The 71,923-nt window shown below is 44.5% G+C and overlaps 1 protein-coding gene across 3 annotated transcripts; it reads left to right on the top strand.

The window, feature by feature from the left end:
* The first annotated feature begins 24,710 nt into the window (after nucleotides 1-24,710).
* Nucleotides 24,711-60,889, top strand: BMF (Bcl2 modifying factor). 3 transcript variants are annotated; one of them, XR_014789291.1, is made up of 5 exons: nucleotides 24,711-25,301; nucleotides 38,931-39,251; nucleotides 40,594-40,757; nucleotides 55,848-55,975; nucleotides 60,195-60,282. XR_014789291.1 is itself a non-coding variant. In XM_084845106.1 (5 exons), the coding sequence occupies exons 3-5, from the start codon at nucleotides 38,936-38,938 to the stop codon at nucleotides 60,294-60,296; spliced, it is 582 nt and encodes a 193-aa protein (XP_084701232.1). In that variant the 5' UTR covers nucleotides 24,718-25,301; nucleotides 33,388-33,461; nucleotides 38,931-38,935; the 3' UTR covers nucleotides 60,297-60,889. The 3 variants fall into 3 exon arrangements, 2 of the variants coding, with proteins under 2 accessions (XP_084701232.1, XP_084701222.1); XM_084845106.1 differs by lacking the exon at nucleotides 55,848-55,975 and adding an exon at nucleotides 33,388-33,461 and having other exon boundaries at nucleotides 24,718-25,301; nucleotides 60,195-60,889; XM_084845096.1 differs by lacking the exon at nucleotides 55,848-55,975 and having other exon boundaries at nucleotides 24,723-25,301; nucleotides 60,195-60,889.
* Nucleotides 60,890-71,923: the final 11,034 nt, after the last annotated feature.

Raw genomic sequence — 71,923 nt, 5'->3', positions numbered from 1 at the left:
CCAACAGCACAAGAGGCGACTCTACACATGGACATCACCAGATGGTCAATATCGAAATCAGATTGATTATGTCCTTTGCAGCCAAAGATGGAGAAGCTCCATACAGTCAGTAAAAACAAGACCTGGAGCTGACTGTGGCTCAGATCATGAGCTGCTTCTTGCAAAATTTCGGCTGAAATTGAAGAATGTAGGGAAAACCACTAAACCATTCAGGTATGACCTAAATCATATCCCTTATGAATATACAGTGGAGGTGAGGAATAGATTTCAGGGATTAGACCTGATAGACAGAGTGCCTGAGGAACTATGGACGGAGGTCCGTAACATTGTTCAGGAGGCAGCAACTCAATCCATCCCAAAGAAAAAGAAATGCAAGAAAGCAAAGTGGCTGTCGAGGAGGCTTTACAAGTAGCTGAGGAAAGAAGGGAAGCCAAAAGCAAAGGAGAAAGGAGAAGATATAACCAAATGAATGCAGAGTTCCAGAGAATAGCAAGGAGAGACAACAAGGCCTTCTTAAATGAACAATGCAAGGAAATCGAGGAAAACAACAGAATGGGAAAGACTAGAGATCTCTTCAAGAAAATTGGAGATCTCAAGGGAACGTTTTGTGCAAAGACGGGCATGATAAAGGACAAAGAAGGCAGGGACCTCACAGAAGCAGATGAGATTAAGAAGAGGTGGAAAGAATACACAGAAGAACTATACAGGAAATATCTTAATGTCCTTGATAGCCATGATAGTAATGTCCTTGATAGCCATGATAGTGCCGTCACTGAACTTGAGCCAGACATCCTCGAAAGTGAAGTCAAGTGGGCCTTAGGAAGCATTAGTAACAACAAAGCTAGCGGAGATGACAGTATTCCAGCTGAGCTATTTAAAATCCTAAAAGATGATACTGTTAAAGTGCTGCATTCAATATGCCAACAAATTTGGAGCACTCAGCAATGGCCGCAAGACTGGAAAAGGTCAGTTTACATTCCAATTCCAAAGAAGGGCAACGCCAAAGAGTGTTCAAACTACCGCACAATTGCGCTCATTTCACATGCCAGCAAGGTGATGCTCAAAATCCCAGAAGCTAGGCTTCAGCAGTATGCGAACCGAGAACTACCGGAAGTACAAGCTGGGTTTCGAAGAGGCAGAGGAACTAGAGATCAAATCGCCAACATTCGCTGCATCATGGAGAAAGCAAGAGAATTCCAAAAAAAGTCTATTTCTGCTTCATTGACTACACTAAAGCCTTTGATTGTGTGGATCACAACAAACTGTGGCAAATTCTTAAAGTGATGGGAGTACCAGACCACCTTACCTGTCTCCTGAGAAACCTGTACGAGGGTTAAGAAGCAACAGTAAGAACTAGACATGGAACAACCGATTGGTTCAAAATTGGGAAAGGAGTACGACAAGGCTGCATATTGTCACCCTGCTTATTTAACTTATATGCAGAGTACATCATGAGAAATGCCGGGTTGGATGAATCAGAGGTCGGAATTAAGATTGCTGGGAGAATTATCAACAACCTCCGATATGCAGACGATACCACCCTAATGGCAGAAAGTGAAGAGGATCTAAAGAGCCTCTTGTTGAGGGTGAAAGAGGAGAGTGCAAAAGCTGGTTTGAAACTCAACATTAAAAAAACGAAGATCATGGCATCTGGCCCTATCACTTCCTGGCATATAGAAGGGGAAGAAATGGAAGCAGTGACAGATTTTACTTTCTTGGGCTCCAAGATCACCGCAGACGGTGACTGTAGCCATGAAATTAAAAGACGCTTGCTCCTAGGGAGGAAAGCTATGGCAAACCTAGACAGCATAGTAAGAAGCAGAGACATCACCTTGCCGACAAAGGTCCGTCTAATCAAAGCTATGGTTTTCCCAGTAGTAATGTATGGCTGTGAGAGCTGGACTATAAGGAAGGCTGAGCGCCGAAGAATTGATGCTTTCGAACTGTGGTGCTGGAGAAGACTTTTACGAGTCCCCTGGACTGCAAGGAGGTCAAATCAGTCCATCCTAAAGGAAATCAACCCTGAGTGCTCATTGGAAGGACAGATACTGAAGCTGAAGCTCAAATATTTTGGCCACCTAATGCGAAGAGAAAACTCTCTGGAAAAGACCCTGATGCTGGGAAAGACTGAAGGCAAAAGGAGAAGGGGACGGCAGAGGATGAGATGGCTAGATAGCATCACCGATGCAATGAATATGAACCTGAGCACACTCCGGGAGAGTGCGCAGGACAGGAAGGCCTGGCGTGCTATGGTCCATGGGGTCACGAAGAGTCGGACACGACTGAACGACTGAACAACAACAACAACAAACCATTAAATACATGTTAATAAAATTAGATAAAATAAAAAATCTATAATACAAAATGTAAAAAGTATTTATAAAAATGTAATTATGTAACAAACCATATAAAATTGTACCAAAACAAAAAATCAACAAACCAAAAGCATATTAACGTTCTTGATTTGTAATAATCATATAGTAGTTTATGCTAATACACATCAACCTGTCCCAGAAGCGTTTCAACCCCAAGGGTCTTCGTCAGTGGATGAAAAGTGTTACTATAACTATAACCCTCAAACACTAAATTTTGTTAAATTAATTTTCAAAATCGGACCAGAAAATCATTCTTGTATAGCTTGTCTGTTTCATCTACTTTGGTTGGTTGCTGGATACAACAGGAGGAAAAGGGAGAAAGATCATTCCCTTCTTTCTCATAACCAACGAGGTGCATATGCCGACCCAAAGCATGAATCAAATTTTAGATAAAATCCTGCATATGAAAAGTCTATACACTGCAGCTCAGCCCTGCCTAGCTTCCCATCTGATTGCAGGCCAAAGGAGGGTGATAGTGGCATTCTCAAAGCAGGGTACAGAATTAAAGATGCAACATAAAATCATAAAGCAAACAGTCCAAGGGCCAGGGCCCTGTCTCCACGACCATGGAAGGAGGAGTTGCTTACCCTCATTTTTCAAGGAGCTGGCTTTGGTCCATGCAGGGCTCCACTGGCGTGTAAATCACACCATTCTAAGTTGCTATACAGAACATACTTCTGGATTGGGGGGGAGGGGTTAGAGTGAACATCATCTGACTGGCAGAGGCTGCTCAACCAACAAGAGAGGCTTCCTCCCATCCAGGCTCTCCCCCCACTTTCTCCTTTCTCCCCCTCCCCAGGTTAAAAACCCTAAGCGCTAGCACTAACTAACCAATCCAGGAAATTTTTATTGAAGGGCAATCTCTCTCTCTCTTCCTGTGCAGTGTTGCCCCCTGTTAGTACAGCCTTTTTTAGCCGTTAGGAACTGCTGTAGAAAAGTAAAGGGTTTTCTCAGAGGGGATTCTGAGAAGCATTTGAAGAGATTCAGACAAAAAAGAGATTGAGGGTACAATCCTATACAGTTACAGAGACAAGTCAAAACTGATCACTCGGCGCTGGATCACTTAGATATTGGACTCTCCATTCCCTCCTATTTTGTGATTTAGGGACTTATCTTGAATTGTAGGAATCTGAGTTGTTCCCTTTGCTTCCCCCTGCCAGTTAGATAAATCCTAGTTCTTGTTTGTTTTCTATTATATTAGGTTACCCACTATTTTTTTCTCCTACCTCCTTTCAGGAAACATAGGGGCTGTTGAGCTGGAGGCACTGCAGACCATTTTGGGCCTCTGGCATCCCTCCTCATCCACCCCACTACTGTGTGAACCCAGGTCCCATAGTTTCCTCCAAAACAAGGAGGTGCTGTGTGTATGTGCACATATGTATACTGATAGACGCATACACCCCCCCCAACCATAAAAATAAAACAGTCTTAACTGCCCATTTAAACGATGCATGCTTCGGGATTTGTCATATTGCAGTATCAAGCTGGTTCCAGATTTTGTGCTTTCCTCTATTCTTGAAAACATTTCAGAAACTTTAGTTAATGCAGATTGTTTCTGTTCATCTCCTTGGTGTTTACAAATTAACTTATCTCAAGGAAATTTTCACCCCATTGGAAACAAATAGAGGTGAGTTTACCCATCTACAAATCTAACTAGACCAGAGACGCCTCCTTGAGATCACTCAGATCTCCCATGGACATCAGCTCCATCTTGTCTAGATTCAGCACCACTCTGTTAGTCCAAACACTGCTTCCAGACACTGCTTCAGGACCACAACCATTGCTTCCAGAATGCTCAAGAAAACTGAGCTGGGTGTCATTAGCATACTGATGACACCTCCTTCCAAAATCCCAGAAGATCACAGTAGCTTCAGACAGACAGATATCACTGAAAGGAGAACCAGTCCTGTAGAAAATGCATGGCAGTACCCAAAACGCAGAACAAGCATCTCCCAAAATTACTTTCTGGAAACGCTCAAACAAAAATGAACAGATTAATAATTTCAGGACTATTCCTTGAATACCAACAACATCGAAAAGTGAACATGTACAATACATTCCACCAAATTCAATGGGAATTACTCCCTAGTAACGTGCATAGGATTTCAGCCTTGCAGTGGAATCCTATACATCTTTACTCAGAAGTAAGCCCCATTGAGTTCAATAAGGCTTGTTCCCAGGTGAGTGGGTATAGGATTGCAGCCTAAAGGTCCAATCCTATGCATATTTAGACAGAAAAAGGTTGTAGGGCTTCTCTCTGTCTAAACGTGCATAGGATTGCGCCTTTAGAGAATTAGGGGGGGGCGTTATTGATCCTGTCAATCTCTGGTCAAAGGCAAGCATTTTCACTGTGTTAAAATGAACATTCAATTAGTACATAAACAGCAAACTGAAAAATGTAAGATGGAGATCAGTCCTAAGAAATCTTTAAGGGTATCTTTAATCAGTTCTATAACTGATAGTGTCTGAATCTTCATGATGTCTTAATGCACACTACGTTTTAAGATGAGTATTGGCTTAGTTTAGAATTAATCTCTGATGCTGGCTCCTCTTGCAGTAGCAGATTACACTCTGAAATTGGTCTTTGACTGACAGCTCATTAGATATTGCAAGACTGGTGAAACCCAACTACAGCCCATCTCACTCGCTCTTGCTCTCTGTGACTAGCCTGGAGTCATTATGGTCAGCAATGGCCTGAGCCAAACAAAAGAGTAAGGAGACATCAGAGGAAAACACCATGCAAATTTAATGGTGTTTCAAGAAGCCTGAGTATAATAGATGAGAGACAAGATCATTCCCCCAGTACCTGAATTAATACCTTTACTTACAATACATAGAAACAAATATAGCGGAGATTAGCTGACATATATGTGCAAATGCAGATGGAAAATCTTAGTGTGTGTATTTTAGATGACAAACATAGAACTGCATAGGAAGCCAGGATACATTAACAATGGGCACCAGATCAGAATCTGAAACAGCTGTAGCTTTCTCCAAGGTGGATGTGATGAAATATGCTTCTGATCATTTCCACAATCCAAAATTCTAGGCATAGGAACACCCCACAGGATATGAATGGGCAGTGGCCCCTTGATTCGACGAGCCAACTTGCCTTCCCTACTCTCTGGAACTCAGAACACCTCAACACCAGTACAGCGCTCCAGCATCACCTGTAGAAGCAGGTACAGATTGAACCCCATTTGCACACCTGCATGGGGCATGGGTGCCAGCTTGGAGTCTAAATAGAACCTGCATACATTGTCCCATGCATGTGCGACAGTCTAGTTGCTTGTTGTCCTGCTGTAAGTGGATAATGGTGGACGGAGTTAAGGGGAGTGACTCTGTGGGTAGTTCTGCAGTGGAAGCGATGTGTCGTCCATTTCACCATCTTCCGCTTGTAACCCTCTGGTGTTTTCCCATGCAGTCAGTAGTACCTGTATGGTGCTTTTAATGGGGAAAGCATTTTATCGTTCTATTTCTTTTATCTCACTGTTCTTTTCCAACAGAAAAACTGAAGGTGGCTTAGAATACACTCTCACTCTCTCATACTCACACACACACACACACACATACACACACACACACACACACACATATATATATATATATATAATTTATTTATTACATTTCTATACCGCCCAATAGCCCAAGTTATCTGGGTGGTTCAACAACAATATACAGTACAAATCAATCAAAATGGACCCCTCATTCACTCATTTCCATGCATTGCTGCTGGAGCCATTGCAGACTAGACTTTAAATGTGTGTTTGCATTTAAAGTACAGGTTTTCAAAATGCAAGTTGCATCTGCTGGTGCAGGGTGAGCGCTGATCATTAATAGCATCAGAACAGGCATGGAGGGGGAATTTAACTCTTTCCTCCCCTGCTGTGGTCCTGAAGAAAGTCCCTCCTCTGAAGCCAGCATGGGTTTCTGGAGAAAATGCTCCATTATCACCAGTTCACGTTTAGTTTGGTGCCAATGCAGAAAGTGCTAGGTGGTAGTTGGGCCAAGCAGGCTGATGGAAAGGGGCTAGCTCATTCTCATTCTCTTTCCTTCTCCCTGCTAAGCTGCAGAATCATTGGGCCCTTCCTGGAGATGATTATTTTTCTCTGGCTTGTTGTCCCAGCAACTTTGTGAGCCAGTCTTAGGCCCAATGCAGCCAAAACTGAGCACTTTTAAGTTTCAGCAGAGTTAAGTATGTGCAGATCTATTGTTACAAATGAAAGCTGTTAACTCAACTAATTGATTAATTTATGTCTTGCTAAGTCTAAGCACATTTACTAGGAAATAGATCCCATTAAATTGAATGGGACTTACTTCTGGGTAAGTAAACATTGTTTAGGCTTAAATTGGCTTAAACCAAAATACAGCAGCCTAATTGGCTGTTGGAGTATGTTATAACCATAGTGCAGGGGTTTGCAACTTGTGGCCCTCCAGTTGTTTTGGCCTACAGCTCTCATCAGCCGTAGCCAGTATAGCCAGTGATGGGAGATCATGAGAGTTGTAGGCCAAAACATCTGGAAGGCCACAAGTTGGCAGCACCTGCCATAGTGCTTTAGAACTCCTTTCAAACTCTTTAAGATGGCCTCCCCCAACCTGGCACCTTCCAGATGTTTTGGACCTCAGGTCCCATCAGCCCCAGCTAGCATGGCCAATGATCAGGAATTCTGGGAGTTGCAGTTTAAAACATCTGGAGGGCAAAAAGTTGGGGAAGGCTGCTTTAAGTTAATAGATTCTTTCCTTCATGTTATTATATTGGAATCTTCTCCCTGTTCTCTTTCTCCACTCTGTGCATAATTTTATACCCCTCTATCTACTTGTGCTTTCTATTTCTATAATTGCAATATTTGGGCACTGGGATTCTTGACAATCCACCCTGAGGAAGACTTCTATATCACACCAAAGTTCACGTGCAGCATTAAGAACAGTGGCTAGTCCTAATGGCTAGGCCTGGTCCAAGAGATTTTGCTCCCTGAGGCAAAAGGCAAGGTGGTGACCCCTCCCCTATTACATGTACAAAAACCAGCTGGACTGGCAGTCGAATCTTACTTCAGCACTGGCAACGGCATGGCGTCTTTCACTGCACCAGGCACCTGAGGGTAGTAAGCTAGTTTAAGGAGCACAGAACAGGCCATGTGGCACACATGGCTCCCTGGGAGGGAGGAGCTCAGGAGGAACAGCTGGGGGTCTGCCGCTGCTGCTCCCCAGCATCTGCCCCTTGAGGTGATTGCCTCACTCTACCTAATAGTAGGGCTGGCCCTGAAAATGGCAGATATTTCACTGACAGTGGTTTTTGGTCTGCAGGGCCAATGTGGCTATCTAATTTTGGTATACTTTTCTGAATGGAATTATCTGTGTTGCTCAGTTAGATCTGGGTCATTTTTCCTCCTCAAATCTCAATAAAGCATCTCCCCATGCTTCCTAACATTCTCCCCTTTGGGGTGTGTCTGCATGGCTCTTATTTCTGAGATCAATCACTGTCAGCAGAGTGCTGGCAAATAAGGCTGCATTTGTTCATTCCCCAATGAAATGAGTGGGAGCACTGCAATAGCACTATTCTTGTGCTGTTCCCATTATTTTAAATGGGTCTTGCATGTGCGCAGGAAGACATCCTTTTTGTTTCCTTCTGCCTCCTCTGCTATTGTGGCAGCTCCATTAGCAAAATGAACCAAAATCACCAGTACATGACTTGCTTCAGTTCACAATTTCCTCTTTCAGACACACTGTCTCTGTCTTGGTTTTGGTCTATTTACTCAGAGCCATTGCTTAACAATGACTAATTTCCTCAAACGAGTCCTTCCTTTCATTAAATCCTGCCATATCTCTCTGAAAATCATTGCAAGTCAAATATCTTCCAGAGCACACTTTAGCCAGACATCTACTTTTACTTCTCAAGGTATGGTGCAGTCCTCAAATCCTTTGCTCTGAGTAGTCTCACTGAAATCAGTTACCATAGTATAGGTTTGCCTGCATTTCATTGACTGATATCAGGGTGATGACCTTCTTTCAGCTTGAGGGCTGAATTCCATTTTGTAGAAGCTTCTGGGGGCCACATTCCAGTGGTGAGCAGGGCCGAAGGCAAAAGGGGTGGGCCAAAATATAAAAGGCACCAGGACATTTTAGCTTATATCTCTTATTGCCAGTAACTATGCCTTAGGAGAGGCATTTCAAACTTTTAGAATGGAGTTTCCAAAACTGCACAAAGTTGGGAAACTACCAAATAATTGGTGGCCAAGGGAAGGGGACGTGATCCTCTGGGGGACCCCAGGAGGGTTGGGTTGGAATTCTAGGAGGGCCAGATTTGGCCCCTGGGGCTGAGTTTCTGCACCCCTGACTTATATAGTCACCTTTCACCCATGATGGCACTGAAGGTGGTATATATAATAAAGGGTTCCCAGGTGGTTTCCCGTCCAGGCAACCACACGTGCTTAGCTTCAGCAAGGCTGCTGCATCGTGTGTCTTCAGACCATGCCCTGGGACAGTTAGTTATCTGCAGTGGAGATGGATTAACCAACAGTTGTAACTGAGGAAACCCTTCAAGACTACAGAGTGGAGCAAGGGTGGGCAGACTTCAGGCTTGCAGGATTAGGAACTGTTTTGTTTTTTCCTAGAATGCTGAGGTTGATCAACCAGAGCCTGACACAAAATGGTGGCTCAGTGGCCAGAGTCAATTATTTATTGCACCCTATGAGCCCTATACTGTAGGGGTGGACAACTTGTGGCCTTCCAGTTGTTTTGGCCAACAACTCCCATCAGCCCCAGCCAGCACAGCCAATGGTGAGAGATAGTGGGAATTTTAGGCCAAACCATCCTGAGGCCCACAAGTTGCCCATCCCTGCTATCCTGGGATATATACAAATCTACATGACAGTTACCATAAGCTCAGGAATCCTAACACTTCCCTCTAAAAATGACCAACAGAGCTGAATAAAGACCTGGTCAAAAGCAACCAGTTAGTACTCCTAGGGTGCTTCCAGACAGGGCTTTTATAGTGCTATTATCACACCTCACTCACAGAATTTTACTGGCAGTCCAGAGATAGTCTTCCACTTGTAACCCTCCTGTATTTTCCCACCACTTCTTCCATCTTTTTTCTTACTGCATAAAATCCGTTGAGGGGAAAAAGATGGGACTGTTGAGCAACGCTTTCTGGTTGCTTGTGCTAGGAATCCTCTGTCTGGAAGGACCCCTGTTTTACAGATGAGGCTGAGGGATAAGCAATTAGCACATAGGCAGGTATGGTAGGGGTTTTCTTTTTCGTTTGTTTGTTTTAAACCTCTTTTTCTCATTAAAGTTAAAAAAAAAACCTTTGGAAATCTACTCCAAACCATGCAGAGATCTACCAGGAGATCCTGACTGATATTCTGCCCGCTCCTGGAATAGAGCTCTAGGCCTGCACAACATGTGATACACCACCAGACAAAGCACAGCCCACCAGTTATGTATTGTGGCCTGCCAGGTGCTATATCTGGTATGCTTAGGGTGGCCACTTACAAATTGGCAAAACAGAGGACAAGAGAGGATACAGATTTGCATAATATTTGCATATGCTAATATGTACGTTGTTGTTCAGTCGTTCAGTCGTGTCTGACCCTCCGTGACCCCATGGCCCACAGCACGCCAGGCCCCCCTGTCTTGCGCTCTCCCGGAGCGTGCTCAAGTTCATATTCATTGCATCGGTGATGCTATCTAGCCATCTCATCCTCTGCCGTCCCCTTCTCCTTTTGCCTTCAGTCTTTCCCAGCATCAGGGTCTTTTCCAGAGAGTTTTCTCTTCGCATTAGATGGCCAAAATATTTGAGCTTCAGCTTCAGTATCTGTCCTTCCAATGAGCACTCAGGGTTGATTTCCTTTAGGATGGACTGATTTGACCTCCTTGCAGTCCAGGGGACTCGTAAGAGTCTTCTCCAGCACCACAGTTCGAAAGCATCAATTCTTCGGCGCTCAGCCTTCCTTATAGTCCAGCTCTCACAGCCATACATTACTACTGGGAAAACCATAGCTTTGATTAGACGGACCTTTGTCGGCAAGGTGATGTCTCTGCTTCTTACTATGCTGTCTAGGTTTGCCATAGCTTTCCTCCCAAGGAGCAAGCGTCTTTTAATTTCATGGCTACAGTCACCGTCTGTGGTGATCTTGGAGCCCAAGAAAGTAAAATCTGTCACTGCTTCCATTTCTTCCCCTTCTATATGCCAGGAAGTGATGGGGCCAGATGCCATGATCTTCGTTTTTTTAATGTTGAGTTTCAAACCAGCTTTTGCACTCTCTTCTTTCACCCTCAACAAGAGGCTCTTTAGATCCTCTTCGCTTTCTGCCATTAGGGTGGTATCGTCTGCATATCGGAAGTTGTTGATAATTCTCCCAGCAATCTTAATTCCGACCTGTGATTCATCCAGCCCGGTGTTTCTCATGATGTACTCTGCATATAAGTTAAATAAGCAGGGTGACAATATGCAGCCTTGTCGTACTCCTTTCCCAATTTTGAACCAATCGGTTGTTCCATGTCTGGTTCTTACTGTTGCTTCTTGACCCTCGTACAGGTTTCTCAGGAGACAGGTAAGGTGGTCTGGTACTCCCATCACTTTAAGAATTTGCCACAGTTTGTTGTGATCCGCACAATCAAATGCTTTAGTGTAGTCAATGAAGCTGAAATAGACATTTTTCTGGAATTCTCTTGCTTTCTCCATGATGCAGCGAATGTTGGCGATTTGATCTCTAGTTCCTCTGCCTTTTCGAAACCCAGCTTGTACTTCTGGTAGTTCTCGGTTCGCATACTGCTGAAGACTAGTGTCAGGGTGGACACTGAGCCCATAGAATCCCAGAGTAGTTCTGATGCTGAGGAAGAGCAGTCACTCCTTCGGGAGAGGAGCGCGCTCCTTTTTTCCCAGGACCAACAGCTGACGGAGATTCTTCCCACCCACATTCCCAGTTTAGAAAGCAGTCCAGGGAGTGACTCAGCACAGATAGCAGACTGGGGGGGATGCGCGGCGCAGACGCAGAGAGCGGCGCCAAATGGTTCGCGCTCAAAGAAAGGTTGCGCCCAGAGGATCCAAGGGAAAAGGGGAGGGATTCTCCCTAGTCCTTATATTCAGGGGTCTGCCAGTAATTGCCTTTCAAACGGGGACCAACTGTTCCAACTTAGGGCATAGGGATGCTGCTGCTCAGATCTAGTTGCTACCTGTAGAGTTGTAGGTTGTAAAAGAGGAATAAAGCTTTGAAAAGAATCCCTTTGTCTGCATCTGGACTTGGCTACTGGATTAGACTGAGAGAGCCCTCCAAGGAGCCCTTGACACCTAGCTTGTAGGATTTTGAGCATCACCTTGCTGGCATGTGAAAGGAGCGCAATTGTGCGGTAGTTTGAGCACTCTTTGGCGTTGCCCTTCTTTGGAACTGGAATGTAAACTGACCTTTTCCAGTCTTGCGGCCATTGCTGAGAGTTCCAAATTTGTTGGCATATTGAATGCAGCACTTTAACAGCATCATCTTTTAGGATTTTAAATAGCTCGGCTGGAATACTGTCATCTCCGCTAGCTTTGTTGTTACTAATGCTTCCTAAGGCCCACTTGACTTCACTCTCGAGGATGTCCGGCTCAAGTTCAGTGACCGCACTATCATGGCTATCAGGGACATTCAGATCTTTCCTGTATAGTTCTTCTGTGTATTCTTTCCACCTCTTCTTAATCTCATCTGCTTCTGTTAGGTCCCTGCCTTCTTTGTCCTTTATCATGCCTGTCTTTGCACAAAACGTTCCCTTGAGATCTCCGATTTTCTTGAAGAGATCTCTAGTCTTTCCCATTCTGTTGTTTTCCTCGATTTCCTTGCATTGTTCATTTAAGAAGGCCTTCTTGTCTCTCCTTGCTATTCTCTGGAACTCTGCATTCAGTTGGATATATCTTCCCCTTTCTCCCTTGCTTTTGGCTTCCCTTCTTTCCTCAGCTACTTGTAAAGCCTCATCAGACAGCCACTTGGCTTTCTTGCATTTCTTTTTCTTTGGGATGGATTGAGTTGCTGCCTCCTGAACAATGTTACGGACCTCTGTCCATAGTTCCTCAGGCACTCTGTCTATCAGGTCTAATCCCTGAAATCTATTCCTCACCTCCACTGTATATTCATAAGGGATATGATTTAGGTCATACCTGAATGGTTTAGTGGTCTTCCCTATGTTCTTCAATTTAAGCCAAAATTTTGCAACAAGAAGCTCATGATCTGAGCCACAGTCAGCTCCAGGTCTTGTTTTTACTGACTGTATAGAGCTTCTCCATCTTTGGCTGCAAAGGACATAATCAATCTGATTTCGATATTGACCATCTGGTGATGTCCATGTGTAGAGTCGTCTCTTGTGCTGTTGGAAAAGAGTGTTTGCTATGATCAGCGTGTTCTCTTGGCAAAACTCGATTAGCTTTTGTCCTGCTTCATTTTGTACACCAAGGCCATGCCTGCCTGTTATCCCGGTGATTTCTTGACTTCCTACTTTAGCATTCCAATCTAAATTTAGCATTCTATGATGAAGAGGACATCTTTTTTTGGTGTTAGTTCTAGAAGGTGTTGGAGGTCTTCATAGAATTGATCAACCTCAGCTTCTTCAGTATCAGTGGTTGGGGCATAGACTTGAATTACTGTGATGTTGAATGGTTTGCCTTGGATTCGTACTGAGATCATTCTATCATTTTTAAGATTGTACCCCAGTACTGCTTTTCCCACCCTTTTGTTGACTATGAGTGCTACTCCATTTCTTCTAAGGGATTCTTGGCCACAATAGTACATATGATGGTCACCTGAATTAAATTCGCCCATGCCTGTCCATTTTAGTTCGCTGATTCCCAAGATGTCGATGTTCAATCTTGCCATCTCATGTTTGACCACCTCCAGCTTACCTTGATTCATTGATCTGACATTCCAGGTTCCTAAACAATATTGTTCTTTACAGCATTGGATTTTCTTTTCACCACCAGACACATCCACAGCTGAGTGTCCTTTCGGCTTTGGCCCAGCCGCTTCACTCTTTCTGGTGCTACTTGGAAATACCCTCTGCTCTTCCCCAGTAGTATATTGGACACCTTCCGACCTGAGGGGCTCATCTTCCGGCATCATATCTTTTAGCCTTGTGATACGTTCCATGGGGTTTTCTTGGCAAGAATACTGGAGTGGGTTGCCATTACCTTCTCCAGTGGACCACATTTTGTCAGAACTCTCTGCCATGACCTGTCCGTCTTGGGTGGCCCTGCACGGCATAGTTTATGGCTTCACTGAGTTACGCAAGCCCCTTCGCCACAACAAGGCAGTGATCCATGAAGGGGGCTAATATGTACAGCTAGATGCAAATTTAGAAATAATTACTATGAGTTAAATAGAAATTCAATACATCTCACCATAGTGGGGAAGGCTATGACCAGGTAACCTGTCTGCTTGCTCAGTTTGTTGATGGGCAAGTTCAAGGCCCCTGAAATACCTTCTTATGGTTCTTTATCTTTAAACAAGACTTAGACTGGACAATAGAGGGTATCCTCTTAAATAGAGGACTGTCCTCTGTAAAGTAGGACAGATGGCAACCCTAAATTGTGCTCAGCTTAGTGAATCACAAGTTCTGCAAACTTGGGAAAACCCTAATATCTGGGTCTACAAAGAAACATATATTTGTTTTTCAGATATACATTCTTGGTGCCAAGATCTAGATGTAAACGCCCCCCTAAAACCTCACTCTCCTTCAGCAGTGTTTAACTTGATACCACATCCCAGGCAGGCCAGGAAAAGGTAATGCTGCTTTATGATTCCCTAACATGTCACCCCTAGTAGCTTTTTGGTAATGTTTCTAAACTCCCCCTTCTTCTGCTCTGTCTGGATACAAACACTAATAATTCTGTTGCCATCATGACAGCAATTATCATTACTCAGCCACCAGCTGAGTTTTATAGTCTCCAGACGTAGTGATCTGGTTACTTGGATTTTAAAGGACAATATGACATGGTGTTGTTCCATGTGTAGGGGTTTGACGCTGCACCTCTGACAGAAATTAGAGCTTTGCCGTTGTCATATCTGGAGCCAGAATTGGACTTCTGGGAAAAAATAAATCCTAGTCTAAGAAGCACTGCTGTGTGTGGTGCTCTCTTTTGTTTCCTCATATGTTTTGGGTTGCTTGATAGGGTTTTCACAAAGGAGTCTCCTGAGAATTTTTTGCCCCTTTACTAACCCCTGTTTGTTCCTACAGATCATTATTTTTTCCCCTCATATTAGGCACACAGGCATAAAAACACATAAACAGACATTTTTGTGTGTTTCATTGTTTCCTTTACCCCGGTAGTGGAGTGCTCAGACTTCAAAAGCCTCTGGGAGTCTCAAAAGCCCAAACAAACAATAGTTTGGTTTGAAAATGACTACTGGCTGCTGAAGCAGAAGTTTGAAATCAGTTGCAGGCACAGCCAAGAGCTTCCAGAGCATCTGCTATGATGATTCTGCTTTCAGAACTAGAACCATGGCCATCACAGTGGGACCTAAGCAAGATCAAATGCATCCTCTTTTTTGTTCTGCTTCCCCACCCCACTACACAACCTTTATGCAGTAATTTGCAGACCATTCTTCTCATTCATATATCTTTTTTAAATCATTAGAATCACCAAAATTAGAAAGGGGAAAAGGGCAAGTCATAGAATCATAGAACAGTAGGGTTGGAAGGGGCCTATAAGACCATCGAGTCCAACCCCCTGCTCAGTGCAGGAATCCAAGGGCATTTCTACACCAGCCTAAAATCCTGCATTTAAAACAGGGCTTTCTGCTTCCGTTTTAAATGCAGGATCACAACTGACTCCCTTTACAAGGGCGTTCTTTCCCCTTCTCCACTCCCCCCGCTTTTCCCGGTATCTGAGTCTTCCATTGTCATTCATTGATCTTGCTCCTCTTCTTGCCACTTTAACTCTTTTCACTTTAACTCTTTTCATGGAGGAAACTGAAGCGGAACACAACGGGGTAATTTGATAGCTCATTATTTGCAATCTATTTAAAAACGGAACAAAGTGCATTTAGTGCAGGAGGGTCATGGCAGGGTCACTGCGTCATGTAAAGAGCCCGCAAACGTCTGTGAGGGAGCCATCTCAATCGCAGGATAAAAGCCCTGTGTGATGAAGCCCCAAGTCAAAACATCCCTGACAGATGGCTGTCCAGCCTCATCTTGAATGCCTCCAGTGTGGGGGAGCCAGGTTCCACTGTCGTAGTGTTCTAACAGTCAAGATGTTTTTCCTGATGTTCAGCCGGAATCTGGCTTCCTGTAACTTGAGCCCATTGTTCCATGTCCTGCACTCTGGGATGATCAAGGAGAGATCCTGGCCTTCTTCTCTGTGACAAGCTTTCAAGTACTTGAAGAGTGCTATCGTATCTCCCCTCAGTCTTCTCTTCTCAAGGCTAAACGTGCCCAGTTCTTTCAATCTCTCCTCATTGGGCTTTGTTTCCAGTCCTCTGATCATTTTCGTTGCCCTACTCTGAACCCTCTCCAGTTTGTCTGCATCCTTCTTAAGTCTGAGGGCTTCACCACACCAGGCTTTTTATTCCGCAATTTACTGGGGCTTCTCCTTCCAGTTTCTGTGCAGGATTAAAGACCACCTCCTTACATGGGCTGCAAGTTCTCCACAGCCTCGGGCAGAGAGTGAGCCGCAAATCAGTGGGTCTCCCGACTGATCCAAGTATCTCTCTCTCTCTGCAAAGTGGAATGGGGCTTCATTGTTGTCAGTTGTTTACATGGGGGGTCGCCATCTTCCTCTTCCTCCCCCACCAGCTCCACACTTGCTTTCAGCCTCTCCTATCCTGGCCAAGAAAACTCTCCTCCCAGCTCAGGTCAACAGGCAGACAAGCTGGAGAAGTGGGGGGTGGGGGGGGGGAGGGCAGTGTGATTTTCCTGCTCTAGCACAATGGCTTCTTCCCAAGCTGTGGTTATAGCAGAACTGCACAATTACACATGGTCATTAAAGCGTATTTACATTTAAATAGTGCATTATCTATGATTTTTTTTAAAAAAGTGCGATAAAGTAAAAAAAAAATGCTGGATGTGTCCTGAAGTTGACAACGTCATGAAAATGACCAGCAAACTTCTGTCAATAACCCACCACGAGTGCACAATAAAAGCTTCATGTGAAGGAGCCCTGACTAAGCTGGTGTAAATTGATAGTTTTCAAAGTGTAAAAAAAAAGGCGGGGGGGAGAGAGGCATTCCTAGGGAAGCCTGGACACAAGAAGCTGCCAGGGCTCCAGTGGCCCAGCTGGGCCCACTGGGGCACTGGAGGCGCCATAGCTCAGTGGTAGAGCATATGCTTTGCACATAGAAGGTCCCTCATTCTATCCCCAGCATCTCCAGATAGGTCCAGACAAACTGCCTGAAACCCTGGACAGCCACTGCTGGTCAGTGTCAACAGTACTGGGCTAGATGGACCAAGGGCCTAACTCAGTATGGGCTTTTCTGTACGAGGCATTTATCGTAGGCTCGTTATTTCCGAATCACGATTGTTTACAGGTTCTTTAGATATCATGACCCTCCAGTTTTGCTTTTCAGTGAGTTTTTTTAGAGCAGGGAACATGCAGCATTTCAATGTGAAAGTGAAAGAAAGTGCAATTTTCTCTTGTGCATTTGCGTTATTCCGCTATGCCACAGTGCCACCCAGCGGTCATGTAGTGGAAAAGCAGGAAAGGAACTGCTCCTGGTGTCGTGCTCAATTCTGTGATGAAACCGAAAGTAGATACAGCCAATTAACAGCCTCGTGTAGAAAAGCTCTATAAGGCAGCTTCCTGTGGTCCAATGCTATACAGGTAAAAGAGCCGCTAGACATGGAATAGCCACTAGATTCAGTTCAGATTTTTGGTAAGAACAATCTGTCCCCTCTGTGGAAGCCTGCTGGTTAGGGAGGAAAGAGAAAGAGAGGGAGAGTAGGGTGGCAGAGATTGAAAGAGAGAGAGAAGTGGTGCACCCTGTCCGTTACTGGCATGCTAGCCAATTAGACTGCTCCTGAGGGTAGGTGTCCCTCGACAAAAAAGGGTACCCCCTGCCTGCGTTAAGGGATGGGGCAATTCTAGCAGCTGTATACGAAGCAAGTGGGTCAACAAGTAATTTCTTATTAATATTGTAGGAAAATCTCTTCTTGCTTCATTACTTACAGCATTACTTACTCGGGGGAGCAAATGTGGTCCTCCTGGGGTCCCAAACCAGCCTGTCAGGGTTCCCTAGATGGCCATGCCCCCTTCCCCTGGCCCCAGACCCTTTCGCCAGACTACCTGGTGGATTACCTGGTTTCTCCACGCATCACTGGAATTCCCTCCCCCCCCCCCCCCGCTTCTCCTTAATGGAATTTAGCTCTCGGGATGAAAGAGGTTCAACACTTCTGATGTACAGATAGATTTTGTTTTATACAAACTTGAAGAATTCTTTCACATCGTGGGCCCCTGTCATCCAAATGTTACAAAATTATGATTCAGGCTTCCAGAGCTGTAAGAGTGAACTGAAACTACTGATCTGTAAGTGACAAAACTGTGACTGTCAGTCATGCTTGGTTTTGCAATTTTGTACATGTTGTAGTAGTGTTTAACATGCTTCTCATCTCAAATGTGAGGGGCTGAGGGCTAGACATTTTGACGGGGGTGTGCAGCTCGTTCCTATGCATGTTTACTCAGTTGTAAGTCCTGCTGTATTCAATGGCAGCCTTAGAAGCCCATCCAGTTTTAAGGCCTCAGAGGTTGTCAAGTCCAGGCATGCTTCCAACCCAGAAAAACTTAATGAAGCACATAAGAACAGAAGACTGTGGAGGGGAACTTTGTGGCTATGATGTTGCTGCAGTACTCTGGTTTACTTCCAGTTATGCTTATTCCCCTGATTATGTTTTACTGGACTGTTCTGGCTTGTAGCTGCAGTTGTACTGTAGGCTTTTAGTACTGTCTAGGCCAGATGTTTTATGCTGGTGTTTGTTGTTTTTATGTTTGTTGTTCTTATTAATGTTGGCTCTTTTATTACTGTACCGGGTGGGTTTTTTATTATTATAATGAAAGTTACGCTTGTAAGCCATCTTGGGAGGGCTCCTGCTGTGGAAGGCAGCCTAAAAATATTTTAAATAAATAAATATGGGAAGTTAAGCTGGCCTCCAAGGAAAACCCATATTATGTGGAGCAGTTTAAATGTTCTTCTTCCTCATCCTGGGTTCAGGGCCTGCCTTTGTGTTAAGAATAATGCTGTAACTATTTGTTTATGTCCTCAGTTCACACTCTTCTCCTGTCAAAGGAGTTTTTTGACACCTAGGATAGTTCACCACCACGGTTTTGTTACATTCATACTTTTTCCTCAGACAAGGTGCTGTTTTTCATTCATTGTGGACAGCTTTTTTTGTCACTTGGCTGGTTGTTTTTGCCTAGCTCAAACTCAGACTCAATGTAAAATGTATATATTTTAAAACCAATTCATGAAGGCACATTTAAAATGCTATCTCTCCATGACAGGTGACAGATGCAGCTTTAAATTTAAAGTTGATACCCTAATCCTAAATACCTTCTGGGGAAACACATTCTCCTAAAATGAATAGGACATACTTCCAAGTTGTGTGTTTAGAGTATTTTCAGGCAATGGGAAATTTCTTAGTATATTCATTTTATATACTGCATATATTCAGTGCAGTAGCACTATCAGTGTACAAGACATTCACACATGGTAGATTAGACTTTAATTTATACGGTGCCTTTCTGAATACAAAAAACAGCTATCCATAAAACATATCAACATCACGGGGCATTTGTAAACATTCATTTCAAGACATCATGCTAACACTTCAACAATAATATATTAAAAAACATAACTTTTCACCCCCCAAAAAAATCAAACTAAAAACTCTGCATTGATATTAAAATACCAGCATACAAAAGCACTATCAACAACAGTCAGCCCAGTAATGGGAGTTTCCAAAAACATAACAAACTGGTTTGGTAATCCACCTCACACCCAGATTGCCTCTCTCCTATTTCTTACTGTGAAACAATCTTACAGACACCCCCCTCTCAAACCAGGGCCATTCCCAAGAGTCTGAGAAACCTGGGTTTATCAGTAAGTGACATGGAGCTTCAGCCAATCATCTCCCTGATTGAGGGTATTAGTGTGCTACAGTTTTTCAAAAGTAATGTGTGAAGCAGCCCTTAATGGGTGGAGCTGGGATAGCCTTGTTTGTACAAGGATAGTCTAGACCAGGGGTGGTCAGACTTCAGGCTTGCGAGATCTACTTTGTCTTTTAACTAGCACTCCAAAATCCACCAACCTATTGTTAAACAATTGGGACTCAGAAATTGTTACTGATCTGCAGCAAATCATCCAGAAATCTACCAGTACATCCAGATCCACATTCTTGCCAACCCTGGCCTAGACCTTGGGCCTAATGCTTTATACTAGATGGCAACCCTAGTGCAAATCCAGATACTCCAAATTAAGGATCATGCTGCTGTCATTTCTCTCAATAAGAAGAAATGCGGATGTCAACCCTGCCAACTCATTTAATGTGTTTTGGGATTCTTTGGTAAGTGGAATGATTTTAACTGCAAAGTAAAATTACCTGCAAAATAATATTATAACAGGACTAAAGAACAGTATGTTTCTTTATAAATGGAACTATGTTCTTGGGCAGCAACCCAAAATGAAAATATGCTTATGAAGCAGAAATTCTATTTATGCGGTGGATGCCATTAAAACACGTTATAAAAAAGGGAACTAAAATTATTCAAATGCTTGCTCAATTAGGTGGAAATGCAGTGGTGATTCTGGAAGCACAAACAGCATCTTCTACATAGCAATCCTGCTTTTAATAGCCAGGTTCTCAAATCTGCATGGTAAGCCAATATAATTGTAAATGATTTTGTGTACCTCAACTTATTAGCTGTTTTAAAATGCTAACGCACATGCAGTGCATTTCCCTGTCCATTGTATATTTGTTTTGTGTTGGTGATGATGTTGTCCTCTACTGGTAAATTCAGCAAAATATTGTGTATTTCAAAGGGCCCTTTCCCAACAATTACTTTTTGTGCAATAAAGGTGCAGCTGCTATCTCTCTGTTGCACACAATCCAGAGGTTTGTGCTCACTAGGTTGTGCGGATATCCGTTGCAAGAATATCGCATTTTCCTTGGCCACTGGATGTGTTCTATTTTGCATCAGGGAAAATGCTATTCTTCCTCCAAGAAGACAGGAATCTTGCTATGTAGAAACTGACTGCACGAGCATTACAGCATCTTTTTTAGATACTACAACCGCAACAGAAATGGTTGCTGAGACAGCAGTTTTCTGAAAGTGCCCATGAATCAGTGCACAGTCTGTGCGGTGTAGCCCAGGATTCCTTGCAATGCCACACAGGAACAATTGATGCAATGGCAACCCCATCCCACCACCCAGGCTCAAACCATTTGGTGACTTTTTAAAAAAGGTTTAGCTTTAATGATACTTAATGCTTTAGAAGGACACTCTCCAACCACTGGAGGCTTGTGGCTCCAATGTTTATGGGGTGGTGAATCTGCTCTGGGTTTCAGTCAGAACTCTAAAGGAGCTGTCCAAGGTGTAAAGCACCTTGGATAGCTCCTTTAGAGTTCTGACTGCAACCTGGAGTGGATTCACTGCCCCACCGACATTGGAGCCATCAGCCTCCTCTGTCTCCAGCTGTACCACTCCAGTGCAGGAGTGCCTATCTAGCCTTTTTAAAGCGGCAAATGGCAGTAAGGCTATCCTCACCTCCCATCAACAATGCCAGCTGGCAAACGCAAACATCACTTTCTCCCACCAATGCCAAATTGCAAATACCAGCAAGGGTGCCTCTCTGACCTACCAGTGCTGCACCACCCTACATTTAATGTGATGTCATGCTCAGAAGTCTCCACGTACACACACATGCTTTCTAGTTCTAGAGTTCATGTGTGTCTTGCTTTTTTTTGGTAAGGGCCAGCAGCAGTATAGCTATTTTTCATAGCAGGCCTATTTCCCACCCCCTCAGCCCTGCCCTCCAATCTAGTATTATTTCTTTAATCTATTTATATGCTACTTACCATATCAAAAATAATAATCTCTAAGTGGTTTACAAAAATAAAAATTAAGAAACATCCTAATAAATACAAAAGCTCATTAGTTAAAATCTTTAAAACCAAAACTAAAAACACAAACTAAACAAATTAGCTGGGCAGCACAGCCATTCAGGGAAAGCTTGGGTAAAGAGCTGGGTCTTTAAAAGGCACCTAAACCACAACACAGTTGGCACCTCCCAAATAGCAGGGAGGAGGGCGCACCGTAAGCTGAGTTCCACCACAGAGAAGCCCCATTGGGTTGCTGCCAGATAGCAGGTGGTGCCATCTGGGTTGCTGCCAGATGGCAGGTGGTGGTACAAACAGCAAGGCCTCCTTCAATAATCTTAGCAATTGTATTATTATGTGTATGGTCTGTAAATGGGAGCGGCAGAGCGATCTTCCTAATGTTGGGAAGCTGCTTTCAGGTTTTTTCCCCCTGGCCCAAAGGTGAATCTCCCCATTGAATAAGATACCCTGTAATAACAGCAGGCATCTTTGTCACTCTATATATGTACTGGGTAATATTTTAAGGTTCCATGATATTGGGACGTTGGCCAAATTTCTTTCCTGGGTATTGGTGTATTGATAATGTATTGATAATAGCATTATCAAGGCTAGGATTTTTGACCCTATAGAAAGTGTTGTCCTTAGCACAGTTTGTCCCAAAGAAGTTTTGCTTTTTAAAAACTTGTGGGATATTTAGTCAGAAGTAAGCTCCACTGTGTTTGATGGGGCTAACTTCCTAGCAGGCGCATTTAGGGTTGTAGCCTGAGAGTGTCAACAAACATGTAGGCTGGAAACAGCCGATGTTTTGGGGGGGGCAGGAGCAGTGAGGGATCTTATTATGGAGACAATCTTTTGCTAAAAAAAGTTCTACAGACTTGTTTCTTTACCCCCGAAGAAGGCCTAAAATAAGAAAAAAGGTGGAAACGCATTAGGCTTCTTATAATAAATTCTATCTTGCATCCTGAGAATCTGCTTCTCTTCTTTGAGATCTACTTTGGATGCTCATCTCTTTCTGTTTTCTATCCCTATCCAGGAACAGGCATAGTTGGCTAACCAACTGAAGTTGGTAATGGGCACTCCAGACCACTGAGGTCACCTGGGCCTCCAGTGACAAAGATGGATCCAGGAGCACCAGTCCAGAGCTTGGACTGAGGAGAAAGGCCTGGGAAATGGCCTATAGCCGTGTCCTATTAAGTCCTAGAAGGTGGCCATAGATACCCAAGGGGACTGTCATGCCCCTGAGAGTATGAAAGGTAGAGGAGGGGTTACCTAATCTTCTGGTGTAGCATTCACAATCTTGCTGATCAGCCAGCACACTGGAGACTCTTTGGTATCAAACAAATCTCTTTATTAAAATGACTACATCAGAACACACCAACTTCTAAGTCCTCAGCAAACACACACACAGGGGACCCCACCCACACAGGCCACAAGGGGGAAAATGAAACTAAGAAGTCTTCTTCACAGGGGCAACACTGACTGACCTTTTGCCGTCCTCCCCCACTTCCTCTGTTCACATCTCACAGGAGCCACCAACTTTCTTCACCTGTCTTCATGCACCCTTAGAATACTTTAAAACCTCCTGGTAGCTTGGTATAAGAGGCTTAGGCATGAGATGAGCACCAACACTAGCTTGAACTATTAAACAAGGTGGTTTATTAAAGGTATATTTTGTACATAAGGGAATACTAATATTTACTTTGGGGTTTTCAAAAGAATGCTTCAAAAGAACTGACAATTCTTAAAGACTCAAGATACACTTTTGCTGATATAAGCCTTTTAATGACTTTTTTTTTTTTAACCTCAAGCCAAACCTTCACCCCAGCCAAATACACTCACACAAGGTCCAGCTCTTCCTCAGACACCAAAGTTCTACCTCTTGTACCATTGGCCTCATCTATAAAGTGGTCATCTCTCTCTCTCCCCCTTTCAGAATGTGTCACCAAGCGGTACTCCTACATAGGCCTCAGGCCTCTGCAGCTACATTATAGCCTCCCAATGGCCACACAAAGTAAACATTATAGAACAGCAACAGTTATATATATGGCATTTCTTCACAAGCCCTCTGTCTGGAAGCACCCAGAGATCCCTGATCCGAAGAAGCTTACAAATTAAATGTTGACAGTGGGGAAGGTAACACGAAGAAGTGATTAATGCAGTTACACATACTTATGTATAATTCCAAATCCACAGTCAGGATACCTTTATTAGGATAACCAAAATGTCCCAAGTGAGTGACATTTCTGAAATTCTGGAGAATGTTTTTTGAATTCCCCAGAACTCTTCATCCGGCTGGATGTTAAGCAAAGCAGAGGGGGTTGGGGGAGACAGACGCTGGCTTGATGTTTAAATCACAAGTCTTAAAATGAAGAGTAGGAAGAGATAGTAGAACCTAAACCAATTATCTCCTAGGTGCTATGCAGGTTTCCTGTTGCACCTCTGAGTGCTAGGTCAAAGAAGTGAATAACAGCAGATCCTCCATTTTTTAAAATATAAAATCCAGTAGTTATCCAGATCTGTCTTCAGTCTTAAGCAAAACACGCAAGCTTCTTGTTAGGCAGGGAACAGAAGTAAAGAAAAACATGGCAATTGTTATATTAGCAAACCCTAATTGCTTTGTGTCTCGGAGAATACTTGTATGGGAGTGGGCTGTCAGGAGTGGTAGGATAAGCCAGGTCCTCTTATGGAGCTGCAACTAGTTTAAAAACAGGAAGCAAGGGCAGAAATAAATGGACAGCTTTTCACAATGGAGGGAAGTGAACAGTGGTGTCCCCAAAGGATCTCTACTGGGAATTCTCTAAGGCACATGAAAGCAAAGACAGCTGCATTGCTCCACAGAGGGGTAGGGTGGGGGAAGAAATGAATAATTTTACTGAACATGTAGTTATTTTTTTAACTGTATCCACACTGTATGGTTTTTATCTTGTACACCACCTTGGGAGGACTCCTCCCTTAAATGTGGCCTGAAAATAATTTAAAAAAATAAGAAAATGAAACTTCTCCCTGTTATCCAGAAATTCTTATGTGCATGGGTATGTGGTGATATTGCTTCCCAGTATTGCTGCTTCGTTTCTAGAAAAAAAGTAACATGTGAAGTGGCCTCCAGAAAGCCAAGAGGGAAGTTTGCACTGGCCTGCCATCCTGGGCCAGAACAGCCATTACTTTAAATCCGTATCTAGCGCCTATCCTTATTTTGCATTTTTACTCTAGAGTGGACACAGGGGGCCTCATCTGCACCCTAGTGTTGGTGGTAGGGGCTTTTGAGATCTGGATCGGCCCGTGTCTACTTTAGAGTAAAAATGGGGCGGGGGAGGGAAACCATAGCTGGTAGATACGGATTTAAAGGAATGCCTGTTTTGGCCGGCAGACCTTGGGCAGGCACAGCAGGGTAGCTGCTCCTCACTCGCTGGGCGAGAAGCGGCTCCAATCCCGCCCTGCGGCGGCGAACGGAAATCACGAGCCCGACTCGACAAGCCAGCCACGCTGGTGACAGCCCCGAGCGCCGCTTGTGAGAGCGCGGAGCGCCGCTCGCCCGTCCGCCATTGGTTAGCTCCACGGAGCGCGTCACGGGCCGGGGCGTGGCTTCCATCAGCTGTTTGGGTAATGCCAGGAAGCAAGTGTATTTTGGAAACAATGCTGTGTGGGGCTAGCGGCGGCAGTGGCCGCGGCGCCTGAGGTTGCAGCCCGGGGACTTTCCGGCTCCCGCTTTTTCCGCTGGCTGCTCTGGCTGGCGGTGCAGCAGATCAGTCGAGATGAGGGGTCGCTGATCCCCGCCTTACAACGCGCCGGCTCCCGCTCCTGCCTCTGGTCTTCGGCGGACGGTCGCTGGCCGCAAAGCCCCGACAGCGGTCTGAGTCGCAGTTGGGGCAGCAGGTCGGTAGTGTCCGGGGGTTGGCGAAGTTCAGTCTTTCTTTCTACAGCTTTGATCTGGGACAGGCGTTGCCCACGGGGAGAAAGCGAGCCAACTCTTGATAGCATCGCGCTCGTGGGACGCCTTTCGTCAGATCTTCATTTGAACTTCTAACAGGACGTTGTATTTCCTTATTATCTGTTTGTTGATCGCCTCGAGACTTAAAGATAAGGCGGGCTGTACGTTTAAATAAGTGAACGAATTAATCCCCTGTATGGTTTCATTAGAGGCACCCGCAGCAGGGGCTTCCTTCACTTGATGCTTACAGCCCTGGGATCTCCAGGCACTGCGAGTTCTTAAAAGTTCTGGAGCAAAGGATATTCCCTCTTGCCACCCGCACCCCAGAATCTGTGTTACATTTACTGCCCAGGAGGATCCTTCTATTTTGATCATAGGTTTAGAATTGCATTATCGGGCATCAAGAAGAAAAAAATCGGCAAATGTTTTTTCCACAAAGCCTTTCCTTTACCTTCACCAGAAAATTGGGATCTCAAAGGGTCATCGAACCATATGCACTTGCACACCTTTCACCTAACTTTTCAGGAAATAATAACCTTTTTTAGAGACGTATTGAGCTGCAAGAAAAGTTGTTTAAAAATTAGGATCTCTAGCTGAGTTTCAGGGGAAGGTTGCCACCCTTTTTCTAGCAAGGCTTCTGTGCCTCCAACAGCTGCTTGACAGACATAACGTTTGTGAGGAAAACATCATCTCTTGAATTTGGGTCTGTCATATAGGCATAAAGGTTGCCACTTTTTTCAGAGCAGGACTCCTATTTCAGACAGATTATGCAAACTAGAGGTAGCACAGCAACTGGCAGTTGTCTAAATGATTTGTTAATTGTTTCCTTCACTGTGACTTCTTGGCATGCTGCAAATAATATATTTCAGTACAACATTCATTATCTAGAGAAATACTTTAGCCCCTTGAAATACTTAAGTAGTCAACAGACCTTGTATTTTTTCACCAAAGCAATGGACACTAGCCAAAAGGAGTGATTTAACCTGATTTGAATCACTCCTTTTGGCAACTTGCTGATTTGTATAGTATTACTGATCAGAAAGGAGTCATTTGCTTCTGGTGGTTTGGCCACTAATGTACTGTGTGAGTACTTAACTGAAGGATCAAATGACTTCATATATGATATGTGCTATGTGAGGTACTGCATTTGTCGAATCATCTTGATAACTTTGGAGTGCCTGTCTCTTTTTTGTGGTTGTAAGGATTTGTTTTCCCCTCATCCTGACCTGGAATAATGTATTAAAGTCTTAAATGCACCTCTTACTCTGTGGCACTTGAGTGCTGGACGGAATTAAAGGAATTGTGAAGTCCCAAGCATAGTCCAGCTTCCTGCTTTGTTTTGGTTAACTGGCATGCACGTGTGTCATACCCCTCCCTTTGTTCTTCCTCACTGCTCTGTTCCTGAGAGTAGGCAAGTGGTTGTAATGTACATTGAGTTTTTGTGAGAGAATGGTGGTGGCAGATGGAAGAATGAATACATTGTGTGGCTCCCAACAGGTGTTTCCACGCTGGGAGAACTGCAGAACTCTTTTCACTTTTTGTGACATTTATATATTTATTTATTTATTTATTGGAAGATACTTGCTGAACTGACTTCGTTCTTTCAAAAGGCTATGATTATTATTTATTATGCAGCTCTTTCAGGAAATGTAGAGTTGCATACATGGGACTTTCAAGTAGCCTCCCGGGTGCTAACCAGGCTGGGATTTGCTAAATGTTATCAATTGTGTAACAGCATCATTTTATGGTATGTGATTTCTAGGGTAGGCCATGCTTATGCTATAAATGTGTTATTTAAGTATTCACTGTAAGGATTTCCCTCCCTTGTTCCTCTAGAAAAACTGTAAACATTTTTAGAAATTCTGCCTTGTCCTACTTGCAAGGAACTGAGACAGGTATGTTACCCTCAGCCTTGTGAGGTTGGTAGTCTAAAAGAAGGTAACAAGTTCCCCAAGCTTCATAACTGAGCAGGGATTTGAACTTGCCTTTTCCAACAACCAAGCCGAATGCTCCAGCAGCTACACAAAAGTATACAGTCCTATGGACTCTTATCTGGGAATAGGAATGGCCCGACTGGGTCTGCGAGTCCGTCGGGCTGCCCACGCCCTGAACTGTGCCCGCTGGGCCTCTGGCCTCACTCGCCCCTGCTCACACCCTCCCGGACATTCCCCACACTCACCCAGACCCATCTGTGAGCGCCCGCCATCTTGCCGAGCTTATTTTTACAGAAAAAAGGAGGTAATTAAAATGTGCATATTTAAATATGCGCACATTCGAGCTGGGAAAGGCTGAGCTATGCAATATTAGAGGCATAAGTGGCCCATTTATGTCTCTAATATTGCATATATCAAGCTTTCCCAGCCCAAATGCTCCGCAAAATAGTGGGTGATCATGGACGGGATCCAGGGTGAGTATGGGTGGCTTGGCAAACTCATGGGGGCTCGAACGCAGGTCTGGGGGGCTTGAGCGGGGTAGTGCTTCAGCAGGCACCCGCCGATACTGGATGGGGGTGGGTTCATCCATCCCTATCTGGGAATGAGTCCCATTGAACACAGTGGGGGTTACTTATGAATAACCATGCGTAGGATTGCACTGTAAGTGAACATTTTGGCTCTGAGATCTGCTGCACATAGCATCTTGTTGAATGTGTTTCTGGAGACCTCCATGAGTTTGTTGTATACAGCTGTTGAATGACACATATGACATACATCAAAGGCCTGACAGTGGTTACAATGGCAGTTTGTTCCTGTAGACCTTTGTGGAGATTTCGGGGCCAGCCTACTAGATTGCCATCTTTCAATCATAAAGTAGGGTAAGGGTAGCAACCTGATACCCTCCAGATGTTTTGGATTACAACTCCCATATCCCTCACCTTTGGTCATGCTAGCTGGAACTTATGAAAGTTGTAGTCCAAAACATCTGGAGGGCACCAAGCTGCTTACCTCTGAACTAGGGTGTAGGTCTTGTCCTAAATGTGGGGAGCTCTGGATTGGGCCAGCAACATCCTTCTTCCCTCCCTGATACTTCAGAACATTGCTAGTTCTGTTCTGTCCCCTTCATCTTTTCACTTACCTTATCACCACCCTTTCTTCCTGTTGCAACTTAGGCCTGGTCTATATATGTAGCAGAGTGAGGCGAAAGACTCCTGAGGTAGCAGAGTGGACTCCACTGCTTTAGACAGCAGGGGTGCATGCCACATTTTTTTAGTGTGCCCCCACTACACACAAAAAGAACACTGACAGTGGGGAACGGGACTCTGGGCCAGACCTGCCCCCTTCTCTCCACTTCTCCCTACCCCCCTCTGCAAGTAGGCACTAGCACACTGTCAGGGCTGGGCTGTGAGCTGCAGTCTGAGGTGAGCCACAAACCGGGAACCAGGGGCCATGGAACAATCCAGTATCAAAAAGCAACTCAGAACTGAAGGACAAACCAAGAGGCAGGACTGAGAAGCAAGCCACAAGTCAGGGACAAAGATTAACCAAGAATACAGGAACACACTAGAGCTCAGAAGGACCTTGGCCCTGTTCCAGCATGTGCCTGAATGTGTGAGGGTTTAAAGGAGGTAGAGAGTTAGGGCCCTGCATGCTGGCTCCTCGCCCTATGTCTCCCACGGCTTGGCCCTGCCCCCCACCCCAGTTCAGACCTTGCTGTGTTGAATTAGCAAAGTCTTGTGTTTGAACATGACTAGAATACTCTGTGCATTCACAGATCCTGCCTTATCAGGATTCCCGATTACATGGAGAGTTCTACTCATGTTCAGGCAAATGCGAGTAGAGCTCCCTTTCAGACCTGAACTGAGGGGGGTGGAGCCAGCACACCTGAAGACATAGGGGGCGGGCCAGTGTGGATGGCCCAGACTCTGTAGGCCTTTTAAGCATTCTTGCATTCAGGCTCTTGTTGCTCAAGCAAGAGTGAACTGGCACATGAATCCCTCCTATGCTCCTTCCTGTCTAGGAGAATCAATGGTCGATCTGGGTGAGCAGAGTCAGTCCAGGTCCTGAAGGTAGAAGCAGTGGAGGCTGGTGGCTCCGATGTCAGTGGGGTGGTGAATCCACTCTGGGTTTCATTCAGAACTAGTCAGAACTCTAAAGGATACCTTGGATAGCTTCTTTAGAGTTCTGGCTGGTTCTGACTGAATCCTGGAGCAGATTCACCATCCCACTGACATCAGAGCCACCAGCCTACACTGGGTAGAAGCTGCCTCCTAACATTCAATGATTCATCACATGGGAGAGCTACACAAAGATCCAGCAGCTCCTGGCACATAGCAAGGTGGTGGCAGTCGTTTACATAGCAGAACATTAAAAAATGTGCTGCCCACCTGCATTCTGCAGTGGAAGAGTCCATTCTGTCATCTCATTCTGCTACATGTATAGACTGGGCCTGAGAATGGCAGCAATAATAGGAACTCAAAGATAAGTTATGCTGAGCATTCTGTTCTTAGGACACAGATGCTCTGCCCCTCCATCACTCATGCATTTAGGTATTGCCTGTAAAGCCAGGCCTGGGCCCTGAATTCTATGTGCACAGTGGGAGTGACTATAGCCAGTCTTTTGAGATGCCCATTCCTTTGTCCCCTTGCTACCCATCACCTCTCAAGCTTCTCCTTCCCATCCGTTTGTTCCAGGCCTGCCTATTTCCGTTGTCCCTGACTTTTCACTTGTAGGTTCAGTGAAGCCATGTGACCCAATGCACCCCCAAGAACAGAAGGAGGGGCTGAGCTCTTAAAGAGGAGTGATAGATGTTCTTCCAATGTGACTGGGAGCAAAGGATAGGCTGCTCCTCCAAGCCTGGGTCAACAAGATATTACTCTTAATATTTCAGGCAATGGGAGATATGTTTGCTCCTGCTCCACTACATTCATTATCTGCAATTTTTGTCTCCTCCCCTCCAGTACTATGATGTATGCATGTTTTAGAACTATGAGCCTTACAGCTTGATACTGTGCATACATATTTGGAAGTCAGCCCCACTGAACCCCAGAGCGGATTTACTATGTCACTGATGTTGGAGCCACCAGCCTCCACCGGGTAGGAGCTGCCTCCCGACATTCAATGATTCACCACATGGGAGAGCTACACAAAGATCCAGCAGCTCCTGACACATAGCAGGGTGGTGGTGGTGGTGGTGTACATAGCAGAACATTAAAAAAATGTGCTCCCCGCCTTCAGCCTGCACTGAAAGAGTCCATCCAGTACCAGAGGTGGTGAGCCTATGTACACCAGTTGCTGGGGAACATGGGTGGGAGGGTGCTGTTGCACTCATGCCCTGCTTGAGCATTCCCGGCCGACAGCTGGTTGGCCACTGTGTGAACAGAATGCTGGACTAGATGGATCCTTGGTCTGATCCAGCATGGCATTTCTTGTGTTCTTATGTCTTAGACTGGGCCCGAGAATGGCAGCAATAATAGGCACTCAGAGATATGGTATGCTGAGCATTCTGTGCTTAGGCAATGTGTCTTCTAGGTAAGTGAGTTTAGGATTAAAGCCATTGCAGCTTTATCCTATGTGTCTTTACTCTGAGTCTGAAGTAAGTCACACTGAGTTCAACAGGACTCTTCTCCCAAGTAAAGTATACATTAAAGGCAGGGGTGAGGGACCTTTAGACCTCCAGGTGTTATTGGACTCCACCTCCCATCAACCCCAGCCAGCATGGTCAGTGGTGATGGGAGTTGTAGTCCAACAACATCTGAAGGGCTACAAGTTCCTCACCCCTGTTGAAAGGCATAGCCCTGGGCCTTCTCTTTTGCTTTCACCACTCACCTTAGACCAGGGATTCGTAAACATTCTCCAGTGCCTACATTTTAAGTTTGGGCTTTAGGTTTACCTTAAATTGCTTGCAATGAAACCAAGAATGGTGTTATGCCTGCTACTAGACTGGATTTTAAGTTCCTTTTATGGCTGGAGTAACAAAGAGACTCCTTCTAAATATGGGAAGTAGAAGCGTATAGTGGGCTATAGCTGAAATTGAGACCAAATCAATTGCTTTAGTGAAGATGCATCACACAGGCTGTGACGTGTTGCTTCAAACCTCAGATAAACTTACTTGATAGTACAGGTATCCAGAATCAGACTAGATTTACAGCCAAAGCCTATGCAAGTTTAATCAGAAGTAAGTCCTAATTTCACTGAGACTTAATTTGAAGTAAATGTGCGGCAGATTGCACATTTGAAGTCTGTCAAGACTTCTGGTAAATTACTGAAGGTTATATTGCACAAACCACAGCAAAACAAATGACCCAAAGATTGAATTTCACTTCCTTGTTTGGGGTCTGGGGACTTGCATATACACAGACACACACACATTGTGTGTATGCGTGTGTGTGTGTGTGTGTGTGTGCGCGCGCACATACGCGCATACGCAGATTAAACTAGCTTGCCAGAAAATAGTGAGATAGTAATTGTTGGCCTTAAGGAGCTCTAAAAAACAGTACATTGCCTGTTTTTGTAATCTATAACCCAAGGTCATGCCAGTGGTCACTATGGTTTTACATGTTCAAGCATTTTATGGACCTACTAAAAGGAACTGAAGCTTTTTCTGTCTCAGCTTTATATTGGACTACTCTAATAACATGAGTATTAGAGAAAGGCACAGTGTTTAGATATAACAAAGGTGAGTGTTTGGGCAGGGGGCGGGCAGGGAGAGAGATGGAAGACAGTCTCAACAGTTATCCATTACAGCCGGTGTTCCCCCTTCCCTTCCTTACCTGCCACCCCCAGTTGTTGGACTGGAGTGGGGGTTGCTGTTAGGCATTCGTCTCTGGAGTCCTAAGGCAGAGTACCTGGTTGTGTTAGCAATGTATGCCCAGGAGAGTAACTTTATGCAAAGTCCCCCCTTCTCTCTCTCTTCACCAGAGTTTCCCCCTTGTGAGCTCTAAGTGGCCATGCACCCTGTTATCTGACTTGTGGTCTCTCTGTATTGAGGTTCATATACTGGTGTTGGTGTGCTGTGACTGGGGGTTGAGTTCCACCAACCTTCATCAACCTGCTGCTCTCCAAATGTTTTGGACTTCAGCTCCCATCAGCCCCAGTCAGCATAGCCAATGATCAGGGATGTTAGGAGTTGTAGTCCAAATCATCTGGAGGGCACTAGGTTGGAGAAGGCTGAGTTATACCATATACTATGCTTTGTTGTAGTGATGTGGGTTAGGAGGTTGTCAACATGGGGGCTATTTTTAATTTCCCCCCTTCCCATTGAAGTCAATAGGAGGGAAATTTCCTGCCCAGGTGTGGGGCTGGTGTAAATTTGCATTGTCGACAGGGGCATGGCCATGGATTGAAGGGGTGTAGGAGACAAGCATAGAGATAGCGCATTGTTAAACTATGGAATTCACTGCCACAAGACATAGTGATGGCCACCAATTTGGATGGCTTTAAAAAGAGGGTTAGACAAATTCCTGGAGGAGAAGATGATCAGTAACTACTAGACCTGATGGTTATAAGCTACCACCATTATCAGAGGCAGTATGGCTATGTACAGCAGTTGCTGGGGAACATGGGCAAAAGGGACTCATGTGCTGCCTGTGGGTTTCCCGTGGCCACTGTGTGAACAGAATTGAGCTGGACTAGATGGACCCTTGGTCTATCCAGCATGGCTTTTCTCATGTTCTTATGTTCTCCTCTGTGACGCCTATGACTCATACCATTTCAGAGGTTCCACTGGTGTATCTTCGCCAGCATATCTGGCATTCTGCCAGTGCAGCAGGGCTTCTGCCAAATTCTATAGCCCCTCAGCCAGTGGATCTTCAGTACAGAGCTGCACCCTAAGTGTGCTTAGTATTGCACAATTTCTTTTAGCTAAATAAAACTTGTGTACTTTCAGCCTGCATAGATGCCCATTTTTTCCACATATTCTGCCACATTTGATGTGGCAGGATGACATGTTTGTTTATGAGTTGCTTTTTTATCTCGTCTCCAGTGTTTTTTAATCATCTTCATACATTGCTGGGTGAAGTTGTCCAGATATTTGGAGCATGATGCCATCAGTATACTGAAGAGGCCCTGTTCTGTTTTTCCTATCCATCTGTATCAGGTGTGGTGGTGACCTCAGTAAGAATGAGAGTGAATAAACAGAAGCTTGAACCAGACAAGATGAAGCAGCTGATGGTAGGTGATTCTGTTGCTGGGGGTCATACTCCCTTAAGGAGGAGGTTCACAATTTGGAAGAGCTCCTGGACCCAGTACTACTTTTGGATGCTCAGGTGGCAACCGTGATCCACTGTATGTTCTATCAGTTTTGATCAATACACTAGCTCCACTATTTCTTTGAGGCTGGGGCCCTGCTCACTGCCACACATGCTATAGTAACCTCTCAATTTGGCCACTGTAAAGCACTTCATATGGGGCTGCCCTTGAACACAGTCTGGAAAATTCAGCTAGTCCAGAATGTGGTAATATGACTATTTTGTCAGGTACTAGATGCCGGGAGCATGGAACACTGACATTTTGTGAGTTCCACTGGTTCTCAGTTTGTTTCCGGGTTAAATTCCAGATGCTAGTTTTGACCTTCAAAGACTGGGATACCTTACAGAGGATCTTCTCCCATACAACTCCCCTCTCCCTCCCCATGAATTTAGATCATAGTGGGAGATGCCACTGTAGGTTTCAGCATCTTCTCAAGTGAGATGATCTGTGACCAGAAGTAGGTATTTCTCCTGTGGTGGCACCTGGTATTAAGGAACTCCTGCCAGATGTGTTCTGCTCAGGCCTTTCAGCATCTAGTCAACCCACGTTGGTTTCAATTGTGTTCGTTTACTAACTTTAATTTGGGTGCTGCTATTTTTTTAACTGCTGGTTTTAAAAAGAAATGTCTAAGCTGTAATGGGTTTTTTTAAAAAAAATTCTCATGGTTTTTATACTTCTCTTATGACCTGCTTTGAGCACTGGTTAGGTGGAAAAGCAATATATAAATTGAAATATAAATAAATGTGGGTGTCATAACCAGAAAGCCCTGCTGTGAACCTCAACAGATTCAACAACAGAAAAGGAGACGAGGAGGCATCTGAAGATCACAGGGAATGGGGATGGTTTATGGCAGGCAGCAATCCTTTAGGTATTTAGCCCCCCCCCCCCAAATATTAAGGGTTTTAAATGTATTAAGCAGCACCTTGAACTGGACCTGGAAGCAAATACTCCAGGTATTGCCACGATGGGAATAATGTGCTCTTTGTAATCTACTTGAGGAGGTGTGAGTTCTGTACCAGCTGTAGCTTCCAGACTATCTTCAGGGGTACACCAATGTAATTAGTTGTGATGGTTTTCTGGAGGGGAGGCTACCAGTGCATAGATGATAGTACCAAGGTCTGGTAATAGAGAGGACCAAGCTATCCCGAGATAGTTTGGCCAATTGTATGGCTCTTAGTTAAAATCTTATTCTGTTTCATTCTTTTTTAAGCTTCTCTGAGAAGATGAGTTCATTGTACTTCTGTTGTAAGAGAACCACCTTGAGGAGGATTCACTTCAAAAGGTGGCATAGATATGTTTTAAATAAATTAAATTGTACACACATGTGCAAGGAAACAAAATGGCATAGCCCACAGATAGATGGCATAACCAAAATCCAACTACTGAAACAGCTAAATTTACTAAAAAGATAAACAAACAAAACCATTTCAGTAATACACATAGGTAATATTAGATGTAAATAGATAACCCAATACAATATTAAGATGTGTCACCAGCTAGAAATTGTGGGTAGATGTCCCTCCCACCCTTTCTGTCACTCAGTGATCATTGGGGCCTTTGAATTAAGTTAAGGTGGAGTCCCAAGTAGGGTCAGGAAACCAGAGAAACCTGTTCAGCTGGGCTCTCAGGGGAAGCGCCCTGATGCAGGGGAACAGTGGATCCCGCCCCCCTGCCCTGTCCATTCCCTTCTCTTTCCTCTGTTAGCTTTTCTCCTCTTTATCTTCTTTCTCCACAGAAACAGATGATTAGGACAGGCAGCCTGCCTAAACATCAATCCCCCGCACAAACTATTTCTTCCCAATTTGCTTCCCCCCCACATCTGTCAAAAACAGACCATAGCATTTCCCCTCTGCTCTCTCATTGGTTTCCCTTTAAATAATTACCCCCCTTCTTTGTCTCAAGTCCCCTCCTGTGTCTGTTCTAGATCAGAGGAATTCAGTCAGAATTCACTTCCAACCAAATATTTATGTTTTATATCAGAGAGTCAGATAAAGTTCAGGGAGAATTTTTCAGGTAGACTTTTGTGCATTTGTGGAACAAAGGTGTATACAATGCTTTAGTTACGGCCATGTGTGGCCAGTGGAATCAAGCAATTAGGCTGGAAAGCTGCCCACCCCACCCCAATAAGAAATGTTGGAATTTGCATGCAGGAAATGTAAAATTCTGTGGCCAGCATACATACAGTCAGGGCCAGAAATATTGGAACAAGGGTAACTATTTTGGCAGTTGGCCTCTGTACACCACCACATTGAAGTTGAAAGGAAACACACCCAGATGGGAGCGAAGTCAGGACTTTCAGTTGTAATTCAAGGGGTTTGACAAAAGTGGGGCACTAACCATTCAGGAAGGACAGCCAGTGGCATACACACACACCCATCGTTGGTGGCTCATAAGGAATGGAACAAACCAACATCATTTCAAACTTAAGGATCGCCTTTAATACCTGGATGAAAATCCTTTGCAGTCAATGACTGCCTGAAGTCTGGAACCCATGGACATGACCGAATGCTGAGGTTCCTCCCTCGAGATGCTTTGCCAGGCCTTTACTGCAGCTGCCTTCAGCTGCTGCTTGTTTGTGGGTCTTTCTGCCTTCAGTCTTGTCTTCAGTAAGTGAAAAGCATGCTCTATTGGGTGGAGATCAGGTGACTGACTTGGCCATTGAAGAACATCCCACTTCTTTGCCTGAATAAACACGTGGGTAGCTTTTGCTATATGTTTTGGGTCATTATCCATCTGCAATATGAAGCAGCGTCTTATCAGTTTGGCAGCATTTGGCCGAATCTGAGCAGAAAGTATAGTCCTATACACTTCAGCAGAATTCATCCTGCTGCTTTTATGAGCAGTTAGGTCATCAATAAACACCAGTGATCCGGTTCCATTGGCAGCCATACATGCCCATGCCATAACACTACCTCTACCATGTTTGACAGATGATGTGGTATGCTTTGGATCATGAGCTGTTCCTTTCCTTCTCCATACTTTTCTCTTCCCATCATTCTGGTACAAGTTTATCTTGGTTTCATCATTCCAAAGAATCTTATTCCAGAACTGAGAAGCCTTTTTTAGGTGTTTGCTGGCAAAGGCTAATCTGGCCTTTCAGTTCTTGAGCGTTACCACTGGTTTGCACCTTGTTGTAAAGCCTCTGTATTTATATTCATAAAGCCGTCTCTTGACCGTAGATGTTGACAATGACATGCCTACCTCCTCAAGAGTGTTCTTGACCTGGCTAGATGTTGTGAAAGGGTTCCTCTTCACCATGAGCAGAATTCTGTGGTCATCCCCTTTAGTTGTCTTCCGTGGTCTGCCAGGCCTTTTGCTGTTGCTGAGCTTGCCAGTTAATTCCTTCTTTTTCAGGATGTTCCAAACTGTTGTGTTGACCACTCCCACTGTTTTTGCTATCTCTCTGATGGGTTTATTTTGTTTCCTCAGCCTAATGATGGCCTCCTTCACTCCATGGACACCTCTTTGGACCTCATGTTGGGAATTCCAGTGAACAGCTACCAAATGCAAATGTAACACTCAGAACCACCTCCAGGCCTTTTATCTGCTTGATTGGTCATGGAGTACCCAGGAAACAGGCCACACCTGGCCATGCAGCTGCTTGTCAGCCATTCTTTCCATTACTTATGAGCCACCAACGATGGGGGGGGGGTGTATGCCACTGGCTGCACTTCCTGAATAGTTAGTGCCCCACTTTTGCCAAGCCCCTTGAATTACAGCTGAAAGTCCTGACTTGGCTCCCATCTGAGTTTGTTTCCTTTCAACTTCAATGTGGTGGTGTACAGAGGCCAACTGCCAAAACAGTTATCCTTGTTCCAATATTTCTGGCCCTGACATGTACATCATGTGAATTTGTTTAGGTTTGTTTGTGGAAGTTATCGGTGTTGTGTTGCCATCCTATAGTGAAACCGAGGGCCAAATCAGACATTAGGGATGTCAGAGAAATTCACAATGGATTCAAATGAGTTCGGATTTCTATGAAGTCAACCTGTGGATTCTGAAGCAGACCGGGTTTTTACTGGGGGGGGGGATTTGTGCTAATTTGCGGGGGACACAAAATTCTTGTATATTCCTAAAAAACAATCTGATTCTGTCAATAAATGGATGATGGAACAAAAGGTGCCTGAAAAGCCGCGTAACACAGATAGAACGGATTTAACAGAATCCATACATCTCTGTTAGACATTACTCGAAAGACATAGCTACCGTTTCCATTTTTACTCTAGAGTTGGTGTGGGGCCTCTGATCTGGATTGGGACCCCCTAGCCCCCCTCTATGGGCCCAATCTGGATTGACCCTTTTGCCCCTGCAGTTTGCATTGCAAAATAGTGATCCATAACAGCGAGCTATGTCTTTCAAGTAATGTCTGTTTTGGCCCTGTGTTGTGTGGGGTCAGAACTAGTCATGGATAATGAAAGGAGGGAGTCAGGACAGTTGAAGTACTGGTGAGGAACAAGGTGAGGGGAGTGGTGGCAATTGTATTGGGATGGAGATGGGGACATGAGGAAAGGGAAGCGGTAGTTCACAAGTTGCAGGCCAGGCCTACTAAGAGTCACAGTGCCGAAGGTGGTGGGTTTAGATGCTGTTCATATATGTTTCACCAACGACAGACACCATTTGGATTTCTTGGCTCAGATAACAAAATCTTCAGTCAGGCCTGTCTAACCTCAAGGGTTAGTAACATCCCAGCAGGATGTTACTAACTTCATCCTAGCATTTTGCAGATCCTGGTAGGCATTATTGTGTTCCAGTGCTTACTACACAAGTTTATATCGATCAAACTTGACTGATACCTTCAAACAGTGTTGTGACTGCAGAACTTTCAAAGTTTATAGCAGAGGTGGAGAACCTGTGACTCGCCAGATGTTGACTCCAGCTCCTGTCAACCCCCGCCAGCAGGCCTATATGGTCATAGATTATAGGAGTTGTTGTCCAACAACATCTGGAGGGACACAGGTTCCCATTCCTGGGTTAAGAAGAACATTGCCTCCTAAGTGCTGAGAATGGAAGGTCCTTGTGACTGAAGTATTAAATGCGATTGTGGCGAGCTAAGATGGTGTTGGATTCTAAAATATTCTTCCTTGAAGCTTTTAATGTTTCTCTTGGGCTTTCTTCTTATGAATAACAAGATTTTAAAAATTTGAACCTTTTTTATATTCCATATTGTTTAGCCACTTTCTTCTGAGATCCCTGTTAAAGAGGAGGAGAGCTTGGTCAATTGGCCTCCATCATTCACCTATTACTTGGTTTTCCCCCCAAACCTAATTCATAAGCTGCTCTATGACGAAGTTGTAAAGAAAACCATGTTTCCTTTCCAGTATATTCTTGGCTCTGTAATTCAGTGGTGCCTTTATCTGTTTTCACAGTGTTGTGTTTTTGTTTTAATTGCAGGTGAAATGGATCCCCCTGGCTACCTGGAGGATGACTTCTCCAATTTGGATGGGCTGGATGATGATGTGTTCCACTCTGAGGACTGTGGACTTGCCAGTCAGCCCAGTGAGATGACTTTTCCTGGCATTTTCACACAGAGCAAGTCCTACAACTGCCTGTTGGGGAGATTCCAGCTCTTCCCACTTACTCACTGTTGTGGCCCGGGCACCAGGCCAGCAAAGCAACAAGACAAGGCAACTCAAACACTCAGCCCATCCTCTTCCAGCCAGGATGTCATGTTACCTTGTGGGGTCACTGAAGAGCCCCAGAGACTCTTCTATGGTAAGGATGCTCAGATGTGACTTTTTTTTTTTTGCTTTTGCACTGGAAAAACCCTCCCTTTTTGTTAGTTCATATCTTTGGCAGCCTTCCCCAATGTGGTACCTTCTAGATGTGTTGGACTACAACTCCCAGTATTCCCCAGCCAGCTATGCTGACTGAAGAATGCTGGGAATTGTAATCCCAACACATCTGGAGGGTGCCAGATTGAAGAAGGCTGATCTGTGGCACTCTTGAGCTGCTGCTTCTTCTGAAGAAAGATCGTTCTGTATTAATACCTTTGCCCTCCTCACCTTGTGTGGTACAGTGGACTGCACCAGGGGGATCTTGAAAATGTATACAGTCAGTATTGCACCATGAAGCATGAAATTGAATTTGCTCAACCAGAAAGTGATACAGAATCCTGAAAACCTCACATTGTTGCTATTTTAAATGAGCAAGCTTCTATTCCTCATGGGCCTTTGAAATGTACGGGCAGATCCTGCTCAGGGCTCAAGCTATTTCAGCATTAGACTATTTCCTGCAGAGACAAAGACAAGGAGAATCTAATTTAAGTGAGTGTTGGTCTTATTTTCACCCAAGTAAGATTTGTTTAAGGAGGATCCGTAGCTCAGTGATGGAGCACATGATTTGCATGCAGAAGGTCCCAGATCCGTCTCCAGGTAAAGCTAGGAAAGTCTCTTGCCTGAAACCCTGGAGAGCTGCTGCCAGTCAGTGTCAACAGTACTGGGCTAGATGGACCAGTGGTCTGACTGTGTATGAGGCAGCTTCTTACATTCTTAAACCAATAAATAAGTGGCAAGTTGCCTAATGAATCCAAATCATATGACTGGGGTAATTCAAAGCCCCATGACTCTGCTTTTTTGCCCATTACGGTTTCCAATTTCTTTACAGAAAAATAATGCAGAAGTTATGGTGTATGTCCTTCTTTGGATTGAAAGAGATTGCTGGATATTTTTTATCTGTGCTCTGCAAACCTGTTGCTGTAGCAAGGCCTCATTCAGGCTGCCACCCAAATAACACTTCTCAGGAAGTGCTATGAACTATCATTACTTAGAGACTAATAGCAAAGTCTTAAATTGTCCTGGAGGGAAAAAATAACCTAAGCTATCAGCTTTCTAAAAAGGATTGGAAATGGTCTACAACTGCTATGCTTAATTCAGATGAGAAATTTTCTTTTCAGAAATAAAAGTTGACAGGAATCAAAATCTCCCTGGATATTTTGGTCATGAAACTTTGACATAGCGTTAAACAATGTTCTCTTGTAGTGTGTTGTTTATGGCAGAAAGACTATGCGCTTCATGCTGAGAGGTTGTAAGCCCGATTCTTCTCTGATGTTTGGCAGGGAATGCTGGGTACCGTTTACATGTCAACCCAATTGGTTTCTCATTGAATCCACACCTCCAGGAGGAACCTCAGGAAAGTCCACAGGAATTGCGTACTGAAGTTCAGATTGCACGGAAGTTACAGTGCATTGCAGACCAGTTCCACAGGCTTCACCTACAGAGGGTAGGCTGACTTTTGGGCAAGGAGGGTGGGGGTGGAGTGGGGAAGTTCATTCATGGACTAGGATGCTCTGTGCATATGTTGGTGGGCCAAATGTTTTATCTCTTCTTTTTCCAATGAGTACCCAATGCTTTTTGTATTGCTCTTGATAATTGGATCAAAATTGGGTAACTGTATTTTTGAAGCATATATAGTCTAAAATTGATATTCTTCTTAAAAAATGCTATTTTATTTTTTTGTTTAGTTGTCCTTAACCCAGAGTAGGTAATAGTTTTCTTATTTCTATATATAAAGGCAGTTTCTTGCGGTAAGTCACTTTGCAGCATGACCAACAAACAGAATCCATGAAGAGCTATGCAGACAGAAGAGGGCTTGCTTCTAAATGGCCCCCACCTAGTTCTATGGGACAAAGCTTTAAAAAAACCAGGAAAACTTTTGAAGAAAGGGCTGAACATGTTCTTCCCAAGGAACAGTAGGTTAACTAATCTAGGGGGCAGGTTTAGCCCCTTACCTCAGTGTTGCCCCTCAGTACATAACTTTTACTTCTCCATATACTTTTTTGCTCATCCAGCTCCACCACCTTTGGCTGTATGAAGGTCTCCTGCTCCCTCAAACGACTCTACCCTTTCTCCCTTGCTATCCCTTATGCATGGAGTTGCCTCCCAGAATGCCTCAGTGATTGCCTCATCCCTCCTTTCTTCAAATCCCTTCTCAAAACCCATCTTTTCCGTGGCACAACCCCTTAGTCCCCATGCCCTAGTGTAACTAAGGGCACAATTCTATGCAAGGTTAGACAGAAAAAAGCCCTACAACTCCTAGCATTACTCTCAGTGATAAGCCCCTTAGGGACCTGCCATCTCCTTCTTTGTGCAGTGCCATGTACATGGAGGGCACATATAATATATGTGGCTACTTTTTCTCATCGGAGTGAATGGCAAAGAGCATCCCTTGGACTTTTGGATTAAGAACCAAACCTGCCCATAGCAGTGGATGGGCCAGATTCCACTCAGAGGGATCACACAGAAGAGTGCAACGTGTCTCTCTTGTACACAGACACATGCAGATGTAAGATGCATCCCTACTGGGATGCCCTCTCCCCACTGCCAAACCTGCCATGCATTAAAATGATGGCATATTGCTAATGCAAATATAAAATACCTGGTTTCATGTTTCAACAGCTCACACTCTAAACTAGGTTCTGATATGCAGAGGAAAGAATGGGAAATGCAAGAATGCCATCCACTGTTTTGCCTGATTTTCTCCTTCCCCATTCTTAGCTTGTACCCAAAGACTTCTTCTCCATCCTACCAACTCCAGCATCTCCTTTCACTTCACAACACTCTACACTGAAGGGTTGCAGCTATTATCAAAAAGGTTCCCAAACACCAAAATAATTTTAACTATGCCCAGAATCCCTCTCTGGGCTTCACCTCTTCCCCACCCTTGTATATGTATAACAATAATAATAATACTTAACACTTGTATGGTGTTTTCTAGGATTCAAAGCATGTCACATGCCTTATCTAGTTATAATTGTTTCAACGACTCTGTAAGGGAAATCAGCATTATTATCTCCCATACTGCAGATGGGGAGATTGAGGCTGAGAGAATTGGTTGCCTAAGGCCACCTAGTGAGCTCAAGGCAAAAGTGACATTCAAACAGACTTCCCAGTTCACTTCCTAACTCAGTCTCTTAGCCATTGTCTCTACACCAGCTCTACTCAGTGCACTTAGTAAGGCTAGTATGCAGTGTACAACACTGACATCTTTCAGAAAAGTTCCTGGCTGCAAAATAGTATGTAAGAGTATTTGCTATGCTTTCTGTATAACTTTCTTTGCAAGAACAGGCACCTGCAAAACCACCAGGTGTCAGAAGTTTCACCTCAGGCTTTTCTGCCTTTATAAAATAAATCATAAACCAAAGGAACAAACTTTAAGGTCCTGAACTTCTGACCACTGTTCTTTGACCTTGGAGAGGAGGTAAGATGACCTCTGGGCATAAGATGCTTTCTCTGTGTTCTTTCTCCCCGCTCCCCCCCCACTTCTATGTAAGCGGCCCTCACTGCTGTTGTGGTAGGTCTCTCCCCAGTCCATGTGGAATGCTCTCCAACAGATATCCTGGTGCTACAACAAAAATTAAAATTCCCCAAATTCTTTGGAGAAGAGCCAGGAATGTTAAAGCCAGTTTATTTTAACGTATCCAGAACGATCCTATCTAGGCTTGGGCAGGTTTCCATTCCAGCTGAAAGGCATTATACGCTGGAGCTTATCATTGCTGTGGGTTCTGCTTCTCTTCGAAAGATGAGTGCATCTTGTGTCACAAGGCCAAAGTTTTGGTCAGGGGCCAGAGAGTTCTGTAACCAAGCATACCAAACTTTCTAAAAAGGAAACCAGGGCTTTTACGAAGAGAGTGTATTTTTGTAAGATAAGAAAATTCATTTGAAGAAGCTGTGTTGCCTCATTGTGGATATTTCCAGCTGAACAGGAGCAGTAGCATTCAATGGCTTCAGGAAGCTATTGTGGGTTCAGGTGACGCGGGGAATGGAAGGGGACAGTGGCTGCGAGAGCTTGGCACTGTGCAGCCATTGGGATTTCCTATAGGGATTCTGTGGCAGCTGTCAAGTACTGTACAAATGCAGGATCGACACAGGATGTGTGAGCACATTCGCTGTGGCTATCCTCCCGCATGGTGGCAGATGTTCAGACTGCAGAGGCCCACTGCTTGTCACAGACTTCTGTGCCACATCATGCATATCCCTGCCGCTCCTTCCTCAGGACTTCCTTTCTACAGTTTTGGGGGTGTGCCTGCACTTCAGCAAAGTTTGGGGGTCTAAGGCAAAGAAGTGCAGCCTCTGAAATTTGTGGACCTCAAAAAACAGGTTTGGCAAAGGCAACGGGAGAAACAGGTTAACTGGAGGATTTACTCATCAGACTGTCTGGGGGCATCCTAGCTTCTTGTTTTCTGTGAGTGTATAATGTCCGCCTGTTTGATGAGGAGGGATTTTTTTTAATCTCTCCCCCTGCCCCATTCTTTGGATATTACCTCTTTTTCCTCTAGGTAGCACTCCTCCAATATCTGTCTCTAACAATTTTGCCCAGTGTCGCAAAGGTTAACAGGGTTTTGTTTTTGTTAGGCTTTTTTTTTCTTCCTGTCAGGAGTCCTGAAGGGAAGCTGTAGAACTGGTTGTAACTTGACACTTTCCATCTGGGGAGTGTAGCTATCCGATGTCTTTGTCTGGGAAATGTGTCCAAGAATGCCCCAGGGGGAAAAAAAAAAGCTGTAACCAAAAAAGAGAAAGAAACCTGGGCCATCCCCCCCCCCCTTTCTTTGGGCAGAAGTGTTTGTTGCCGTGGTACCAAGAGGAATGGCTGCAGAGCAAAGCAAAAGTAGTGCAGGAGAATTGTCTGTCAGCCAAGCATGTGGGAGAGTTAGTAAACAAAAGCATCCCTCTTTACTACTAGCTTATGCAGCCAAGAGAGGAGGAGCTCTTTGTCTTTCAGCTGAAATAATAGAGTGTTGTAAAGGAGAAAGAGTGCTAGTTGACCATTTCTTTTTCTTCTTTTTAAAGAGGGTGAGAGAAACAAACCCTGAACAGAGGTGGGAACTAGCCAGTGGCTCTCCACCGCACAGAATTTGGAAAGATATTGGCACATAGATTAAGGGTTTCTCTTCTAGAAGGGAAATGGGGGCACTTTATGTTTGTATGGAGCTATGTTGGACACCACTGAAAATTTAATTTATCGCTACGCTTATCCGAATACCTTCTTTGCCTTCCTGCCTCACTCTTGGCCAGTTTTCTCTTCTGCTTGTTGGCAAAGATAACGGAGTGCTGTTCTTCTCTATATGTTAATGGAGAGATTGTCGCCAAGAAAACCATGACTTGCCCATTTGGTTGCCTCAAACAGGTTCAATGGATCCAAATTGCACTAAATGCAGTTAGAACTGGGGCTGCATTAAAGAAACGTTAATTGATTAATTGTGAGTTTTAATTGGTTAGCGGCTAAATATGCATATGGATAAAAAATATTTCCAAAGCAAGGTGCATACTTCCTTCATTTTTAGAAAATGCACATGCCTGCAACACATAATGCACATGTGGCAGGCATCATCTTAGAAAGGGCACTCTGTTCTACGTGAGTGAAAAAGGGAATGCTTCTCGTAGGATGTTGCGTGCTAGCTGTAGTTTTTATAAGTACGTGTATTTAAAAGATCTGCCTGATTAATCGGGTGCACCTTTTTAGTTGAATAAACTTTTTTTTAAAAAGAAATCTATTGACCTCTACTCAATTGCTTGATTAAACATTACAGGCCTAGTTAAAATTTATGTAAGGAGACAACTCACAGTTATAAAAACAACTAGATGATGGAATATATTGCAGAGGGCAGGCGTGGCATTTATTCACTGGAAGTATTTTAAAAAGAATGACTGGATGAGCATCTGTTTAGCATAAATGAGCTAAATGTTTCTGCCATTGTAAGAAATGGATCTAGAAGACCACTGAGATCCCTTCATGTTTCACATGCTACAGGACTCTTCAAAAATATTGGACCAGTTTGCACAATGAAACAAGCCACCGTGACTTGTTTAAATTGTGGTATGTGCCAAGGACCATTAGTGTAATCACCCACCCAGGCGTGCCTTGTCATGTTGTCCGAACCCAGGCAGTATGGTTTGTTTGAGAGGGAAACAACCCTGAAATAGCTCAACAACAGGCCATGGGTCTGTTACTTTGCTGCCTCCATTGTGTCCTCAACTAACCATCCAGCTAACCATTGTGTCCTCTTTTGGATGGCCCAGGGCTTTTAACACTTTCCCCAGTGAATGGAGCCCTGGTGCCCTAAAGGACCTGCTGTGACTTTTTTGCATCGCACTTTGAGGACAAAATTGCTTGTCTCCACAGCAAACTTGATGCTGTTGTTAGTGCAGTTCTAGTCAAGGTGTCTGACACCATCTGCCTGATTTTGTGGGATCAGTTTTCAGTTGTTGCAGCCTGATGACATGGACAAGGTGCTTGCAGGATTGCGACCGACCATGTGCCCTCTTGACCCTTGTCCCTTCTGGCTAATAAAAGCTATCAGAGGGGGTATGACTGGTTGGGTCCAGGGTGTGGTGAATGCTTCAGGAAGGGGTAGTCCCTGCTGTCCTTAAGGAGGCAGTAGTGCGGCCATTCCTGAAGAAGCCCACTCTGGACCCAATGGTATTAGACAACTAGTGCCCAGTTGCAAATACCCCTTTTTTAGGGAAGGTTCTGGAGAGGGTAGTGGCGGAACAACTGCAGGCACTCTTGGAGGATACTGATTATCTAGACCCATTCCAGTCTGGGTTTCGATCTGGTTATGGGACTGAATCAGCCTTGGTTGCCCTGATGGATGACTTTTATCGAGAGAGGGACAGAGGGAGTCCAACCCTGTTAATTCTGCTTGATCTCTCATCGGCTTTTGATAATATCGACCATGGTGTCTTCCTGGATCGACTCCGTGGGATGGGTATCGGAGTCACTGTGTTATAGTGGTTCCAGTCCTACCTGTGTGGCTGATTTCAGAGAATAACATTGGGTGACCATTCCTTGGTCCCTTGGCCATTGAGCTATGGGGTTCTGCAGGTACCATCTTGTCCCCAGTGTTATTTAACATCTATATGAAGCCACTGGGAGTGGTCATTAGGGGATTTGGAGCCAAGTGCCATCAGTATGCTGATGACACACAGCTCTATCTCCCTCTGACATCTGAATCAGGAGAGGCTGTGCAAGTACTGGACCAGTGCCTGAACTCAGTAATGGATGAGGGCCAATAAACTGAAACTGAATCCTGGCAAGATGGAAACCCTGTGGGTGAGTGGTTCCCTAGTCCAGAAGATAAGCTCATTGCCTGTTCTGGATGGGGTTGCACTCCCTCTGAAAGATCAGATCCGTAGTTTGGGGGTACTCCTAGATCCATCACTGTTGCTGGAAGCCCAGGTAGCCATGGCAGCTTGGAGGACCTTTTACCAGCTTTGGCTGGTTTGTCAACTATGGCCTCTCCTGGACAGGGATAGCTTGGCCACAGTGGTACAACTGCTAGTAACCTCAAGCGTGGATTACTGCAAAGCGCTCTATGTGGGGTGGCCCTTAAGGCTGCCCTGGAAGCTGGAGCTAGCTGGAGCCCCTTCCCAGCATGTAACTTCTTCACTGAGGGAACTGCACTGGCTGCCTATTTGTTATAAGGCCAATGCAAAGAGAAAACTCACTGGAAAAGACCCTGATGCTGGGAAAGATTGAAGGCAAAAGAAGAAGGGGACAGCAGAGGATGTGATGGCTAGATAGCATCACTGATGCAATGAATATGAACTTGAGCACACTCCGGGAGAGAGCGCAGGACAGGAAGGCCTGGCGTGCTATGGTCCATGGGGTCATGAAGAGTCGGACACGACTTAACGACTGAACAACAACAACAACAATAAAACTCGAAACAGGGACCAGGATACTTGATACTTCTCCCTTACCAACCTGCCCAGTCACTGAGGTCATCGGAGGGCTTGCTCCTGGTGGTTTCACATGGACCTATGGCCCGATTGGAGTCCACCAGGAGAAGAGCCTTCAGTGTGGCAGCCCCCTTTCTTTGGAATTCTGTGCCGCTGGAGGTCTGACAGGCACCAACACTGCATTGTTTCTGGTGCCTCCTGAAAACAGCACTGTTCCAGGAGGCATTCCTTAATTGACCAGTCACAGTTTCTATTGGCCTTGTGGGTTTTTTTAAGTGTAATTTTAATGTGGTGTTTTAAGCTTTTATTCTTTTACTGTTTTATCTTTTGTGTTCACCACTCTGACATCTGTTCTAGATGTGGAGCAGTATATAAATATTGTAAATAAATACATGCTGTCTGGGTTCAGACGACATGATAAGCCACACCTGGGCGGATAAATAAGCTAATGGTGCCCAGCCCGCACTGTCGATTTTAACAAGCCATGGTAGCTTGTTTTGATTGAGTGAACCGGGTCATACTGTGGATATGGAAAAGTGACTGAGCAAAAAAAAAAAAAAAAAGTTTCACAGATCTGAGTACAGTTGTACCAGTTTTGAAATATATGATCTGCATAGTTTGAGTGTTTCTTTTCTTTTGCTCAGGGGTCTGAATCACTCTGCACTGAGCATGGTGGCTAAATGATAAATATCCAGAGTTTATCTAAATCTTACATTCCCATACAGCCACACTTCCATGTAACACTAAGTCAGGGTTTAGCAGAGTCTTCCCAAACAAGGTTTCTCCAGGTGTTTTGGACTACAATTCCCATCATTCCTGGCCATTGGCCATACTGGCTAGTGCTGATGGGAGTTGTAGCCCCAAATATCTGGAGGGCACCAGGCTGGGGAAGGCCGATTTAGTATTATATGCGTGAGCCATTGTGAGCTCGAGAAAAGTCTTGGGCTCATGTGCCCTCCTCCTCCTGTTTCTGCATGTTCAGACGGAGGAAAAAACTATGATTCAGATTCATTTTCCCTGTTTCCTGGCTCGTCATTAGGCATGAACCAAGAATTGTGGTTTAACATCAACTCTAGTTGAGAGGTAGGCAACCCTCCAGGTGTTTTGGACTTCAGCTCCCATAATCCCTGACCATTGAAAAATGGGATATTGGGATGACAAAAACGGGACGGGGTAATGTAATATTCCGTATTCATTAAAAACAACCTAAACTCACTGCAAAAGAACATGGAAAGGGGCGCAAATGAATAACACTGATTTATTGCATATACACACAAAAAACCACTCATAAATATACATATATAAAATACTTATAAAATATCACATGAGCAGTAAACAAATCTGTATGGCATACCATGCTGAACACTCTAATGCAGGACTGCAGTGGCCAGACTGCAAAAAATCATAAACATACACCAAAAAGAGGGAAAAAAGGAATGAACACCCTGACTGCTGTCACAAGTTGGTATATGCTAATGTCCCACCGGAGAGTTCCGCTGTAATAAAAAAATAGCTAACAGCCTCTTGAACTGAAATATGAGTCTGAAAAGTCTGAATCAAACTGAATGTAGGGCAGAAAGAATCTCTATGGGCGGAATGATTGTAAAAATAACAGTGAGACTCACCCTCCTGGCTCCCACACGCTGAATGGGGCTTAGCGACCGCCTCTTGAATTCCCCACCACTGCAGACAAGCAAGGGGGTGGCATCTGATCGTCGCTAGCACAAGAAGCCTGGCCCTGACTGGATAAAGTAAATGGAACTTCTTTCGTCACACTAATAGTTTTACTGCACGCATTGATTAGCATAGAGCCTTATGATAAACGCGTTCAGTTTTTTACAAACAATTAAAAACGGGACAAAACTGACATTTATATTAAAACGATGGGACGGTCGGGAAATGTGAAAAAACGGTACTGTCCCATTTAAAGTGGTACGTATGGTCAGCCTAGTTAAGGGCCCCCAGGGTGGCTTACCGTGTAAACCAGCAGGCTCTCCAAGGGTTTAAACAGGCTCCGGAGGACTTCCAGGCTGCAACCATAGAGTCCGCCGGCTAGAGTGTCCATCACTGCAGGCAATGCTCTAGCAGCTGCAGACTTTCTGTATGGTCACAGCCATTTTGGACACCGGAGCAGCTGCCAAGAGCCTGTTCACTCCGCGGAGGACATTGGGACGTCCAATAACCATGCTGGGAAGATCACCGGGTAACTACGGAGGGGTGGTGGTTAGCAGAACCACACAGCACCACATGGTTCCCAGTCATGTGACGGGTGCTCGTGTCATTGTTTTGCTACCCATCCTGGTTACCCTAACCTTCTTCGCCCTGTGCACGTCCGAACAGGCCCAATATGTTAAAGAAATAACAAACAGCTGCTGTGACTTTAATGTAATGTCAAGATTGGCTCTCTTGAACATTAAAGTCAAACTCTATAGTACTATTTTCCTTCCTTTTGTAGCATTCCAAAGCATGTGAATCCATCTTTTTAAGCATAAAAAACCCTTTCAACTATTTTGAAGTTCACAGACCTTTATCTCCAGGGGCTTGGGCTTTGCATAATGCCAGGCAGTACTGTACTAGGAACAGTTGCTGAATCCAATGCATGGAGGAATCAGCCAGACCTGCACATGGGTAACAGCCTGATCCTCTTTTCTTCACTCAGAAGTGGGTCCCAATGAGTTCAGTGGGACTTAATCACAAATAAGGATGCATAGGATTGTAGCCTGTGCATAAGATTCTAGCAAATGTTGACTCAACATTTTGCAGTCTTAAATTTAGAACAACAGAGTAAACAGTTTCCCTTTTATTGTGGCTACCAGCTTTTCCGTTTAATAGACAGGGAGTCTATAAGAAATGGAGGCAGTTTATTCTTGCAGAATAAGCTGCATAACTGTCAATAAAAATCCAGGCGACCTGACTCCATGTCCCCTGCTCTGGCCTCCAGATCTTGCTGAGATAATGCTTTGGGGCTTCAGGGACATTTATGTTGAAAATGAGCTGTAATTGAGAGCTGTATATATTGACCAATAAAAGTTTATGGCAGTGAGGCAAGGAGGGGAGAAACACAAGCTGCTAAATTCCTCTCTGCTTCTGCAGAAGCTACACCAGGGGAGGCAAATATGTCACATCCTTGTATAGGTGTTCTTATCAATGCCACTAAATGGAATCAGGTAGAACTTTTATTCTTCCCCAAGAATAAAATGGAATCCCTCCCCCAAGGGATAATTTCTTTTACCCACTGCTGTTGTTACTTGCAGAATGCTGCTCACCTCCTTCAGGAAAGTTGCTTTTTTATTAACCCTGATTAGCTTGTGTGATGCAATGTAACCCCCAGGCATTGGCAAGGAGCTTTGCCTCCGTGGCAGCACAGTGAAAAACCACTGGAGCCCAAAACTGTCCCTCTTTGGACTGCCTGTAGGTTGTTGTTGTTTTTAAACATGGGAATAAAAATGTTCAAGATGTACATGAGTGTGTGACTGTGCGTGAGAGATGAAAAAGCTGGGCAGTATTTGCTCTGCGGCCAGCGCTGTTTAAATCGCGCTCTATATTTAGTGTCTGAGTCATCACAACTGCTGACAAGAGGCTGAATTAACCGAGACTTCAGTGCTGCACCTGACTACTGGCCTTTGTGTGTTTCTAACAGAGTGGGAGTGTGGCTCTGTCTAAAAATTTTCTGAGTAGCTTCCTCCAGCAGATCTGAATGTTCTACTTCTACCTTGATTTTTGTGTAACATAAATAAAGGCCAGCGCCTCCTTGCTAGGGCATCAGCTGAGAAGGAAATCAAAGATTCCTTTAAATCTTTTCTTTTTGGTCAGGGAAAAAGAGATCCCTGTCCATTGGTTACTTAGGACTAGAAGGATGTTTTGTATATGCTGCTTAATAAGTTGTTATAGGCAAGGGAAACCATGTGTTTATTTCTCTGGCAATCTGCGCTCATGACTTGCTTGTACTAAATCTAAGAGCAAGTTAGGAACAAATTCTCAGAACTAGTTTCTTGCAGAAAGCTTCGGTGCACAGCGTAAGGGTAAGCTTAGTAGAACTGGAATGAATTGACACTATCAGGATGGGATGGTCTTTAGCCAGGGACCTTGCTGCCTTCTAATACCAACCTAGAACATGAGTGGGCAACACATGGTCCATATGCACCCCCTGTCATGGCCCCTGCTGCCACCACCCCCAAATTCATAAAAACCCCAGGAGCTACCCTGGTTGAATGCCAACTCACACTTCTCATTCAATTCATTATGAGTAGTTGACAGCATTAGCTGCTGTAAACTCATGTAAAGGGAAGGCTTACATCCCCATATGATTAGGGGAAATGTAGTGGATACCATAGCAGAGAAGTGAGGTACATCTCCCTACTGTGTGTACCCTGAATGCATATTTCTCCTTTATGTTGCATGTTTATTACTGATGCAAATCAATCGCATCTATACCGAAATGGTATGTAAAATGGGAATATACTTTTAGGGAAGGTGTCGGTGTAAAGTTTCTCCCCCCCCCCCCGCCCGCCCATTGGATCTTTATCTTGTAAAGATCTCTTGTAAAGATCTCTGTCACTACCTGTAAAATTGTCCCCACCACCACCTTGGATCTTTATCTTGTAAAGGTCTCTGTCACTACCTGCGAAATTGTCCCCCCCACAACATTGGATCTTTATCTTGTAAAGATCTCTGTTATTACCTGCAAAATTGTTTCTCCTTGTCCCTTGCCAGCTGTATATGTTCTTGTCTGAGCAATGGGTTGCCTTGTCTGCTTCTCAAGTCCCCCTGATAGTTTGCCTCACCTCCTTTCTGAACCTTGTGTCTGCATCCAATGGCAACTAATTTTTTTTGGGGGGGGGCACTTTCCATTGACACCAATGGAATCCCCCCCCCATTAACTGCCCCACAGGGCAATTTATGGGGGCTTGCAAAAGAAGGGAAGAGAGTTTATCTTCCCTCCCCAGCTGCAATCTTCCTGAAAATCATTTGCCCTCTGTATGGCAATTAAGCTTTAAAAAACAAATTGGTACCAGTGGACTCTCAGGGTTCTGGGAAATAGATCTAGGTCTCTGGCAATTAAAGTCAGAATTTAGGCCTCATAGGCCCAGGCCTAGCACTGCCCATAGCCCCTACTGCAGAACCCCCACAGGCAGGACATGCACAGGCAAAACACCCTAGTCTCTGCTTGCCATGCATCTTACCAGGCAGTGGCCTAATTATTTACTCCCCCCAACTTCTTTTTAAAACCATTTAAAAAATGGGCTTGCTGGGCCGGCTGGAAAGCAGAGCAACAGCCTCCAGCAGCCCTTCCCTCTTTCTTTGCTCTCTGAAGATTGCCTCTGAATCCCACATAGTGAATCACCAAAAAAAAAGAGGATGTGTGAGGACAATTTGCAGATCCTAATTTATATGTATACATGGTAATTTAGAAATGATTATTATAATTTAAATAGAAATACCATACATTTCACATTAGTGTAGAAAACTATTTTCTTTCTTTCTTTCTTTCTTTCTTTCTATACTGCCCAATAGCCGAAGCTGTCTGGGCCGTTCACAAAAAAACTATGACCGGCGTGCTTTGCTCAGTTTGCTGTCCAGGTGCTGTTGATGGCCCCTGCTGCTCTTCCTTCCAGTGGTTCTTTATCTTGGGCTGAACAGCCCTTCAAATAGAGGACTGTCCTCTGTAAAAGAGGACATATAGCCACCCTAGCTGGGCGTAGAGGAATTACAGGGAAAGGCAGAGGGATGAGGCAATGGGAGGCCAGATCTTTGCTTTCCTGTCACCTAAGGTTAAAAAAATGGGGGGGGGGGGCTTGGTGAGTGCCTAGGGTGGTGTCTGGGTTGCCGTGGCACCTGTGAGCACTGCATTGGTGATCACAGTCTTGGGAGACGGAGACAGTTGCCAGAGAATGTTGAGTTCAGCCCCACCATAATTCCCTTCTAGAATATTGTAAGGGACCCTAGGTTCCTAGAAATGTAATTAAATCTAAACTGATTAACACAAATTTATAAAATAAAAAAGAGTATTACAGAATTCATATCATGAAGAAAGGGAAGTCAATACATATAACAGTGATGCCAGAATAAGCAGATCCTTCCAGCATTTAAGTAATGGCAGTTTCAAGAAACAGTAATGCTTATACCACAGTAAATCTGTTACAGTTCTGTCTCTCCTTTCCCCCACCTCCAGAGGTGTCCCTTCAGAAAACACAACTGCCTTAGGCCACGATCTTATGCATGTTTAGACCAAAAAAAAGCCCTGGGAGTTGTAGAACTGTTTTCGTCTAAACATGCATAAGATTGCACCCTTACTCACCCCTTCAGCTTCAGTCAGGCCTGACACACAGCACAGATCTCTGGTTCTTTCAGGAACAGACACTTCTTCTATTAACAGTAGTTGTTTCTCTCTCTCTCTCTCTCTCAGATCTTTTACTCTTAGTCTTCTGTTGACTCAGGTGCTTATTCTCAACTTCTTTCACTGCTTCCTTCTTTGTCTCATAGAGGATTTCTTTAGCTTCTCTTTCTGTCAGCCATGACTCTCCCAGTCCAGCTCTTTCTTCTCCTTCCCCATCAGCTGCCTGCCTTCTTTTTTCATTGCCTGGGCAACCTGTTCCCTTCCCCCAACTCCTTCTACAATATGCTTTGATTGAACAAAGTCATTGCCAACCCTCCTGTTGGTTCTCAGGGCTGAGGATCAATGGGAAAGCCATCTGGAGGGCTATAAACATAAAAATGAACACACATTTTCCAAAAGCTTTCTGCTTTGGCGTCTTAAAGCATACATTGGGCCAATGAAATAATGTTCCCTCCCTGTTCTCTTGCTCTATCTGCCTTTCTTCTGAGGGTAAGAGTGAAAATGCCTGCCTTAGCTATTTGGGAGGGTGGGGAACATGTTGTTCTCCATGTCGAACATTTTGAAAACAACCTTAGGCTCTCAAGGACTGCTAATTCCAAAGCAACTTTGCTGAGATGGGGGGACTAGTGTCTGCAACAGGGCAGGGAGTGCTCTTACTTCCTTTTTGTTGCAAGTGGAACAAGGAACTAAACAAATCATCTGAGTTACTCAAGACAAGGAGGGCCATACCTTGTGGGCCTGGGAAAATGGCTTGCAGTTGTCCTTTTGGGCTTGAATGGCTGTTGCTGTTGTGGTGTTTTACTACTGTTTCCTGCAGACTCAGTCCACAAAAGAGAGGTGCATGTTTGTTTGTTTGTTTGTTTCATTTCATTTCTATACTGCCCAATAGCCGAAGCTCTCTTGTTGCTGTTTGTTTTCAATTGCAAGCACTCCAAGGAATCTTTCACCTGCCAAACCTTCCTCCCAATGCTGCAAGTAGCTTGCTTCACCACCCCCTCTCAAAGGTTTCTGCAAACCGCTCAGGGAGTCTCCATCTATCAGATTCTGTGTTAGCCTTTCTTGTTGTTTATGCAACTGTGGTCTATCTCCTTCTTACTTTTTTTTTCTTGGTCAGTTCTTCCCAAACTGTGCCACACTGCTCTGAAATGCTCCGTGGCATTTTTCCTAAAATAGCGACATGTCTTCTAATTTGGCATCAAATAAAGAACAACATTGTGGTTGTGGCATATGTTTCTTTTTGACTTTCATAGGCTTAATTTTTCTATAATACACACTTGGTTTCATAGTATTTGAAAAATCTCACCTTTCTTCCTGATATTGGTTTTAAAAATAAAAATTGGAGACCCATTAGCATAGTAGAAAGCTTTCATATATCCTATCAAACCAATATTCTTCCCAATTTCCTTACCTTTTGTGTTTAATAGTAAGGATAGAAACATATAAAGCTGTGCTTGTTGTTGTTCAGATCTTTAAAGGTCACGCTTGTGACTTCTTCTGCTTCCTCTCACTTCACCTGCAGCCCACTACCTTCCTTCTCCAACTGGAACATGTTCCTGACCTCTATTGCCCTGGGGAATGTGATGTTCTCCTTGTTTTGCCTAATGCCTAATCCAGCCTTCCCCAACCTGGAACCCTCCAGATGTGTTGGATTGCGATTCGCATCATTCCCAGTCACCATGGCTGGGAGTGATGGGAATAGTAATCCAACATATTTGGAGGGCACCAGGTTGGGGAAGCCTGTTCTAATCTAATCTGTTTCCATGGCAGCACATCTATTCTATGCCTCCACCCACCTATCAGGCAAAACAACTATTCAAATATCTCAGCTTCTGGCTGTTGCATACTCCATAATTCGTTTGGTATATTATACTCATTGGTTTGTGATTCGGTTTTTGGAGTCCCCTTGATTTCCTGATCCATCCTTCAGAGTTCCATTTTATGCTGTTGCAATTGCAACTTCAGGATGACTGGTGACTCCATCTGGTCTGTTAGAAGTTTGGCTGTTGATTTTGAAGTGGCTGCAGCTTGGTTTTTGAAGAATAAAAGTGGGCCAAATTGATTTGTGACATCCGTGTCATGAATAAAATTTGCTGTCTTGTGTAAAGAGCTCAGCCTGTTGAAATTCCTAATTCTCTGCACCAGATGACCCAGCTGGTAATAATGTGATGTAACTAAGCTGCCTTGGCTCTTAAATATTTAGAAAAATGACTTCTAGATAAGAGTACCTTGTGTATGTTTCATCCGGTGTTATCACTCCCTTCTGAACTCTCTCTCTCTCCTTATCCTTCAAAAAAGTCTGTAAATATCTTGGAAAGCTGTTGATTACAAAAGACTCTATGTGGAATAATAGATCTTGGATTGCTGGATAATTACAACAGCTGCTGGAGTCCAGGTTCCAAAAACGAACAAAATTTCTTTTGAAGGTAATGGTAGAGGACAAGATTTGGGAGGGGGGGAGTTGGGGGGGATGTTGCTACAGCACTGATGGAAGAAATTGGACAGGTGAAACTTTTCTTCCTCCCAGCTCTTAAAAGTACTGATGGCCTGTTATTTATTTATTTGAAAGAACATTGTTCTGTGTTCCCCACTTCCCCAAATGCTGTGAGGGTCCAGCAGCAGGCTAGCACTGCTCAGGTGTTGGTTTCCTTCGGAAGGGAGCACTGGAGACTTACAGCATTCTGTAATGTTTTGTTTATTTACAAATATACACTTGGAGCGAAGCTGGAGGCAAGCAGCACTGCATTCCTGCCAGACAGCAAATATGCTACTTCACATCTTATCCCTAAGAAGAGGCACCTGGTATCCTAAGGTGCTTTCCTCCTCCTTGCTAGCTCTCTGGCTCTCTGTGTGTTCAGGAAGGAGGCCCCAATCTGGGCCTGCAAGTCCCAGATGGGTCCCTTCCCAATTGGGGTGTGAGCAGCATGGGAAGGTGGCACCCAGCTTGACTGGGTCTTGCAAGCACTGGCTAAGTCACTTTCTCCATGCAGAGAGAGGCGTGGAACTCTGTGCCTCTCTGCAGTGAAAGAAACTGAGTGTGTGGGACCGCACCTTCTGATGTCACAGGAGGGGGAGGGGCTTTGGGGTGGGGCCCTTGACATCATCCCTGCCCCCCCACCCCCTGCCCGCTTGATGTCATCCAGCCTGCTGGTCTTGGTCAATCCAGCCTCTGGACCAAAAGAGGTTGCCTGCCCCTGGCATTCATCATCCCACTGCCTGTAAATGGGTCGTGGGGAGGGTGCATTCTAGGGGCCTCTGCCATTTAAAACCCTCAGTAAAGATCTCCAGCTCTTTCCTAATCACTAGTTACCATTGAGAAAACATCTACCAGTCATTTTAGTCCATCCACAAGCAATTTGCATGCCAAAGGTATGGCAGGAGTGGATGGCCAACATTTGTGGCCATGATGATCACCTCCCTGTGAATCCCCTTTGGCCAATGTATTGGTCTACTCAAAGTGCTAAAAGCTGTGTGACTAGAACTGGTGCCCTGCTGTGATCAATTCACAATACATTTTGCAGCTAAAATCGCTCACAACTGTCCCAGTTTGGATGTCATGGTTGTAGCAGAATCAGAGATGAATGCAACCACTGTACAGTGTAGTTTTGCTGAAATGGACACCTTTCAGCTCATTCTGCCTGAGAATGTAGACAGGCCACTTGGATATTTTTGGCCCACCATAGGTGTCTTTGGCCCCTTGTGGCTAATTAAAGCTGCCCAAGGAGTCTTGAACATCTGGGTTCCAGGTGACTGATGCCTCTTTTAGAGAAGGTGTGGTCTGCACTGTGCTAAAAGAGGTGGTGGTGTGACTCCCTTCTAAAGAAAACAGCACTAGACCCATTACCATGTGTGTGTGTATTCACTGCTTTTCTCTTCCAAATTCTCATAAGCAGCATTTGGGAAAGGATTTGTTATTGAGGAGATAGTAGCAAAGAGAAAGTAGCAAGTAATATATATGCCCACATAGTTCATCTTTGACTTGATCGTGTGTATTTTGTGCCCAAAGGTGGTTTGAGATGTGATTCTTAGGTTGTACTAGTATAAATCCTTGGGCCAGCTGCAGATCACACCTGTGTGGCACTTTAACTCTGCTGTGTGGATTAGTGTCTTTCCCAGGTCAAAAGCAGTGCATGTGCCAAGGTCACTGGGCCTCACCCCATTCCTACTTGAAGAAGTAAAAACTGCCCAGCAACCAACTCTCCTCTCATGGCCCTGTAAGGACAGAGAGCAGTGGCCATGGTCTTATTCACAAGTAGTCCTGATACTTATTTTCAAATATGCAGCCATGCATTTTTGGGCTATATGCTCCGGAGAATGACTGAAACCAAACCATGGTCAAAACATCCTTATCAACAGCCGACTGGCTGCAGCATGCTGGATGCACTCGTAACACAGGAGCAGGATCTCTGCACACGTTGTGACATAAGCATGCATATGCACATATTGTGACATCAGTAGGCATATGTGCATAGCCCCCACCTCCAAAAGCCGATTTCTGCTAATTTTACCATGTCACCAGCATATCCAAGTGGATATGTGAATTGGCCCTGATGCAGGAGCAGTGGAAAATGCAAAATGCTCATGGGCAAATGCTCTGTAAGCAATAAGAGCTCACATTATGTTCCACTACATTCCAAATCAGAAGAGAGAGTAAACATAAGATTTAGTAATATCATCAGATAAAGCTTGACAGTTGAAGTTACTCAAGCTGTCATTTCTGGTGTCAATGAGGCAGCAAGTGATGCAAGTGGTACGTTTCCAGATCCCTTCCAATGTCTCAGATGATGATGAACTGCTGCTGCTGCTGCTGCACATTCAATGCACAGCTCTGCAGTCATGTGGTGCAGTTGCTTGGGCCTTCATCATGTCTTGGGTCAGCCTTGGTCACTGTAAACTGGTCTTCCATTCTCTGCCAGTATTTTGGAGGAGATAATGAGCCATTGTTAACAAAGAAGGCATTATGGGTGAGACTAGGCAGACTAACTGAGGGCTGATTGTTGGAAGGAGCATGAAGGAGAAACAGTCCTGGAGTTGCCAAAGGCCTTTCATTTTAAGGGGCCGACCTTCTAGATCATTGCAGCCTTATGGAACAGAAGGCAGGCCCCATATTTCAGAGAAGTACAGCTTTGTTGAACAGTGATCATTGCTTGGATCCAGAGTAGCCCTTCCACAAATGGAAGCTCTCCTTCCATTTGTGGAAGGGGCTGCAATTCAGTGAAGGTGGCTGCTCCCTGAAGCGGGAGGTAAGGTGATTTCTCCCCCACTTACCCCTGCAGCCTCCAGAGCCATCTCCCATGCTGCTCTGGAGGGTCCTCCAACCCTCTGGGCTGAATTGGGGGGGGGGGCTATACAGGGAAGGGGGAAAATCACTTCCATGTTCTTTGAGGGAATTGGTGGGGCCGACTGTAAGTGCGCACACCGCCTCCCATCCACTCACCGCTTCCACTGTGCATTCGCTTTGCAAAACAACACAGGAACACCCCATTCCTGGATTGTTAGTTGTGACATCTAAACAAACCATGGGTTCAAACTCTGGGTTGTTTAACCCTCAGCAACCCAGAGTGCCAGGTTTGGATGTCATGACTAACAACCCAAGAACAGGGTATTCCTGGGTTGTTTGGCAAAGTGGATGCAAAGTGGAAGTGGCAAGTGTATGGGAGGCCCCAACAACCCATGGTTTAAACAAGCCCATGGGTTGGTATTATTACATGCAAACTGGGCCTATGTCTCCACAAAGCCTCTCTGGTGTTTGAAATTGTGAACTGACATCCAAAGACATGTAACTTTCAAAGCAAAGTTTGTGGGTTTGACAAGAGATGAGCGAATGTACTATCCAAAGGTAGCAAAATAGGTTTTTAAGTCTCCCCACCCCCAACCAAGCTTCTAACATTACAGCTTGATAAAGGGACCTGAAATAACCCTAGGTTTTTTGTTATTTTTGTTTTCAAGTGTGTTCTTGCTTAAGGTTTAATTGGCTCCAGTCAGTAGGAAAGGGCTCCAAGACTGATTATTTATGGCTTACTGTCAAAAGGAGCTATAAAAAAGGGCAGTATTATCTTGGAGATGCTGGGAAGCAAAGCGGGAGGGGGCGGGGAGTGTGTGTGCATAGGAGTGTGTTTTCTTGTACTGGATAAAATCAGTTTTGCTGTCTCAGCAGTGTGGTTTAAATTGAAGATTAACCCTTTGACCTTCACAGTGTCAAATCACTTACAGATGGATCACCAGCTACACTTCTCTCCCCCCACCCTTTCCCTCTCTCCTATGTTTTGGGGAAGGGGGGTACTCCTTAAAAAAAAAGGAAAGAAGTTGTTTGTTCTTGCAGCTGGGGCTTTGAGTGGCTCAGAAGCCAATCTGATTAAAAACAGCACTTGGCTAAACTCTGCAGATCCTGCAAAAAAAGGGGGGGTTTAATCCTTTTGTGCACAATACATAAAGGGTCTGCTCTTTTCTTTTATAATGTTGGAGCTACAATTATTCTTAGAGAAACTACTTCCCCCCCCCCTTTAAACGTGTTGTACTGCTGGGATTAAAGTGTCTGTTCTTGAAAAAGTATCTTAGTTTTTATTGGGATAAGATAAGCTCTTGGGTTGTGGTTTTAAATTTTTATAGGAGTAATCTTGTTTAGACCATTTTCCCTTTTTACAGCACCAGCAGAACAGAAATCAGGTCTGGTGGCAGATCCTTCTTTTCCTCCATAACATGGCCCTGAACATGGAGGCAAACAGACACCGTGCAGGTCGGAGGTGAGACCTGCCCCGCCTCTTCCAGGTTCCATCCAGTCGGCTGGGAGCACTGAACGATGCAAGGGCAGAAATGTGCATGCCACAGGACAGATGTTTGATTCCTGTGAAACTGAGGACCACTGGTTGTTGTACAAAAGATTTGTTTTAAAAGGACGTTCTTTCTTCGTGGCTCCCGGTCTTCTGAGGTGGGGAACTTTGGTCCAACACTGTTGAAGAAAAATCCTCCCGTAAGTGTGGCTTGCAATAAAAATGCAAGTGAGCGAGCCTGGGACTGATATGGGGAGGCTTTGCTTTTAGCTGGGATGGGTCTGCAGGATTTTGGAACATTGGCTGCTGGTTACATCTTAGGGCTGATGAACTGAAATGCATTTTTGGGCAACTTCCAAATGAGACACACTTGTTTCCTGATGGGAGAACTTTGAAGAAAAACTGTGTACAAGCAACTATGAAATAGATATTTACAGCTGGGCTGTAAATGTACAGCTGGGCAGTATTGAATCTTTAGGTTTTATTACTGGAGACACTGGTGTAAAAACGGGGCAAGGCTTGTGTTGTGATGTAATATCTCTGGAACTCATAAAGCCATGGCAAAACCTGGTTCCCCTCACCCCATTTTTAAAACACACACACAGCCAAAACAGATGGGGGAGATTGAAATATATGCAATACTTTCTTATCAAACATAAACTTACTTTACTACTTTAAGGCTGCGATCCTACGGTCCCTGGGAGGAATCCCAAAGTTCATAGGATGTTTCAGGTCTCTCCCTCCAACAGCAAAGATAGATGGCCACCTTCGGAGAGGAGACCTGACCTCGCAGGCCTTCTCCATGAGGCTGCAGAAAGGTCCGCAGTTGATGCAACTCCAGCATTGGAGACCATGAAAAGGAGGTGTTCCGTGGTAATTTCCTGGGCATGTTGGGAGACGTTGTGGATCCGCATGATCCAAAGTGCTGCCCCCCCATGCCTCCAAGATGCTCCTTGAATCAATGGGATGGGAAAGTAAAAAAGAAAAAAAGATGGAAAGAAAATGGCTGAAGATGACTAAATAAAAGGGAAACTGCAATTCTCACTTCACTTTCTGCCCTGCTGGCATGAGCTGACAGGGCATTGGAAAAAGCGGCTTCTCCGCCTCGGTTCCTCCCTTTCCCTCCCTCATAGGATGGCCCTGCCTGAACATGAAATGTATTATGTTTAACTTAGCAGATACAGTTGTACTGTTTGGTATATTTATGAAATGTTAAAGTATAAGTGCCTTAATTGTATTCAAACCATCATTACAAATATATCCATTGTAAGAGATGAAGTGGCAAGCTACTGCCCCAAAGGTGCTTATTTTTTGCCACTCAGGGGTCAGGGGACAGAGTAAAATAACAGTTTTATTGGTGAAATATAGAAAGCATAAACGTTCTGGATTAGATCCAAAGAACTGTGCATCTAATTCTGCCCCTGTGAGGAGGTTTTGGGCTTGTGGAATGTTCAGCCTTGAGAAGCAAGCAGAATTGAAGAGTCCCAAATACCTGGTGACATTCCATATTCTGCAACATTCAGCCATACTTTCCCAACACCTAAGAGTGTTCCTTGTTTAGTAATCCAGCCCAAAGTAGTAGCAATGATATCATCACCAATATTACTACCTTTTATACCTTGGATAATAAAAATAGCATGAATTGACTGTACCAGTATTATTTTTAAACACTGCTTTTAAAAGCATTTCACACATGATTCTGAAAGACAAAATATTTCATAAGTGTTTTTTAATTCAATTTCGACCACCACTACCCCATTTCTAATTTGTCAGTTTCTTGTTTGGGAGGGGAAAGGGCAAAGAGTTTTTCCTCCTCGAGTTTTGCAGCCCCCCCCATCTCAGACCTTTACATCCCTGCTCCTGATTTCCCTTCACCTTTGCTGCCTCTTCCCCCTGTGAAAAGGACCTTTGAAACTTTCGGGCTAAATTGGTGGAACTAGGCTCAGACAACACAAGGGTTGAGTATGGGTTGCTGAACTGTGCGTTGTTCTTGAAACATGGGTTATGTTGTCTGAACCCAGCCACAATAACAAACCATGGTTTGTTAACCATGAACAACCCATAGTTCACAACCCACTAACAAACTATGGGTTCTCTTCATGGGTTATTTGTGGTTTGTTAGTGCGGCTGGGTTCAAACAACATAACCCACAGTTCAACAGCAACCCATGGTTCAATAACAACCCACACTCAACCCATATTCAACCTTTGAGTGTGCTTTATTGTCAGTGGCCAGGTTTGCATGATCAGTGGGGGAAATCATGCGGTATGGATTGTTTCCTCTGCCCTTGTGCATGCCTGGCATTTCCTTAATTACCCAGGCAGGATCGCGGGTTGCTGCATTGTCTGAACCTGGCATGTGGTGTGGCAGGGTAGCTTCTAACCCACCCCACAACCCATGGCTTGTATTAGGGGTTGTGAGGTGGTTTAGAAGCCACCCCTGCTGCACTGCGCATCGGGTTCGGACGACATGACAACCCGCAACATGGCATGGGTAATTAAGCAAATGCCAGGCATGAGAGCAGGCGGGGGAAACAACCCATACTGCATGGTTTCCCTCTGCGATTGTGCGAACCCGGCCACTGTGTTAATTATTTTTCAGTATTTTACATGATGTTGGGAGATAATTGCTCTAAACCCTGGGTTGGATCCAAAATTTGTCTCCCACAAATGGAAAGACTCCTTCCATCTGTGGAAGGCTTCTGATTGTGGAGCATTTTCGCTTGTGGAATGGGGGAGGAGAGGATTTTTGACAAATCCCTCTTCCTCATGTGCCCCCCCCCCCGATCTACTCTGGAGGGCTGCGGGACCCCCTGGAACAGTATGGGATGGGAAGAGGGATATTGGCAAAATTGCTTTCCTTCCTCCCTGCTGTCCAGAGTATCCTAAGTGGAACTCTGTTCAGGGAGGGCTCCCACTTGTGGGAACAAACTCTGGATCCAACCTCCCATTTTTATCCATTTGGAAAGAGTCTCCCTGTACCAAATCCAGTCCCCTGACAGGTGCTAGTTGTCAATCCAGATGTGAACATGGAACACTTAAGACAACCTTCCTCAACCTGGCACCCTCCAGATGTTTTAGACTACAATTCCCATAAGCACTGGCCACCATAACCAATGGTCAGGGATTATGGGAGTTGAGGTCCAGCACAATTGGAGGGCACCAGTTTTGGGAAGGCTGACTTATGAAGTGTGTCTATGACAATGAGACTTCTCTTGCAGACTACATTGGGAGGTCACGTCTGGGACCCCATCCACATGAATATGCTATCTTCTCAGATTGGCTCTCTGGCAAAATTAGTTGATGAGCAGGATTGCACAATTAATTACTCCTCATCGATTTCCTTTTTGGTAGCCCCTACGCTGCTGTTCCTGATCAATAAAAGTAATTATCCCATGCACCATTAACACTGAAGAATTGCGATAACGAATGCATATATTTAAATGTGTGACCAAGAAACAGAACTGTCAGTGGGTTATGTGGATGGATGAGATCTCAAATATATAAAGGTATGGGCACCATTCCTGGATGAGGACCAGGGAAACCTACACAAAATTTTGACTTCTCATTTCCTGGGGAACAAGAGCACTACTTAAGATGTGGTCATAGAAAATGAGGACTTCAACATTTTTTACCTCCTCTGCCCTTCTCATGACCCTTTAAAGTGTTTATCTCAAGTATACAGGTGGGAATATCTTGGCTTAATGTGGGTCTTCCCAGTGCATTCTGCTATAGTATGCAGCTCCATTGTGTCCTGCTTGCATACCTTCCTACTGTTCCAATATTTCTGCTATCTTGTCCCTAGGAAATGTACATATACTCTCTGTACATATTTTAACACACTGTTGATGCCTTATTAAAGTGTTGTTAATGGGACGTGCTAGAGTTGTCCTTTTGAGGGTTCAGCTCTCTTTCCCCAAGTCTCAAGAAGTTCAATCCCTGAATGGAGTAGTGGTGTAAATATGTATGTAAAACAGGTGTGAGGAACCTGTGGCCTTCCAGATGTTGCTGGATTAAGCCTCCCATCATCCTTGACCATTGCCCATGCTGGCCGGGACTGATGGGAGTTGGAATTCAACAACATTTGAAGGGCCACACCCTTGTGTAAACTAAGGCACCATGCAGTGCACAACCTGTAATTCCACATAGTGCCTCGGCCAAGGCACATGTACAATATTGGAGGTGGAGGGCTTGTACAGTGATCTTTGGTATGAGAAGAGAGGCTTGTGCTCTTATTTTCAACTATGAGATGTTGGAGGGTGTAGTTTGTCCTCTGTTCATTTTAGGACCTCTGAGCTTTCGCCTAAGGAAGTTCTTTATGCTCTTCAGTTAGAGGAGTTTGTGAATCGAACTATGGAGAGACAGCTTTCATGATCATTGAATTCAATTATTTGTTTGGAAGAGAATGGGATTTTGGGCCCCTTTAAATATTTTTAGATGTTAAGTAGCATGTTTTCATAGTGTTAAAGCTGTTGTTGTTGTTGTTTTCTATATGTTTACCTTTCCTTTTCAAGTGCAAGTTTAAGATGAATTGACCAATGAAAATAAAAAAGGCCGTATTTTGTAGTCCAGCTTTCCCAAACCTGGCACCCTTCAAATGTGTTGTACTACAACACCCAGCATTCACAGCCAGCATGGACTAGCTAGGGATGCTAGGAGTTGTAGTCCAACACATCTGGAGGGCGTCAAGTTGTGGAAGGTTGTCAGTTCATCAGCATATTTATCAGAGCCCTTGACTGAGAAAAGAGGTTTTTTTCTAGCCAGCTTTCTCATTTCTTTTGCTATCTCTTTCACTTTTTCCATCCTTTCTTTGTCAGTCCTTTTTAAAACCAGACTTTCCTTGGATGCATTAAGCCAGTAATAGTGCTTTTGCTGCAGTTCTTGGAAACTGAGACGGCAATCATAACAAAACTGTACTGCCTGAGGTAGCTCCCAGCTGCCAAGAATTAGGCCAAGGTGGAGGGAGAGGAAGGGAATGGTCTTCAGATAAAAAGAGCAGCCCTTGGGGACATGAGCTTCGCACAATGTGCTGATGGTCTCCGTGCTGGCAATGCTCTGCTGTGTCACTTCTGTGGCTTTGTAAGGTACTGCTACCGTTTTACCATTTGGTTTGTGTGGATTTTTCTGTATTCTGCGGCCTTTTATTTTCCCATTGTACCAGGCCTGCCTGTCTTCCTCTGCCAACTCAAGCAGCCAGTTGACAGCAAGCTCTGGTCAGTATTCCTGAATGCTAGGACTCTTGTTTTGGATGCTTGCCCTAGAGAGAGCCTTTTCTACTATGCCAGCCTCTCCGTCACTTGCAAGCTTTGTCTGTCTCAACTGGAGTAAGGGACTTGGGAGGGGAATCCAATGCTCTCGGGGAAGGCCATTGCTGCAGCTTTGGTCCCCTCCGATTGGCTACTGGTCTTGCTTTGCTCTGTGTAGAGTTTGAATAGGGCTGTTTTGGCATTGTGATAAAGGCTTAAGAGACACTGAGATGCTGTTCCCATGAAATGGGCCAGCTTGTATTGATTCACATTAATAAGTACTTAACACAAATAAGCATATACATAATGAATGATTTACAGTGATAGCTGGGTTTTAACACAGTTCTGCCCTATGGGAGTGGACTGGGTATGGTTAATCACACACTTTGGTGGGCGAAGTAGAGTTCAGTCTGATTTGTGGAATCCAAAGGTTGGGAGACCTTTGTATTCCACAAGGCAAGATAAAGTTGAAAGTAACAATGGTTGGGTTCAGACAGCACGATAAAAGGTTGAGTATGGGTTGAATGTGAGTTGTTGTTGAACCGTGGTTTATCATGTTGTCTGAATCCAGTCAATGCCATGGGACAAATACCTGTGCTCATTGCAGTGCTTACTATCAATTGCCCCCTGACTGTTGACAGGGTAGACAGTAACTAGACAATTTTAATACCTATTGTAAGTGTATATTATGTGGGGAGGATGCTAGAAATGCCACAAATAAAATCACGAGTATTTTTTATAACTTCACACTTTACTTGGATCATCAGGCTGCAACATGGAACCTGGGATGCGGCCTTATTTCAACTCAAACTAATGGTCCATCTAGCTCAGTATTGTCTATTCTGACCAACAGCAGTGCTCCCTGAATTTTAGACAAGAGTTTTTCTCAGCCCTTCCTCAAGATGCCAGGAATTGAACCTGTGTCCATTTGTACTCAAAGCATGTGCTCCACCACAGAGTTACTGCCCTTCCCTTTACCTTTTTAAATCCTCCCCAATGCATCAGTAGAAAAGACAGCCATGGTTTTGTTCCCCTGATCCTTCCTCATTGCTGTCAGCTATCTCCCACATCTGCCTGCAGCACATCCAGAGTCCTACTTGTTTGCAGCAGGTGGGAGTAGAGGTGGAGGAAAGGAACAAGCAGAAGTCTTTAGGGGAGGGGCTGTAGTTCAGTGGTAGAGCACCTGCTTTGCATGCAGACTGTCCTAGGTTCAATCCAGGTAGAGATGGAAAATCCTGGAGGAGCCGCTGCCAGTCAGCATCAACAATACTGGACTAGATGGACCAATAGTCTGACTCAACATAAGGCAGCTTCCTGTGTTCCTAAGTCATGGCTGCAGGACTGGTTTGTTAAGCAGAGTGAGATGGCCACCTGAGGCAGCAAAAGCTGGTGGCCAGGGAGCAGCAGTGAGGAGTTAGAGGCTGTGTGTACCAGGTGGCTGCCCTTGCACCCCCAAAGGTAGCTGGCCTCAGGTGTAGCAGAGGATGCTGCCCATCACTGGTGTTGAAGGTCCTCAAGCCAGTCTGGTCAGCTTCTGTATGTGGAAGGGGGAGGGCACCAGTGGAGGCTGGTGGCTCTGATGTCAGTGGGCTGGTGAATCCGCTCCAGGTTTCAGTCAGAACCAGTCAGAACTCTAAAGGAGCTATCCAAGGTGCAGCATTCTGACTGAAACAGGAGCGGATTCACTGCCCCATTGGCATCCAAGCCACCAGCCTCCACTGGAGGGCACCATCTTGTCCTTCTCCTTCAGGCAGGAAAATTTCTTGGGCCAGTCCTCCATGGCTGCCTTATGTCCGGGTAGCAACGCAGTACATCATTTTTTCTGGCATGGCTTTTAATAACATTGTTAAAACAAGCATACTTAACAGTGAAATGTGAAGATAACCACATCCATGCTTTATCTGCTTTGTTTTGTGTACCACAAGCAGACACTCTTGTGGTTCATTATCATATGTCATCACATTTTACATGTTTGGGTGTGGGTGCGTAGTACCGTTAAGGATGATAATCTCAGTAGTGGAGCTAGTAACATATATAAGCGGTCCTGGGAATGCTTCAAGTGGATATAAATCATTGGCACGTTCTGCCTCTAGCACAGCGTAATGTACTTGGGGCGGGGGCATGTGTGTGAGTTGCCGTATTGGCAAACATGTGCTGCCTAAACTACTTTGTATCAGTTGGAGATAATGTTGGATAATGTATTCTCCAAGTAGCTTCCTAAAGTCCGAAGTTAACAAACCAAAGGTGCAATCCTATGCACACTTGAGAGTGAATCCCATTGAACTCAGTAGGACTTCCTTCTGAGTTATGGTACATGTCACTTTAATATCTTTGCAGCTCCTTCAAAACACTTAAAGGAAGCCTCAGAAATTTATCTTGGGAAACATAGATGTGTAATCAATTGCCGTTTTGCTAACTGTTTTCATAAGAAATTTCATTTCTCCATCCAGGGGCTCGTGTGCCTGCCTTATATTTGATGTATTTTATAGCATGAAAAGTTTGACAGGGCTGCTGGCTGGACTTTTCAACTTACAGCTAACCTTTAGAAGCTGCTTGTTCTTCTGACTTTAGCAGGTAACAATGGGTTTGATCCAGACTTAGGGCACAATCCTATGCATGTTTAGTCAGAGAAAAGCCCTACAACTCCTAGCGTTCAACAACCTGCCATGCTGGCTGGGGAATGCTGGGAGCTGTAGGGCTTTTCTCCCTATAAACACGCATAGGATTGTGTTCTTAGCCATACTTAGACCCACTGAAATCAGTAGGACTTAAGTTAGTCATGGCTAAAACTAAGTCTCACTGGTTTCAGTGGATATACCCTAAAGATGACTTCAGTCTGAATCTAACCCAGTAGTTATCTTCATGCTGTGAAAAGCTTCACCTGCCAATTTCCGCACTTCTAGTGCAATTAAAGGTACAAGAGCAGGTGAGGCTATTTTTTGTCTGGTCACTTGGCAACCCTAGTTTTCGGCAAAGCTTGTTCTAGTCATTCCAGTAATTATGATTAAAAACTACTTCATATGGTCACCACAAAATAATAATTAAATGGTGCTCTGTTGCTTTTGGTGGTTTAGCAGGGGAAAACAACCTCAAAAGAATTTCTGAATTAGCTGTCGAACAAATGGTTCAGCATGTTGAGTGCTGAGCTGGTTCAAAATTCTGGTTCTTACCCATTAAGTAACCAAACACATCACATGCACTGGAATATAATTGTGCATGTCTATAAATAAAATGTGGCTGCTAAGTTCCTCTTTCCCTCTGCCTCAAATAGTGTTGCCTGTGCCTTTCAACTGCCCTGCTGCTCTGTGCCTTTAACATCAGCTTTGAGCTGCAGGAATTGGCAGGTGATTAATATGCTATTAAAAGCTCTTCTCTGCTCATTCATTCAAATCAGGCTGCTGTGAATGGCACAGCTCCAAGCTGGTTGAAATGCTGGCAGTCCTAGACTCTGAGAAGAAATTGGTAGTGCTTAATTGAAGCCCCTTTTCAGTCCTGGGACCCACCTTTACACCAAACATGCATTTGGGGACCCACTTAATTTTTTTTACCACATATTTGTATGTCAATAGTGCATAGGAACATAAGAAGAGCTGTGCTAGATCAGACCAAAGACCTACCTAGTCTGGCATTCTCTTCTCACAGCGGCCAACCAGATGCCCATGGGAAGTGCACAAACAGCACATGAACACAATAGCTTCCTCCTGCTTGTGTTCCCCAGCAACTGGTATACAGAGGCATACTGCCTCTGATGCTGGAGGTAATACATAGCCATCATAATTTGTACTCACAGATAGCCTTATCCTCCATGAATTACTATAATCTCCTTTGAAAGCCACCCAGGTCGGCACTACATCTTGCAGTAGCGACTTCCATAGGGAGGCATTTTTCTACCTCATAATTGTAGAACCCAGAGCCATCCCATGAAGCTGAATGGTGGGAGATTCAGGACATACTTCTTTTGAACTGTCCTGAGTCTCCCACCATTCAGCTTCATGGGATGGCTCTGGGTTCTACAATTATGAGGTAGAAAAATGCCTCCCTATTATCCAGTTTATCCACACCATTTTGTACACCTCCCTCATGTCTCCCCTTATTCGCATTTTTTTCTTAGCTAAACAGTCCCAAACAGTGTAACCCAGGTATGCAGAACCTCAAGTCTAGGGGCCAAAATTGGTCCCTTGGGGCTCTCCAGAAGGCCCCTTCCCCAGGCCCCACCCCTTTCCCCGAACTGCCAATCATTGGGTGGTTTTCCAAATGTGTGTGTTTTTTTAATTATTATTAAATTTATTAATCGCCCTCTGGCTGGTCACCCAGCCACTCTGGGCAATGTACAGCATACAATACAACAGTTTAAAACAATAAAATACAATAAAAACATTTTCTAAAATACCCTAACCCACCCCAAATGCCTGCCTGAACAACCACATTTTTAATGCACGACGGAAACTCATTAAAGAGGGGGCATGGCGGAGTTCCCTAGGGAGGGAGTTCCACAGAGTGGGGGCCACCACAGAAAAGGCCCTCTCCCTCGTCTTGTTTTCCAAATTTGTGCAGTTTTTTCCCTATTCTAAAAGGTTGAAAGGCCTGTCCTAAGGCTTAGTGACTGGCAGTAAGAGCTTTAACCTAAAATACGCTGGTATCTTTGGTATTTTTGTCCCACCCTCTTTGGCCTTCAGCTCCACCCACCATTCAAATGCAGCCCCCAAGAGCTTATCCAAAATGGAATTTAGCTCTCAGGCTGAAAGAGTTTCTGCATCCCTGTTGTAACCTTTACCCATATCAGGGTTGCTCCATCCTCTTGATCATCTTTGTTGCCCTTTTCTGCACCTTTTCCAGGTCTACAATATCCATTTTTTGAGATGTGGCAACCAGTGCGCTGTTTGCAACCCACCTTATGTCAGGCTGTGACCCACTAGTATATCACAACCCACCAGTTGAAGACCAATGGCCTATTCTGACTGCCAACAGCTCTCCAGGGTCTCAGGTACAGATGGGTGAGCTCCCCTGCACCTGCCCCGCATGCCGCTCACCAGACCCCCCACTGCTTGCCTGACCCTGGTGGACACACGGGACAAGCTGCCGGATGGTCCGTGAGTGCCCAGCGAGTGATGTACTGTGTCCTGCTTGTCTGCAAGCCACCCTTTTACGCAAAATTGCGGGTACACCTTTTACAAAAATCGCCATTTTGCGCAAAACGGTGGCTGTGAATAGCATGGCTTACACAAAATTGCAGGTGTATATGGTCTGATTGGACTATTTACACCTGAAACGTTGTGTAAACCACGCTATCCACAGCCGCCATTTTGTGCAAAATGGCGATTTTCGTAAAAGGCTTTCCTGTGATTTTGCGTAAAATGGTGGCTCATGGACAAGTGGGAAAGTGTGAGTTTGCCCAACTCCGCATGCGCAGAGTTGGGCAAGCTCAGGATCCACAAGCTTGGGGACTGAGCTGATGACAACTCGCTAAGCTTGGGTCCCAAACCGGATTCCTCCAACATCCCTAGTCTCAGGCTCAGAGGGGTCTTTCTACTTTCTACTTTGTTTAAACTGTTCTGCTTGAGGGAAAGTGTGTAGGAAAGGAGTGTAACATTCCTTTCCCCTCTTCAGATAAATATTCTGGTCCACTGATGTGAAGATGACAAATGTTCTTAAAAGGTTTTGAAAAAAATATGTGAAGTTGGGGGTTCCTACATGAAGCCCCTGGGAGAGCTGCATATCTGCTGCCTTTAGGTGCTTTTGAAAATCCTGTTACTAAAATGCAGTGACCTAAAAGTTAGGCTAGATTTACTTTTTCAAATGCTGGTCATCTGCTTTTTAGCAATCCTCCACCTTTCTGATGGTGGCTATTTTAAAAGGGTATTTGGATATGCTCTGCATTTCGTTCTGAAGTGCTATAGAAAGGATCATCTGAGCTATGGGCTATGCACGTGCACGTACATTGCTGTCTCACTGGACTCTTCTACTTTCTATAGAAGAAATTAACTTGGCAGTAGCCAATTGCACTTGGAAAACAGGTGGGTGATAAAGAAAGCTTTCCAGGTAATTTTTAAAAATGTTTTAAAATATAATTAATTCCTATGGCATACATTTAGATTCTCCCAGCTTGCAAGATGGCTCTTTTGCGGCAAACATGGTCCTGAAGTACACAAGACCTCCTTTCTCACGGACTGAGACCCAGTGAAAATGTAGCATTTTGTGTCTCCTGGTTGTGTGCCTTCAGGACTCCTTTGCCTAGGCTAGTGACAACTCAGAGGTGCTCCCTTCTTTTGTATCATTGCAAGATATTTACTTCTGGGTTCCTCTGTTTTGGCGCTTATAAATATATTTGAAATTCATCTTGGATTTTTTTCTTTAACAGG

This window comes from Heloderma suspectum, chromosome 1 (assembly GCF_057233095.1).
Source record: "Heloderma suspectum isolate Gila_16-S chromosome 1, 16-S_ref, whole genome shotgun sequence".
NCBI lineage: Eukaryota > Metazoa > Chordata > Lepidosauria > Squamata > Helodermatidae > Heloderma > Heloderma suspectum.
This window is presented reverse-complemented; position numbering and strand designations above follow the sequence as displayed.

Coding starts and splice junctions, on each gene's coding strand:
- BMF (XM_084845106.1), top strand. CDS start 38,936: ATGGATCCCCCTGGCTACCTGGAGGATGACTTCTCCAATTTGGATGGG. Junction 39,252..40,593: donor GCCCCAGAGACTCTTCTATG/GTAAGGATGCTC, acceptor GATGTTTGGCAG/GGAATGCTGGGTACCGTTTA. Junction 40,758..60,194: donor ACAGGCTTCACCTACAGAGG/GTAGGCTGACTT, acceptor CCCTTTTTACAG/CACCAGCAGAACAGAAATCA.